Source organism: Convolutriloba macropyga, chromosome 15 (genome assembly GCF_964194025.1).
Source record: "Convolutriloba macropyga chromosome 15, txConMacr16.3, whole genome shotgun sequence".
Lineage (NCBI taxonomy): Eukaryota > Metazoa > Xenacoelomorpha > Acoela > Convolutidae > Convolutriloba > Convolutriloba macropyga.
Window position 1 is genome coordinate 6,834,131 of NC_134482.1, and position 61,295 is coordinate 6,895,425.

The 61,295-nt window shown below is 32.0% G+C and overlaps 2 protein-coding genes across 3 annotated transcripts; one reads left to right on the forward strand and one right to left on the reverse strand.

Annotated features, from left to right (window-relative positions):
* Positions 1-21,035: 21,035 nt before the first annotated feature.
* On the reverse strand, positions 21,036-42,403 carry LOC142354237 (uncharacterized). Of its 2 annotated transcripts, none has more exons than XM_075406491.1 (3): positions 42,110-42,403; positions 27,244-28,320; positions 21,036-21,451 (listed from the first exon to the last, which is right to left on the reverse strand). In XM_075406491.1, exons 1-3 carry the CDS (start codon positions 42,200-42,202, stop codon positions 21,266-21,268), a joined length of 1,356 nt encoding a protein of 451 aa, XP_075262606.1. In that variant the 5' UTR covers positions 42,203-42,403; the 3' UTR covers positions 21,036-21,265. The 2 variants fall into 2 exon arrangements, with proteins under 2 accessions (XP_075262606.1, XP_075262605.1); XM_075406490.1 differs by lacking the exon at positions 42,110-42,403 and adding an exon at positions 28,492-28,742.
* Positions 42,404-55,293: 12,890 nt separating this feature from the next.
* Positions 55,294-59,556, forward strand: LOC142354064 (uncharacterized). The gene is made up of 5 exons (XM_075406338.1): positions 55,294-55,551; positions 56,318-56,497; positions 56,968-57,125; positions 58,649-58,798; positions 59,122-59,556. Exons 1-5 carry the CDS (start codon positions 55,494-55,496, stop codon positions 59,422-59,424), a joined length of 849 nt encoding a protein of 282 aa, XP_075262453.1. The 5' UTR covers positions 55,294-55,493; the 3' UTR covers positions 59,425-59,556.
* The last annotated feature ends 1,739 nt before the right edge of the window (positions 59,557-61,295 follow it).

The window sequence follows — 61,295 nt, forward strand, 5'->3', positions numbered from 1 at the left end:
GTGAAAAGTAACAGAAAACAACTTTAAGAAACAACAATATTGCTCATATAACATATATCTGAGTGATCAAAGGTCAAATGTACGTCAATTTTTTTCCTCTTAATGTACAAGTCCTAGAGAAAAATTTCTTGAGGAAAAGTTGTTCTATTAGTGAAAACTAACACAAAGCTACTTTTAAAAAAATCAAATTTGTTCACATAACTTATATATATATATATATATATATTATATATATATATATATATATATATATATATATATAACATTTATAAATATATGAGTCATCAAAGATCAATTGTACATCAATTTGTTCCTCCGTACAAGTCCTAGAGAATAATTTCTTGAGGCAAAGTTGTTCTATTAGTGGAAAGTAACACAAAACTACTTTAAAAAAAATCAATTTTGCTTACATAACATATATATGATTCATCAAAGGTCAATTGTACGTCAATTTTTTCCTCTTAAGGTACAAGTCCTAGAGAAAAATTTCTAGAGGAAAAGTTGTTCTATTAGTGAAAAGTAACACAAAACTACTTTAAAAAACATCAATTTTGCTCACATAACATATGTATGAGCCATCAAAGGTCAATCGTAAATTACTTTTTGCCTCTTAATAAACAAGTCCTAGAGAAAATTTTCTTTTGGGAAAAATTGATCCTTTAGTGAAAACTAACACAAAGCTACTTCTAAGAAAATGAAGTTTGTTCACGTAACATATATATGAGGCATCGAAGGTCATTTGTACATCAAATTTTTCCTCTCTATGTACAAGTTCTAGAGAGAAATTTCTGGAGGAAAAATTCTTTCATTAGTGAAAAGTAACACACAACTACTTTAAAAAACATCAATTTTGCTCATATAACATATATATGAGTCATCCAAGGTCAATTGTACATCAATTTTTTCCTCTTTATGTACAAGTTCTAGAGAAAAATTTCTTGAGGAAAAGTTGTTCTATTAGTGAAAAGTAACACAAAACTACTTTATAAAACAACAGTTTTGTTCACATAACATATGTATGAGTCATCAAAGGTCAATTGTACATCAATTTTTTTTCCTCCTTATGTACAAGTCCTAGAGAAAAATTTCTTGAGGAAAAGTTTTTCTATTAGTGAAAAGTAACACAAAACTACTTTAAAAAACATCAGTTTTGTTCACATAACATATGTATGAGTCATCAAAGGTCAATTGTAAACCACCTTTCCTCTTAATGTACAAATCCTAGAGAAAATTTCGTAGGGAAAAGTTGTTCCTTCAGTGAAAACTAACACAAAGCTACATTAAAAAAAATCAAATTTGTTCACATAACATATATATGAGCCAGCAAACGTCATTTGTACATAAATTATTCCTCTTAATGTACAAGTCCTAGAGAAAAAATTCTTGAGGAAAAAGCTGTTCTCTTGGTGAAAAGTAACACAAAAATACTTTAAAAAACAACAATTTGGCAAACATAACATCTGAGTCATCAAAGGTCAATTGTACTTCAATTTTTTCCTCTTTATGTACAAGTTCTAGAGAAAAATTTCTTGAGGAAAAGTTGTTCTATTAGTGAAAAGTAACACAAAACTACTTTATAAAACAACAGTTTTGTTCATATAACATATATATGAGTCATCCAAGGTCAATTGTACATCAATTTTTTCCTCTTTATGTACAAGTTCTAGAGAAAAATTTCTTGAGGAAAAGTTGTTCTATTAGTGAAAAGTAACACAAAACTACTTTATAAAACAACAGTTTTGTTCACATAACATATGTATGAGTCATCAAAGGTCAATTGTACATCAATTTTTTTCCTCCTTATGTACAAGTCCTAGAGAAAAATTTCTTGAGGAAAAGTTTCTCTATTAGTGAAAAGTAACACAAAACTACTTTAAAAAAACATCAGTTTTGTTCACATAACATATGTATGAGTCATCAAAGGTCAATTGTAAACCACCTTTCCTCTTAATGTACAAATCCTAGAGAAAATTTCGTAGGGAAAAGTTGTTCCTTCAGCGAGAACTAACACAAAGCTACTTTTAAAAAAATCAAATCAAATTTGTTCACGTAACACTCATATATATATATATATATATATATATATATATATATATTACATATATAAATATATATGTATATATATATATATATATATATATATATATATATATATATATATGAGTCATCAAAGGTCAATTGTACATCAATTTTTTTCCTCCTTATGTACAAGTCCTAAAAAAAAACACTTGAGGAAAAGTTGTTCTTTTAGTGAAAAGTAACAGAAAACAACTTTAAAAAACAACAATATTGCTCATATAACATATATCTGAGTGATCAAAGGTCAAATGTACGTCAATTTTTTCCTCTTAATGTACAAGTCCTAGAGAAAAATTTCTTGAGGAAAAGTTGTTCTATTAGTGAAAACTAACACAAAGCTACTTTTAAAAAAATCAAATTTGTTCACATAACTTATATATATATATATATAATATATATTATATATTATATATATATATATATTATATATTATATATATATATATATATATATATATATAAATATATGAGTCATCAAAGATCAATTGTACATCAATTTGTTCCTCCGTACAAGTCCTAGAGAATAATTTCTTGAGGCAAAGTTGTTCTATTAGTGGAAAGTAACACAAAACTACTTTAAAAAAAATCAATTTTGCTTACATAACATATATATGATTCATCAAAGGTCAATTGTACGTCAATTTTTTCCTCTTAAGGTACAAGTCCTAGAGAAAAATTTCTAGAGGAAAAGTTGTTCTATTAGTGAAAAGTAACACAAAACTACTTTAAAACATCAATTTTGCTCACATAAACATATGTATGAGCCATCAAAGGTCAATCGTAAATTACTTTTTGCCTCTTAATAAACAAGTCCTAGAGAAAATTTTCTTTTGGGAAAAATTGTTCCTTTAGTGAAAACTAACACAAAGCTACTTCTAAGAAAATGAAGTTTGTTCACGTAACATATATATGAGGCATCGAAGGTCATTTGTACATCAAATTTTTCCTCTCTATGTACAAGTTCTAGAGAGAAATTTCTGGAGGAAAAATTCTTTCATTAGTGAAAAGTAACACACAACTACTTTAAAAAACATCAATTTTGCTCATATAACATATATATGAGTCATCCAAGGTCAATTGTACATCAATTTTTTCCTCTTTATGTACAAGTTCTAGAGAAAAATTTCTTGAGGAAAAGTTGTTCTATTAGTGAAAAGTAACACAAAACTACTTTATAAAACAACAGTTTTGTTCACATAACATATGTATGAGTCATCAAAGGTCAATTGTACATCAATTTTTTTCCTCCTTATGTACAAGTCCTAGAGAAAAATTTCTTGAGGAAAAGTTTTTCTATTAGTGAAAAGTAACACAAAACTACTTTAAAAAACATCAGTTTTGTTCACATAAACATATGTATGAGTCATCAAAGGTCAATTGTAAACCACCTTTCCTCTTAATGTACAAATCCTAGAGAAAATTTCGTAGGGAAAAGTTGTTCCTTCAGTGAAAACTAACACAAAGCTACATTAAAAAAATCAAATTTGTTCACATAACATATATATGAGCCAGCAAACGTCATTTGTACATAAATTATTCCTCTTAATGTACAAGTCCTAGAAAAAAAAATTCTTGAGGAAAAGCTGTTCTCTTGGTGAAAAGTAACACAAAAATACTTTAAAAAACAACAATTTGGCAAACATAACATCTGAGTCATCAAAGGTCAATTGTACTTCAATTTTTTCCTCTTAATGTAAAAGTCCTAGAAAACAAATTCTTCAGTAAAAATTGTTTCATTAGTGAAAAGTAACACACAACTACTTTGAAAAACATCAATTGTGCTCATATCACATATATATGAATCATCAAATGTCAATTGAAAATCACTTTTTCCTCTTAATGTACAATACCTAGAGAAAATTTCTTAGGGAAAAGTTGTTCCTTCAGTGAAAATTAACACAACGCTACATTCAAAAAAATGAAATTTGTTCACAATAAACATATATATGAGCCATCAAAGGTCAATTGTACATCAAATTTTTCCTCTTAATGTAAAAGTCCTAGAAAACAAATTCTTCAGGAAAAATTGTTTCATTAGTGAAAAGTAACACACAACTACTTTGAAAAACATCAATTTTGCTCATATAACATATATATGAATCATCAAAGGTCAATTGAAAATCACTTTTTCCTCTTAATGTACAATACCTAGCAAAAAATTTCTTAAGGAAAAGTTGTTCCTTCAGCGAGAACTAACACAAAGCTACTTTTAAAAAAATCAAATCAAATTTGTTCACGTAACACACACACACACACACATATATATATATATATATATATATATATATATATAAATATATATATATATATATATATATATATATATTACATATATATATATATATCTGAGTTATCAAAGGTCAAATGTACGTCAATTTTTTCCTCTTAATGTACAAGTCCTAGAGAAAAATTTCTCAGGGAAAAGTTGTTCCTTCAGTAAAACTAACACAAAGCAACAATCAAAAAATCAAATTTATTCACATAACATATATATGAGGCATCGAAGGTCATTTGTACATCAAATTTTTCCTCTCTATGTACAAGTTCTAGAGAAAAATTTCTGGAGGAAAAATTATTTCATTACTGAAAAGTAACACACAACTACTTTAAAAAATATCAATTTTGCTCATATAACATATATATGAGTCATCCAAGGTCAATTATACATCAATTTTTTTCCTCCATATGTACAAGTTCTAGAGAAAAATTTCTTGAGGAAAAGTTGTTCTATTAGTGAAAACTAACACAAAACTACTTTAAAAAAACAACAATTTTGCTCACATAATATATCTGAGTCATCAAAGGTCAATTGTACGTCAATTTTTTCCTCCTAAAATACAAGTCCTAGAGAAAAAATTTCTAGAGGTAAAGTTGTTCTATTAGTGAAAAGTAACACAAAACTACTTTAAAAACATCAATTTTGCTCACATAACATATGTATGAGCCATCAAAGGTCAATCGTAAATAACTTTTTTTCTCTTAATGTACAAGTCCTAGAGAAAAATTTCTGAGGGAAAAGTTAATTCTTCAGTAAAAACTAATAACACAAAGCTACATTCAAAAAAATCAAAATTGTTCACATAACATATATTGAGCCATCAAAAGTCAATTGTACATCAAATTTTTCCTCTTAATGTACAAGTTCTAGAGAAAAATTTCTTGAGGAAAAAATTGTTTCATTTGTGAAAAGTAACACACAAACACTTCAAAAAACATCAGTTTTAATCATATAACATATATATTAATCATCAAAGGTCAATTTCACAACATGTTTTTTCCCCTTAATATACAATACCTAGAATAAATTTCTTAGGTAAAAGTTGTTCCTTCAGTGAAAACTAACACAAAGCTACTTTTAAAAAAATCACTTTTGTTCACGTAACATATATATATATATATATATATATATATATGTAAGTAATCAAATGTCAATTTTACATCAATTTTTTTCCTCCTTATGTACAAGTCCTAGAGAAAAAAAAAATTTCTTGAGGAAAAGTTGTTCTATTAGTGAAAAATAACACAAAACTATTTTAGAAAACATCAGTTTTGCCTCAGATAACATTTATATGAGTCATCAAATGTCAATTTTACAATACTTTTTCCTCGTGATGTACAATACCTGGAGACATTTTTCTTAGGGAAAAGTTGTTCCTTCAGTGAAAACTAACACAAAGCTACATTAAAAAAAAACAAATTTGTTCACATAACATATATATGAGCCATCAAAGGTCAGTTGTACATCAAGTTTTTGCTCTCTATGTACAAGTCCTAGAGCAAAATTTCTTGAGAAAAAAATTGTTTCATTAGTGGAAAGTAACACACAACTACTTTAAAAAACATCAATTTTGCTCATATAACATATATCTGAGTCATCAAAGGTCCATTGTACATCAATTTTCCCCCCTTATGTACAAGTTCCAGAGAAAAATTTCTAGAGGAAAAGTTGTTCTATTAGTGAAAAGCAACACAAAACTACTTTAAAAACATCAATTTTGCTCACATAACATATGTATGAGTCATCAAAGGTCAAGCGTATTGTACATTTTCCTCTTAATGTACAAGTCCTAGAGAAAAATTTCTGGGGGAAAAGTTGTTCCTTCAGTAAAAACTAACACAAAGCAACAATCAAAAAATCAAATTTGTTCACATAATATATATATATATATGAGCCATCGAAGGTCAATTGTACATCAAATTTTTCCTCTTAATGTACAAGTTCTAGAGAAAAATTTCTTGAAGAAAAATTGTTTCATTAGTGAAAAGTAACACACAACTGCTTCAAAAAACATCAATTTTGCTCATGTACCATATATATGAGTCATCAAAGGTTATTTGTGCAACACGTTTTCCTCTTAATATACAATACCTAGAGAAAAATTTCTTCGGGAAAAGTTGTTCCTTCAGTGAAAACTAACACAAAGCTACATTAAAAAAATCAAATTTGTTCACATAACATATATATATATGAGCCATCAAAGGTCAGTTGTACATCAAATTTTTCCTCTCTAGGTACAAGTCCTAGAGCAAAACTTCTTGAGGAAAAATTGTTTCATTAGTGAAAAGAAACACACAACTACTTCAAAAAACATCAATTTTGCTGATACAACATACATATATGAGTCATCAAAGGTCCATTGTACATCAATTTTTTTCCTCCTTATGTACAAGTCCTAGAGAAAAATTTCTTGAGGAAAAATTGTTTCATTAGTAAAAAGTAACACACAACTGCTTCAAAAAACATCAATTTTGCTCATATAACATATATATGAGTCATCAAAGGTCAATTGTGCAACACGTTTTCCTCTTAATGTACAATACCTAGAGAACAAATTCTTAGGTAAAAGTTGTTCTTTCAGTGAAAACTAACACAAAGCTACTTTTAAAAAACTCAAATTTGTTCACGTAACATATATATATATATATATATATATATATATCTATACATATATATATATATATATATATATATATATATTTATATCTATATATATTTATATATATATATATATATATATATATATATATGTGTAAGTAATCAAAGGTCAATTGTACATCAATTTTTTTCCTCCTCATGTACAAGTCCTAGAGAAAAGTTTCTTGAGGAAAAGTTGTTCTATTAGTGGAAAGTAACGCAAAACTAATTTAGAAAACATCAGTTTTGCTCATATCACATATATCTGAGTCATCAAAGGTCAAATGTACGTCAATTTCTTCCTCTTAATGTACAAGTCCTAGAGAAAAATTTCTTGAGGAAAAGTTGTTCTATTAGTGAGAAGTAACACAAAACTAATTTATAAAACATCAGTTTTGCTCATATCACATATATCTGAGTCATCAAAGGTCAAATGTACGTCAATTTCTTCCTCTTAATGTACAAGTCCTAGGGAAAAATTTCTTGAGGAAAAGTTCTATTTGTGAAAAGTAACAAAAAACTACTTTAAAAAACATCGCATAACATATGTATGAGTCATCAAAGGTCAATTGTAAATCATTTTTTCCTCTTAATGTACAAGTCCTAGAGAAAATTTCTTAGGGAAAAGTCTTTCCGTCAGTGAAAACTAACAAAAAGCTAATTTTTAAAAAAAATCAAATTTGTTCACATAACATATATATGAGTCATCAAAGGTCAATTGTACATCATTTTTTTTTTCTCCTAATGTACAAGTCCTAGAGAAAAACTTCTTGAGGAAAAGTTGTTCAATTAGTGAAAAGTGGCACACAACTACTTTAAAAAACATCAGTTTTGCTCATATAACATATATATATATATATATATATATATATATATATATATATATGAGTAATCAGAAGTCAATTGTACAACACTTTTCCCTCTTAATGTAAAAGTCATGGAGAAAAATTTTCTTAAGGAAAAGTTGTTCCTTCAGTGAAAACTATCAAAAAGCAACTTTTAAGAGAAATCAAATTTGCTCATATAACATAAATATGAGTTATCAAAGGTCAATTGTACATCATTTTTTCCTTCTTAATGTACAAGTCCTAGAGAAAACTTACTTAAGTAAAATTGCATCTATAGTAAAAACTAACATAAAACTAATTATAAAAACATCAATTTTGCTCACATAACACACACACACATATATATATATATATATATATATATATATATAAGTAAATATATACATATATATATATATATATATATTTATATATATATAAAAATATAAATACATATAAAAGTGTATATATATATATATATATATATATAAGTCATCAAGGGCTAATCATTTTTTCCCTCTTAATATTCAAGTCCGAGAGAGAAATTTTGTTAGGAAAATTTGCTTCATTAGTGAAAACTAACACAGAACTACTTTAAAAAATATCAAACTTTCTCACATAACATATATATGACACATCAGAGGTCATATTGCGCATCATTTTTTTCTTCTTAATGTAAAAGACCCTTAGAAAAATATCTTAAGGAAAAATTGTTCCCTTAGTGAAAACAAACAAAAAACTAATTTAAAAAAAACATCAAACTTGCTCACATAACATTTATCTCCATCATCAAAGGTCAACTGTACATCATTTTTTTCCTCTTAAGGTACAAGTCCTAGAAAAAACTTTCCCGAGGAAAAATTGATCCATTAGTGAAAATGAACACGAAACTACTTTAAAAAACATCAATTTTGCTCATATAACATATATATATATATATATATATATATATATATATATAATATATATATATATAATATATATATATATATATATATATATATGTATACATGAGTCATCAAAGGTCAATTATACAACACTTTTCCCTCTTAATGTGCACGTCCTGGAGAAAAAATTTCTTAAGTAAAACTGTTTCTATAGTATAAGTTAACTCAAAACTAATTATAAAAACATCAATTTTGCTCATATAACACATATATATATATATATATATATATATATATATTTATGTATATATATATATATATATATATATATATAAATATATATACATATATATATATAAATATATATATATAAAAATATATACACATATATATATATATATATATATATATATATATATATATATAAGTCATCAAAGGCTAACTGTACGTCATTTTTTCCCACTTAATGTTCAAGTCCTAGAGAACCATTTCTAAAGGTGAAGTTGTTATTTTAGTGAAAACTAAGACATAGCTACTTTAAAAAAATCAAATTTGCTCATATAACGTATATATAGTTTATCAAAGGTCAATTGTACATCATTTGTTCCTTCTTAACAGTCAAGTCCGAGAGAGAAATTTCGTAAGGAAAAGTTGCTTCATTAGTGAAAACTAATACAGAACAATTTTAAAAACATCAAATTTTCTCACATAATATATATATATATATATATATATATATATACATATATATATATATATATATATATAAGAGACAACAGAGGTCATATTGCGCATCATTTTTTTCTTCTTAATGTACAAGTCCCAGACAAAAAAAAATCATAAGGAAAAATTGTTCCCGTAGCGAAAACTAACACAACTAATTTAAAAAAACATCAAATTTGCTCACATAACATTTATCTCCGTCATCAAAGGTCAATTTTATATCATTTTTTTCCTCTTAATGTACAAATCCTTGAGAAAATTTTCCCGAGGAAAAATTGTTCCATTAGTGAAAAGTAACACGAAACAACTTTAAAAGCATCAAATTTGCTCACATAACATATAACTCCGTCATCAAAGGTCAATTGTATATCATTTTTTTCCTCTTAAGTTCTAGAGAAAATTTTCCCGAGGAAGAATTGCTCCTTTAGTGAAAATTAACACGAAAATACTTTAAAAAATTCAATTTTGCTCACATAACATATATCTGAGTCATCAAAGGTCAATTGTACGTAATTTTTTTACTCTTAATGTACAAGTCCTGGATATAAATTTCTTTAGGAAAAGTTTTTCCATTAGTGAGAACTAACACAAAACTACTTTAAAGAACATCAATTTTACTCACACAAACATATATACGTTACCAAATGTAAACTGAGTTTTTTTTATTGGGTATGCAAGAATTACAACAGAGTTTAATCAACGCAAAATTTCCTAATGTCAAAAATTATTTGTCAAAATAATGCTCAAAAAGCTTCTTTGTTTCATATGTCTCTTTCTTTTCAGACCTGTGAAGAAAATCGGATTGACGCCAAAATTTTCTGACATATGATAAACAAAGACAATATTGAAACAAATCTAAATCATAGTTCTTAAATCGTAATCAAAGTTTTCAAATCATAGCAAAAAATCCTCGCCAAAACTTATTTTACTAGCTAAATTGTATTATAAATGTTTGAAATAAATGTCTGACAAAGCACCTAAAATAGTTTTTCATACTCCGTTTGAAGTTATTAATGCAAATATTAATGGCAGCGGAAAGTTCTGAATAACTAAAACCATCCAAAACTATTCCAAATTTTAGAAAGTGTCAATGAGTCGTCAAACGTTAAAGGTTCATATTAAATTTATTTTTAGGGGAAAGATGTTTTATGAGTAAACTGTAAAGTTTTTAACAGAAATAATTTTTTTCAGAATTCGTTAAACCGCTATGCGAATTTCTTGAGACTTTCTTTTATATTAAAACATTAAATTTCTTCCTGGAGTATGTTTGCGAAATTTCTATGATTACAAAAACGTACCAAATGGATCAACAGTATGTTTTAGAAAATCAAAGAAAAGTTATGAGAGGTAAAAACTTGAACAAATTGGAGCAAAAATTTTCTTATCAATGTTAAATGTTAAAGAATTTTTTTGTCAAGATTGTTTTTCAAAACCATCTTAAAATAGTCAATAAACGTTTCCAGCACTCTGTATTTTCAAACTAGTTCTTATTAGATATCAAAAACTATGGATAAAAAACTAATAAAAGCATTCAAACCATTTTGGTGAACATTCCTTTATTCTGGTGGGCTGATCAGTTTTACAGAGTCAAAACTTTTTTCTCCACCAAAATTACAATGCACCTGTAATAACGTCAATACTCAACCGATTCCGATTTCAAAAAACAAAATTGCAAAACTTCAGTTGGATTACAATTATTATCATGCATGACACATGCGTAAATTTTACGCACAAATATTATCAAGCATGAAATTTGTTTGATATTGCATCCAGCTCTAATCAATGCTAGCATCAGTTTTACTTTTTCCTGATGTGTGTGCTGGATCAGCATTGTCAAATTTTTGTTAAACTTGCAAAATAAGCTAAACTAAAACAGAATGTTGATAGGTATGACAAAGATCATCAGATGAAATTATGCTATGCGTTAAACAAAAAAGCCAATTTTTTCAGAAGCTTTCATCTAGAAAAAAGTAGTTCAAAAATCAGACAACTACAAGCCAGAAATCATTTCTGTATCTTATTTGTTCTTCGAGAATCTTTAGATTCTTTTTTTATCCTACTCGAAATTTCTTATAGATTTACCAGACAAAGCAAAACTAAAAAATATTTCTTTTTCCTTGAAATGGAAAACAACTATAGGGTTTTCCAAAAACATTTTGATCTGAAAATGTGTTCGGTTTGTGCCGATTTCAGCCTAAATTGGAAAACAATACTTGATCTACTTTTTTCGAATTTTACGCTAATGAATTAAATTTCTATGAGAAATAGGTCAAGGAAAAACATGAACTGCTCTTCAGACAATCTGTTAACTTTTAGTTGACTGTTGAAATAATTGTGTTCCTCAACCACGAAGACCTTCCCAGTTGAATGATGAATATTCGTTTTGAACACCTAGGCACACTGAATCAGTTATCAATTTTAAAAATTAGAAGATATTTTTGTCATATTGCACCTAGAAATCGCATTTATTAATTTTTCTATTGACCTTCTTGTAAGAATAAAAAGCGAACTTAATTTTCAACAATTTGATTTTGTCACATTTGATTTCTAAGTTATTTGAATAATAGTAATTGATTTGCCTAAAACTTTTTGAATTTCGAGCGCCAAAAAAGGAAATTTTCATTAAAAAAAGTCGGTTGCAAAGGTGCCAATTCATCCAAAAAAAAACTAAATTTTTGACCTCACTCAGAAGCGAACAAAAGGTGCAAAGACTGCTCTTTTTCTGGGTTCTCTGGTCGGCACAAAGATATAGCATTTCAACACATACATCATCTTGAAAACACTCAGTGTTTCGGAACAACAATTTTCAGAACACATAAAGAGTCCTATAGAAAACAATCATTACATGAAAATATTCATTTTGAAGCTTTCATCAACTACAGATCAGTCGCTTGCTTACTTTCCAGTTGAAATAGTTTCGATAGGTGAGAATTACTTTTAAAGCCTACTCAAAGAAGTAAGTTTAATCTTTTATACTAGCTCTTGGAAGTGCGGGAAGTTTCCAATTTTTTGCTCCTTACACTAAAACAATACACTTAATTTTGAAAAAAAGAGGAATACCCATTGTTAATAAATCATCTCGTTTCATCAACTTAAGCCCAGTCACCTGCAAATCTTTTGAAATTTAGATATCAAAAAAATGATAGTTTTTGTTTTTTGTTTGACGAAGCTTACACGTAACCAAACCAAACAAATTGGTATGTGCAGATTATAGAATGAACCTCAATTTTAGGAAACAATAACTATAAAAATTCAATTTGTAGTAAGAAAAGTCATTTTAAATCAATCGACAACTACCAACCAGTCGCTTGGATGGTAGTCAAGCAGCTTGACTTTCAGAACAAAAATTTTGTAGGCATAACATTTCAATCAAATAAGAAGTGTAAGTCTCTCATTTTTTAATCTTAAAAAGCCGTTGCACTTGTGCCAAAGGATGGAACCAGAAAAATTTTAATTTAGTGGGATTTTGTTTTTTGGAAAATTTAGCTGTTTAGCGAATGCCACATTTTTATTCACTAAAACTTTAAAGATAACAGAATTAAAAAGAAAACGTCTGCATATATAAGATTTCTCTTAAATGACTGGTTGTTGTTCAAAAACCTTGAAGCCATTTTTTGGTTTCGGTTTTCAAATATGCACTTATTTTGTACATGATTATTTATACAAATTCAAGATTCTTTAAACCAGTGATTTCATAGATAGAGTCTCTTAGGATTTGTAAGTGAATAGGTTAAGTAATTAAATTTTAAAACGTTTCCCAATTTCCCGCACCGAAAAACAATTTATAGAATTTTGAAGTTCAACATAAATCAAATTGCGTGCCTAATGTAGTCCAATACATTTGATCCGTGGATGAGTCTTTTTTGAAGCTCTTTTCAAAGTGTTCTTCAGTAATCAGATGTTTACATAATTTTTTCTGTTTTTTATGAAGATCTTTAACTTTGACGAGTGCTCGAAGAAGTACAAAAAAGAGCAGAAACTGTTGCAACGTTTGGAGAAGAATCATAACACAAAATATGACAAAACAGCAGACTATGAATGCGGACAATGAAAGTTCACTCAGAGCAAGAACTTGATTCTCATTTGGGAAAAGTTGATTGATGTCAGACGTACCTGAACTGCAAGCAATAGACACAAATATATGGCGACACTTCATTGTGTGCTAGACGTGAAGAAGACGTTCATGGCACTCACACAGAGGTTTCAGCGAAAGTTAAAATAAGATTGAGCAACAAAAGGCTAAATTTGCAATCAAAAAATTTTTTCCAGTCCTTCAGGTTACAAGCGTATAATCAAATTGATGTGTTTAATTTTGTTATGGAGCAATTGGCAGGCCTGAAAATGTTTGTGAGAAACAAAATAGCAGAACTTGGACCTTTGAAAATTCAGCTCTCTGTCTTCGTACAGATGTTCAAACCAACAAACGATAACACAATCTGCGGTCATGCAAACACGAACTTGAAAGCTTTAACAACAGAACAATCAGATGATGAAATTTTTGAAATGATCGATCGAATGAACAACTCAATCCAAATTTTTTCAACCGGCGGTTGTGGATTCGTTGTTAGGAAAATTGATCACTTGGATATCAACATTAACAATTTCAACCTATCTGAGGTAGCAGTTACCTTGGGGCGCCTTAGTGGGAAAAGGGAATCTTTTGAATATTCAAAACACGGATAAGAAATGTTTTGAAATCTCAGTCCTCGTAGCACTGTTTCCACGGAAGGAGCACAAACACCGCCAAAACAAATACAAGCCATATTTGCACAAACCTAATTTCTATAATTTTGAGTTCCGATGTCTTTGAACGATGTTCAAAAGTTTGAGGAACAAAACAATGTTGGAATTAATGTCATTGGTTTCAAAAAAAAATAAAATTTTACCACTTCACTTGTCCAAAGTAAAAACACAAAAAATTATTCCTTTGCTTTTGCTTTCTGATGGAGCACTAAGTCAATACTGCTTGATATCAAATTTTCACTCTCTCATGGCCTGCCAGTTTGGAAAAAAGCAATCATAACCAGTACAAGTACTGCGAACCTTGCTTTCATGGAATTTGGAATTAAAAAGCAATTGAAAAAACATTTGGTTTTGTGTGGAGCAATAAAAGTGGTTCATATTACTATGAAATTGAATTTACAAACTGGCAGTCTTATGCATGACACCTGCTGACAGAATCTTGATACTAGCTACAACGTGAAAGAAACCCAGAAACCTTGCGCAACAGGATTTTGTGCTGTTGATATAGCTGGAGGAAGTGATTATTATAGCTTTGAAGGTGAGAAATGTATCTAATTGTTTTTTCGGTGGCTACAATCGAATGCCAAGTCTATTTCTGAGAGAAAAAAAGCATAGACGTCTAATAATATCTGATGAAGAACGGCTGAGAATGATTGATGTGAGTACGAGATGTGTTATTTTTCAGATGTGCTTGAACGGCGAAAAAGTAATCCATCATGATCACTTTACTGGTGAAGTCTACGGAGTTGAACACAACAGCTGCAATCTGAAGCTTCTTACGCAGGCTTTTACGCCTATTTTCTTCCACAACGTAAATAAATACGCCGCACATCATCTAATGAAATACCTTGAAATCCACTCGAAAGTAAAATTGACAGTAATTTCTTGCAACAGTGAGACATAGACCTCATTTTCGTTCTTTGTTCCTGTTGATAGAACGAAAGATGACAAGCTACTATATGAAGAATTTCGTTTCCTTGATAGCTTTCGTTTTTTATCTGGGAGTCTTGACACTCTGCTTATAACACTCGAAACAAAGGACTACATTCAATTATCTAAACATTTCCAAAATTATGTCGACATTTTGCAAAAGAAAGGAGTTTTCCCGTATTCGTTTCTCGGTAGCCTCGAAAAGTTGTTGCCTCATTACAGTGATGAGTGGATAAATTCACTGTCTGGCCAAATTGATATTTCTGAGGAGGATGTTCAGCATGCTAACAAAATTTGTATTATGTTTGGCTGCAAAACTTTGGTGATGTATCCCAAAACTGATGTTGTTCTTCTGGTTGACGTCTTTGAAAAATGCCGGAAACTGTTTGATCAGGTATATGGATTAGAACCCTGTCATTACTATAGTGCATCCAATATTTCATGGGATGCAATGCTGAAAACAACTGAACTGAAACTGCACTTGCACTCTGATATAGATGTGCTGCTGTTTTGTGAGAGAGCAACCCTTGGAGGGTTGAATGGAATTGGTGAAAAACTGTATATGAAAGCTAATAACAATTTCTCGGCTGACTTTGATGAAAAAAACCAAGTCAGCATGGACTTTTTCTGGTTGTCGTTAAATTATACGGTGGAATATTGATGAAAAAAACTGCCAACCGCAAGATTTGAATGGTCAGACATCAGTTTGGATGATATAATGCAAACATCTGAGGGCAGTGATGTAGGGTACTTAGTGATGGTTGATATGGTGTACCCCGGAAGGTTGCACGACAGCCACAATGGTTTTCCTTTCGCTGCTTATAAGGTAACAATCGATTCAGCGATGCTTTCTCAGTATCAATTAAATTTGGGAAACAAGACCAGTCATATTCCTAAGCTGCTCGAAACGCTTCAGTCAAAGACTTAGGCATGTCAGTATCCAGTTCTAAAGTTTTATTGTCAACAGGAGCTCCAAGTTACCAAACTACATAAGACTCTGAAGTTCAAACATAGTGAATTTGTGATGTGTTATCTTGAGCAGAATGCAAAGTTGCGGCGACAACCGGGTATCAGCACCATTGAAGAGGACTTATTTGAATTGTTGAACAAATCATGCTTCAGAGAGACGACGGCAAATTTGAGATGTCGTTATAAGATGTTATTTGTTGAAAATGAGGAGAAAGCAAAATTTTATTGTAACAAGTATAATTTTGAGAAGTTAACCGTTTTTCGATAGAACCTTGTTGAAATCACTCTTAGCCAGAAAGAGATCAGGTGGAATAAACCAACTTATCTGGGTGCTGCTATTTTGGATCTGTCAAAACTACATCTGTACAGGTTTCAATATGAAGAAATGAGAACTTTGTTTCACAAAAAAAGCTCGAGTAATGTATCCTGACCCTGATTCCCTCTTTTATGAAATTGAGACGGATGACATATGCAAAGATCTTGTACAACTCAAACACAGACTTGATTTGAGTGATTACCCCAAGGATCATTATTCAAAGTGAATTGAACAAAAAAAGTGCCACTAAAGTTATTGGATAAGCTGAATGGTGACATTGTGTTGGAAGCAATTTTTTTCTGAAAACAAAAGCCTATTCTGTAAAAACTTTGCAAACTTTCAAACAAAGTGCCAAGTGTGTGAGCAAACATGTGAAAAAGACACTTCATCGTGATAAGTTCAAATATGTGCTCAAATCAAAATTACCATTCAGAAAACTAGTAATATCGATAACTAGTGACACACACTCAACATAAAAGAGTCTAACAAAAATGCTGTGAATGAATTTGATCATAAACGTTATTATCTGAGTGATGGCAATTGCTCAAATGCTTATGGACACTACGAAATTAATCAAAAACCGAAAAAACATCCGGAAAGAACTCTAAAGCCCTATATTGAGAAGAATGAACGTGAAAGCATTGGAGATTTAGCTGAACAACTGGACAGTAAGATTGAAGAAACATATTCACCAACTGATCCTGGGTTCTTGAAAACTTCTCAAATTGAGTCCGACGATGAAGAAACACTTGATTTTGATGCAACTCCCAAGAAAAAGCCGTTCTCAAGATGTCCATTTTTCGATTTCGAAGCAGAAGAAGAGCCGCCTGCAAAGAAGCAACGCTTGTCCAGCAAGCGTTAAATATTGATGATGCTACCCAAAACAAACCCGGTTGATATTCTCAAAAAAAAAATTGACGAGGAGATACAAAAACCTGCGACTGCTCCGAGCAGGCGCATCTTGTGACGATAACAACTTTAATAGGGGATAGCTGCCCAACTCCACCCAAGTTGGGAAACTCAAGAAGTATTGACGAGGAGATACCAAAACCTACGACTGCTCGGCGCAGGAATTTCTTGTGTCAATAACAGCTTTAATAGGGTATAGCTGACCAATTCCACCCGGGTTGGGGGCCTCAAGAGGTATTGACAAGGAAAAACAAGACCTGCGACTGCTCCGCGCAGTAGTTTCTTGCGGCAATAACAGCTCTGATAGGGGGATTACAATGACTTCTTCTTCTATTTGAGCATTTCTATTTTAATATCCAGATGTCCAGGCAACACAAATAGATGTTGCTTACGGAGAAGCAGTTTTAAACGGGTATATTTATAAAACTTAAAACAGTGACATAAAACAGATTGTTGTGTCATAAATTTTTATTAGATGTTTGTTAAAAAATAATTTGTTTTGTTCATAACCTTACTTCTTTAATTCAATATTCTTTTGTAACCGTCTCTTACAAGTAACAACAAAATTAAGAAGTTCCAATGCGTCCTTCAATAAAAAAAAATAGTAGTTTCATTTCCTCTGTTTCATGAACTAATTGACATGATAACCGTTGAGCCACAGAGTTTGACCTAATATACCTTAGAAACGAGGGAAGTAAACCTGGGTGCTTCAATTTGGAGTTACGGTAAGTCTATTACATATTCAGGGAACAATCAATCCTAACAGGGAATAATTGCCAAGAACTTTTCATCCGCGCGCACGATCGAACATGTTTGGGTAAAGTCCGCCAAAAAGTGGCCTAGGGTGTATAAGTTTGTTAATCATCACACACACACACACACACACATATATATATATATATATATATATATATATATATATTTAAATAAATATAAGTTTATATATATATATATATAAATATTTATTTTTTTATATATATATATATATATATATATATATATATATATATATAACATATTCAATATATATGGTAGTGAAACAGTTTTTGTATGCTTTACTGTGTGATTTTTTGTATTGTTTGTGTATGTTTTGTGGTTGGACTTGCGTGATGGTTGATATGGTTTACCCCGGAAGGTTGCACGACAGCCACAGTGGTTTTCCTTTGGCTGCTTAAAAAGTAACAATCGATTCGGCGATGCTTTCTCAGTATCAATTAGATTTGGGAAACAAGACCAGTCATATCCCTAAGCTGCTCGAAACGCTTCAGTCAAAGACATAGGCATGTCAGTATTCAGTTCTAAAGTTATATTGTCATCAGGAGCTCCAAGTAACCAAACTACATAATACTCTGAAGTTCAAACAGAGTGACTTTTTGATGTGCTATTTTGAGCAGAATGCGAGGACAACCGGGTATCAGCACCATTGAAAAGAACTTTTTCAAATTGCTGAACAAATCATGCTTCAGAAAGACGATGGAAAATTTGAGATGTCGTTACAAGCTGTTATTTGTTGAAAATGAGTAGAAAGCAAAATTTTATTGCAACAAGTATAACTTTGAGAATTTAAAGCATTTTTCGAGAGAAGCTTGTTGGGATCACTATTAGCCAGAAAGAGATCAGGTGGAATAAACCAACTTACCTGGGTGCTGCTATTATGGATCTGTCAAAACTACTTCTGTACAGGCTCCAATATGAAGAAGTGAGGCCTTTGTTTGACGAAAATGCTCGAGTAATGTATTGTGACACTGATTCCCTCTTTTATGAAAGTGAATCGGATGATATTTGCGAAGATCTTGTACAACTCAAACATATACTTGATTCGAGTGATTAACCCAAGGATCATTACTTACATAGTGAATTGAACAAAAGAAGAGCAATTAAAGTAATCAGATGAGCTGAAAGGTGACATTGTGTTGGAAGCAGTTTTCTTCTGAAACCAAAAGTCTATTCTGTAAAAACTTTGCAAACAGTCAAACAAAGTGCCAAGGGTGTGAGCGAACATGTGATAAAGACACTTCATCTCGATAAATTCAATAATATGCTCAAATCAAAATCACCATTGAGAAAACTAGTAACGTCAATAACTAGTGACACACACTCAACATAACAGAGTCTAACAAAATTGCTTTGAGTGCATTTGATGATAAACGTTATTATCTGAGTGATGGCATTTGCTAAAATGCTTATGGATACTGCAAAATTAATCAAAAACAGAAAAAAAATCCGCAAAGAACTCTAAAATCCTATATTGAGAAGAATGAAGGTGAAAACATTGGAGATTTAGCTGAACAACTGGACAGTGAGATTGAAGAAACATATTCACCACCTGATCCTGGGTTCTGGAAAACTTCTCAAATTGAGTCCGACGATTAAGAAACACCTGATTTTGATGCAACTCGCGAGAAAAAGCCGTTCTCAAGATGTCCATATTTCGATTTCGAAGCAGAAGAAAAGCCGCCTGCAAAGAAGCAAAGCTTGTCCAGCAAGCGTTAAATATTGATGATGCTACCCAAAACCAACCCGGTTGAGAGTCTCAAGAAGTATTGACGAGGAGATACAAAAACCTGCGACTGCTCCGAGCAGGAGCTTCTTGTGACACTAACAGCTTTAATAGGGGATAGCTGCCCAACTCAACCCCAGTTGGGAGTCTCAAGAAGTATTGACGAGGAGACACAAAAACCTGCGACTGTTCGGCACAGGAGCTTCTTGTAACAATGACAGCTTTAATAGGGGATAGCTGACCAAGTCCAACCGGGTTGGGAGCCTCAAGAGGTATTGACAAGGAAAAACAAGACCTGCGACTGCTCCGCGCAGGAGTTTCTTGCGACAATAGCAGCTCTGATAGGGGGATTACAATGACTTCTTCTTCTAGGCGAGCATTTCTATTTTAATATCCAGATGTCCAGACAACACAGATAGATGTTGCTTACGGAGAGGCAGTTTTAAACGGGTATACTTATAAAACTCAAAACAGCGACTTAAAACAGAATGTTGTGTCATAAATTTTTATTCGATGTTTGTTAAAAATAATTTTTTTGTTCATAACCTTACTTCCTTAATTCAATATCCTTTGTACTCGTCTCTTACAAATAATAAGAAATTAAGAAGTTCCAATGCGTCCTTCAATAAAAAATATGAAAGTTTTCTTTCCTCTGTTTCTTGAAATAATTGAGATGATAACCGTTGAGCCACAGAGTTTGAACTAATATAACTTAGAAACGAGGGAATTAAACTTGAGTGCTTCAATTTGGAGTGACGGTAAGTCTGTTACATATTCAGGCATCAATCCTAACATACAGGGATTAATTGCCAAGAACTTTTCATCGAAAAATCGCGCATGATCGCGCATGATCAAACATGTTTGGTTAAAATCCGCCAAAAAGTGGCCTAGGGTGTATGGGTTTGTTACTACACTCTCTCACACACAGACACACAGACACACACACACACACACACACATATATATATATATATATATATATATATATATACATATATATATATATATATATATATATATATATATATATATATATATATAAATATTTTCAATATATATGGTAGTGAAACAGTATTTGTATGCTTTACTGTGTGATTTTTCGTATTGTTTGAGTATGGTTTGTGGTTGGGCTTGCGTGCGTATATTCGTTCTAGCAATGAATCTTCTTCATGACCTAGAATAATCTTCTCGGTCTCAAGAAAATAAAGACGTCAATAATTCAAATTCAATCAGCAAAGTCTAGGGTTTATTTTTTTCTGTATTTTTATCAATCAAGTCACGGAAAATCTTTTAATTAAGTCAGCCACAGATATTATAGTTACTCATATCACATTTTACGGATCTTATGATATTATGGAGCCATATAATTAATTGTTTTCAGTAAAGCAGATACACCTTGATTGTAGCAATATTCATCATTTCTTTCTCCAACTGTACTAATCATCCTTGCAGTAAACTGTCGCATAATCTACATGAACAATAAAAGGAGAGTTAGCAAAAGGACTCTTTGCAGGAATTCTGGTGCCAGCTTTAGCGCAACTCCATGCTCGTGTAATCTGTCGTTTTGTGAGCTGTCATCGAAGACCAAGTTCATGTAGTCATAGCCTTCATTAGGCCAATAGTCGATGTCTCCGTAATCGTACTCGTTGCTGGCCTGAAAAAGCGCACTGATGTATTGATTGAAAAAGGACTAGTGGTGGTTTCTTGTCTTATTACGGTCATATTGTAACTTTATTAAAATAACCGAATACTCCAGCTAATTTCCTGCTCTCAAACGACGGACGTTTAAATTGTTTGTATTTTCATGCAAACATTCACAAAAAGTGCCTCTTTGGCCCTGCGAAATTGATTTTCTTAGATGTCTAATTGAATACTTCGGATCTCTTCATTTGCTTTTTCTGAAAGAATGAAAAAATATTAAGAACTTCGAGATATATTGACCACTCTAAGAACTCTTGGGAAGCTTTAACTACAAATTCTTGGGAAAGTTTATATACAAATCGGATTAATAACGATTCATGCATTCACAACGAATTGCTTCATGTAAAAAAATTTTATTAACAACTATATCGATTTCAAACAACGAAGGGGTATTTATAATCAATTTGACTTTATTTTCTGGCACATTTATGCAAGTGTTAATTTTTTGAAGGGGGATTTAGGTACTGGAATATAAAGGGAAATTTAGCAAACTCCCCAGACAAACTTTCCCGCGGACTTCTTAAATTTGTTGCTGCGAAAGCATTGAAAATTAAGTTATAAAATCAGACCTTTCACAGCCAAGTTTTGTACGAAAATTACGTAAAAATTAAACTTATCATCGCTTTATCAAGTTACCTCCTACCTAACAAAATTTAACAGAAAACATCAGTAATCGTTATATGTCTAACAAAAGACCATAGCCTGACAATCAAACTATTTGTCAATTGTCACAAGTATTACTGCTGATCAGATTAAAAGCTAAAGCATATTAATTACCAACAGCAAAATTTTACATTTTTTTAATGTATGATTTCCAATTTCTTATGTAAAATGAAGCGAAAACCAGTTTCTTTATGGTACTTTCACATTGGATCTTAGACTCAATGATAGAAGTTATCAGATCTTTGTGTTTGAAAAGTTGGTACAATGATAATGAATTGAGGATAATGCTAATGATTTTGAGAGTAAGTAAAGCAACAACACAACAATATTTTTGTGAATTTTTTTGTAATGGCTAAGCTGTAATGTTGTGAGAAACAAACAATTTTTTGTAAGATTATCTAAAAATGAATCTTGAAAATGAACCTTTATTCGAATTGGGTTTGTACATTTGTACATAGTAATTTAGGCGATTGTTCAAATGTTTCTAATTACAAACCCTCAGAAACTTATAGTCTCTAATATTTTCCAATCAAAAATCTAACATTTTTTGTCAGTAGCTGTTGGTGAACTGATCTACTGTAAAAATTGGTTTTGCCTCTCTTTTTGAACATTCTTTTTATTTCTTTGAACTTGGTTTGCATTGAACTGGTTGTATATCTATCAGATTCCTAGACATAAAAAAACAATTTAGCTTAGGAAGTGTGCCCGCCTCATTTATTGGGGCAAGTATTCGTTAGTTGTCAATCTCCTATAGAGTAGTTTGCCTGTATCCTGTTTGCCCTTCTCCTAGATAGGAAAGCTGATCATGAAGATTACTGGTAAATCTGCATGCATCGGCGAGCTTGTCCACGTAACAACACTTCTGCTTCCCTTAATTGCCTGAGTCCTGAGTCTGCTGCGATTTTTCAACTTGCTGCTAACGTAAAACTTGAGTAATTGTTCTACAACTTTTCAAAATATCATAGCTTGGCAATCAAAGTATTTTTCTTCGTCAAATGTATTACCGCTGATCAGATCATATTCTAAAGCATTGAATACCACTTGCAAAATTTTTCTTGTTTTTTTTAAGTTTGAGCTTTAATTCCTTATGTAAAATGAAGAAAAAAACCAGTTTCCTTGATTCATATTCTCACATTGAATCGTCGACTGAAGGCAGGAATTTGCGAGACCATTTTGTTCTAAAAAACAGGTACTGTGATAATAAAAAAGTCAATTTTGGATAATGAGTGTAATTCAAAGATAATTCTATGAGAATAATTAATATTGACCGAAGAAAAAAGGTTGAGAAAAAAGGAAAATTTTGTAAAATTCTTCTAGAATGATTCTTAATAAGAATCTTCATTCGAATAGGGTTTAGCCTGTGCTAACTTCTGATAAAAGAATTTAATTGTTTTTAGGCAGCTGTTAGTGGCCTCATCTACTGTTGAAATTGGTTCTGTCTCTCTTTTTAACTTTGCTTCATTTTATTTCAACTTGAATTTCGTTTAGCTGGTTGTCTTTCTATCAGATTCCTAGAGTTCATGAAAAATTTTATCAAATGAAGTACGCCCTCCCTGTTTAATAGGGCAATTTTTTTCAAATCACCTATGGGATAGTTTGCCTGGATAATGTTGCCGTTTATTTCTAGACAAGACAAGTGAGATAAAAAAAACAAATTGACGGCCAAAGTCGCATAACATTAGTTGACAAAGTTGCGTTCCGACCCATTATTATTTTTACAAATTAATAGAAAATTTGCGGTATAGGTAATTAACCTATAGTCATTTGTTTTCATCGACGTAACAAAGGTTAGACTAGAACACTAAAAGTACTCAAAAAATTATGTGCAATTGCACATAAGTTTCCGACCCTAATTCTTAATTTTGTGGCATAATGATCTAGCAAATGAGGAACAGATAGAAGACCCCAAAACTTAAATGAGTTCTCATTTAGAAAAATTGGTGCAGGAACACAAAGATAGTTCCCAAAGCAAGTATTTCAGTGGAGTAAAAAATCACGCAAAAGATTGATGAGATCTACCATTTTTTATAAAAACCAATCAAGACGAACAGTAAAACCAAACAACAAGAAACTATAATTACATCCAAACATTTGTCCACTTTTGAAAACTTAATATCAAAGTTAAAATAGCGTCGGATCAGTCTGAAACTGAACAAAATAAATTGTAATTCACTAGAAAAGATACGGGACCAGTCCATAACAAGGCTCGGTAACATTTAGACAAAAGTACTAAAAACATTAAAGTGGAATTAAGTTTCTTATACTTATTAAAAACAACTAACTTTTTAGGTAATAAAAACCATTAGAAATTAACTGAAAACATTCCACAGGTTTTTGATTAACTAAGTTGTTTCTATGGGAGGGCATTAGGACCTGTCACTATTCATTTTTCATGCGGTTGTCAAAAACAAACTAAGGCAGCAAACAAAAGTTCAATTAAAACTTGCCCAGAAACGTTGTCGAAGCCGTGAAGCCATATTTTGCCCAATTTTTTGTTCAGTTGCACTTTCTTCGAACATTATTGAGACTAGCTAGCAGGTAGACAAAATAGAAAAAGCGTAAAATTCTTTAATAGTTTTGTATTTTTAGAAAAAAAACTCTAAAGTCTTGAAAACCATTGGCGTCTACAAAAAGGTAGTCAAATATGACAAAAGTCAAAAATAATTTATTTCCCTTGTGAAAAACCTGTAAGCCGGTAAAGTCATTACGAATTCTTTATAAACACTAGATTTTGTTACACCAAGGCCTCGTGACAATTTCCATGGACACCAATAATATCATATATGGACTTTAATTAACGAGACTAGGTAACAAATAAACAACAAAAAAACAAGCAAAATTGAAAGGCCTTTTATTAATAGAGTTGAAGCGATGGCGGCTATTATTGGGGACATCATGGTTTTTTTTAAATTCAAAGTATTTGAATTGTATGGGTGCGCTATGTTTTTCTTAAGATCTGTTCACACATTTTTCAATGACTTTGATCTTCCAAAACGAGATAATTAGGTAAAGCCCAGCAGGCATTCAGTTTCATTAGAGGCACAAAATGAGTTTTAGTAGTCCATCAAGTGCTTTGAGTGGTGCAGCTGCTGGGATGGCCTTAATTTAAAGTTAAAATGTCATTTTTAAAACTTTTGGGCCCAAAATGTTGCGTTTTTTGTAATTTTTTGTTTTTTTTTTGTTTGATTAGTCTTAGTTTGAAGTTTTTAAAAATTGATGAAAGCCTTTTTTGAGACTAAAGTACTTGTTATGACCATTTTATGAGGTATATGTTTTGGTACCAAACATAAACACGCAAAATGATACAAATTTTTAATTTTTTTTCAAAAGTTTTTTGAAATTTTTTGCCATTTTTTGAGTTTTTTAGCTTCAGGGGCCACGGAATCTCCTTTACGGTTTGATTATAGAGTACTGCATAGTTTCTATTAACAATGGATTAGTTTACAACAATTTAATGTCTCAAAAATTAGCACTTTTTGATAAAATCTGCAATTTTTTCCCAGTTTTTGTCAATTTTTGATATTTGTCCATTCTCAAGTACCTGAAAATGTTTTCCCAGGTCTGGAAAAAACTAGTGCATGGTTGTTAGTGTCAATGGATTTGTTTTCAAAAGTTCAATTTTCCAATTTTTGAAATTTTTCGATATTAGTTGAATTTTTTTTCAAGTTTTTTCGAAACAATTGTCTTGTATTCAGTTATTCTTGCCTCACTAGCCAGGTAACCTCATCCTGGGTTTGATAGTAAGTTTACTTGCTCTTGAACGAAGTTCATAGCAATTTTTGTAAACATGTTGTTCTTTTTTTGGCAAATTTTTTGAGTGAACATTTTGCGCTTTTCTTCTAAAGTATAAATTGACTTCTCAAGTGATTTTTCACGCTTTGGTTCTTCAAATTTGAGTGATCTCTAGTGATCTCACTCCAAATTAAAGCTTGTTGCTAAAATGAATTGGTTGCAGCAGATGAAAAATAAGTGTCTGATGGCCCAGTGGATACAGTTTTTGATTATAGATCGGGAGGTCAATGGATGGAACCCCAGCATGGTTGAATAATTTTTTAACCACCTGTCGTTCGAGTGCAATTTTTTCGAGAATAGTCGGTTTATGTTATAAAATAGTTGCTAGCTGGCAATTCAATGGTTTTCAACATTGCAATAGAATAATTTTTTATTTTTTGTAATTTGATATTTTTTCTAAAAATTAATGCCTATCGATCGTTGAGCCAATGAGTTTTTTAGGGCTTGGAATTGGGTTACTGTATAGCCTCTAGAGACACAGAGAAAATTTTCAAGATATTAATAGCCCAATTTTCAGCAACATCTTACTAAAATATGAAATGGATATCATTTTTTTAAAAAGGTTTTGGTCATTTTCGAGTTAATCGATCTTCAAGGGCCAATAAATTTTTTTTCAGGTCAGGCAGATATAAAACTGGACCAATTTCAAACAAAATTTGGTCTTCAACATACATTTGAAATATGTTTATTTAAAGGGATCAAATATTGCCTAATAGAGTAAAAGCTTCAAGAATTTTAGCAATGAGTTTATTTTTGTTTAGTTTGTTTAATGCTTTCAGTTTCTCAATTTTTTGAGATAATATTGTTTGTCTTTTGGCTGGAATTGTTCAATTGATCTGCTGGTCAGGTAATTTACTTCTTATTTTCCTTCAATTCTTTGAATTTAATTGTAATTCATTACTTGTCCTGCTATATATTAAATTAAATTCAAATAGTCAACAACAATTTCTTGTCTTAAAAAAAAAAAAATCTATAACACTATTCTTCAAAGTTTTAACAATTTTTAGCAAAATTGACAGAAATTTGGGCAGAAATTCCTAAAAAGGTGAATAAAAATTGGTCTAATATTCACACAATTGAAACTCCGATAAATCGCTCTAAGAAAAAATTTCTCCAAACATTTTTTAGTTCCATATTCTACGGTCGACGTTTTTATTGATACTTCTCACAACTCTCAACGATGAATTTCTCACAACTCTCAACTTTCGATCGGTCAAAATTGACATAACAAAAAAGACACATTTGAGTATATAGTTCCTCAAGAGCGGTCGGAACAATAATGATGCTAACACTCGATGGTGGTCGAGTTGGAGGGATGGCAGGATAGTGACGACAAATGGTCCTCTCGCTCAGATCATCCGGTCCATCCCGAACCCTGACACAAATTGCGCAGTTCTTCCTCGCAAGTTCATCTCCATCTGCTTGACAGTCATTGTTAGCGCAGAAAACATTACAATTGCTAGAATTCGAAGAACTTGTCAAAATATCTTTCTGCTGGTCATTGAGTGTTTGGTTATTCAAAGATTTGATCCCATAAATCACATCAAATGAGTATTGCCTTGCGTTATGTACATCTACTTGTAGCAATAAGTCTTTTGCGCCACTTTGACTCAAAAAATATTCTGGTAAAGAAGCTTGAGAGGTATTATCAAAGGCCACAACCTCGAGATTTTGGCAGTCTTTCAAGAAATCTTTAGGAATAATTTCAGTCTTGCTTGAATGAGCGTTTTTCAATGTAACATTTTCAATAAAGAGACACCCGTCGATTGATACAATCTCATCAAATTCACCTTCAAAAACTAAGTTTACAATATGTCTGCACATCTGACTCCAGGATTCAGATGTTGCATAATCAGTCAGGAGAGAAGACATAAGATTCGAAACAATGAGGCGCTTTGGCTGGAAGACATCTGTTTCAATTAGATCAAGAGCTTTCGTTCGTAATTCTAGTGTTTCCAATTTAATGGACGTGTTCTTATGTATCTGTAATCTGGGATTGTTCTCGAAAACGAGGTGTCTGAACTTAGCGCCCTCAAAGCCTTCTACTGTATTCAATTCTGTGTCTTTAATTATCATCATAACTGAAGTATCTGGCTTGTTTTTGAGAAGTGGCTTCAGAATGGCTACACGGTAATTAACATTGACTATTTCTAGGAAACCATTTGAATTTGAGGGACAATTGGTTAACGTTGCAACATCTTTATTCACAGAGCATTGACAAGATCCACAACCATTGGTTGACCTCTTTTGCCTTTCGTTGTTGACTACTTCAGCAAGGTCGTTCGCTTCATTTTCTGGAGTATTTTTACCCAAAGCAGACTGACGTTGTTTCTGTTTCAGCAACTCAATCAGAGAGGAAATTGTGGTCTGAAATATCAGCAGAACATTACGATTTCCACGACAAGAAGGCTTTGCATCGTCCGAATTGATTGATGAGAGATATTTACGAAACTGCCCATGATATATCGGCGTATCCTTTAGTATCTCGGTATAGCCATGAAAATTACAAAAGCTATGCATTACAATAATTAACATTACCTGCTCCAACTTTATACCAGTCAGCACATCATCAGTTGTAAGAGTACGCGTCTCCTTGTCACGACTGCCAGTACTGGACCCGGAACTCTGTTTCACCCTCTTGGACCGAGACTGCTTCTTAGGTACATTGATGATCTCAATAGGGGTGAATCCAGGTCGCGGTTTCATCGAAAAGGAAAACCGATTAACGCGACGCGGTGAAAAACAGCGGAAAAAATCAACGACCAACGCGAAAATCTAAAATTGTAAGCAGAATTTCAATTCAAAGCACTGACTTTTTTATCACCGCAACCACGAATAATCTTTCAAAGAATATGATTATCGTTTAACGTTGAAACCTGGAGTCCTCTCTCTCATTCTCTCAAAACTTCTGCGCTTCATCTCTACCTTTCATCCAGCGCAAATATTTTGCCACGAATGGCATTCAATTTTGCGTAGAGGATTTAATGCGGTGAACATTCAACTATTTTAAGGGTGAATTATTTTTCGTACGCAAATTCGGTAGCACTGATTTTCTTCATCCCTGAAGAGGTGAAAACTATCACCACCATTCAATGCATTTACAACATTTTTTTGGTAAACTGGATCAATAAATTGTAGAGACAATGAACAGCTGCGATGTCAAGTGGTGCTTTCCCGATCTGAATGGTAAGTCAAGATCAGTACTAGCCCAGTCGAAATGCAAGACTACATACTTATATCAATATTGTGCACGTCTAAAAACAAGCTTGCAAGTCTGACAATTAAGTCATTGCCAAGACTTGGATTACACTTGCAAGTTAATTCCCAAGTCGCAACTAACTTTTCAAAAATGTCGAAATTTTTTTGTAACGAAATTTTCATTTTTGAGGTTAATTTTCCGCCACTTTCCTGGTGTACTGAGATTGATACCAAACTGGTCAGAAATGATACCAAACAGTAGTGTGAGACCTCATGAGATCACAATGGGTAATTTTATTTAGTTATGGGCTATTTTCAGCAGTTTTTCAGCCGTATCAGCCCATTTCAGCCCAGATTTCACAAAATTCTGCAATTTTACAACTTCAATTTTTTTGAAACCTCATTTTTGAACCGTGGAAAGATTGTGAAACGTGCTGTTACAGTCCCTGTTCTCACCCGCGAACAAACTGTTCAAGTACAATAGCGGACTCCATTGGAAAGGTGGATCATCGGTTCACATATACTGTGGATTGCAATTTACGCTATTCCTAAATTTAATTGTTATTCAAATACTCTATTTTAACTCAATAATAATATTAAGTAAAAACTATACTACCACAATTTATGGATAGAGACTGGAAACAAAACCAATGGAAATATGCTGAATCTTTAGATTGAAAAAATTCCATTCACTTCTACAGCTAAAAAAGCTCGAAAATAGAAAAAGAAAGCAGAAAATTTGAAAAAGAGGAAAACGTATTTTAAAAATTTTAATTTAAGGTTTTGTATGCCCCTATAGATCAGAAACTGCAAGAAAATTGAAAATTGCTCGAATCCTTGATCAGATTATCTTCAAAACCTTCACAATGTCTGTAGATTCTGTCCAGCATATCATCGTCAAGCTACAAAATTTTCACTGGACTTAAAGATCAATAAACTTAAAGCACATTGAAAAATTTGAAAAGATTTGAAAAAAAAAAATTGAAAATTTTTATTGAGATGTAGATAAAATTCGTGACACTATAATCTGGAAAACCCTTTCCTTGTCCTAGAAATAATCCAGATTCCCTGAGAGCCAAGAAAATGTTATTTCAATAGCCTTTCAACAAAAAAAACTTGACAAATAGCGAAAAAACGTTAAACCATTTTGTGTGCAAAAATATGACAAAATGACAATCTTATTCTAAACTGAGACATTTCTAGCAAATTCAACACTTAGGAAAGACTACTAAAACAGATAAGCGTTTCAACAAAACTTGATGCACACTTGACTTTACCTGTTTATACCCTTTTCTCAAAATCATGGTAAACTGATTGAAAAAAAAATCATAGAAAGAACAGTCTTGATACACAATTCAAGAAATGAACAAACTGAAACAACACAATCAACTTTTATACAAGATTAATCTCCGACAAATAAAATCATATACAAAGGCGTCCACCAAAGTGAAAAGAACACCACCAATAATTATAAACAGATTTATTTAATTCCCGTTCCATGCAAATTAGGCTATCGAGGCTAGTATGTCCAACAACGTCAACTGCGAAAGATATTTACATAAAGGGAGTTCAGAGTGTTAAAACACTTTGCTGAAAACCACAGAGACAAGGCAAAATGGCAGAAAAAACATTTGGCATGAAGCTGTTTTATGATGTCATTGAAGTTAAGAGGCATCAAAGTCATTGAAATGAATAACTCAAAATTTGAACTCACTATGTCTATCGAATTATCCATTAAAAAAGAAAGTTTGAATTTTTATGAAAAAAAATTGGGGACGGAGTAACAAAAGTAGCAGCAAATGAATGAAAACAATAAAACTTTAAAAACTTTTGAAGTTAATTGATGTCAAAGTCAATAAAACTTTTAGTGAAAACCTCAAAAGGAGCTCAATTCAATTTTTTCCTGGTAAAGGAACAAATAAGACCAAGTTCTTTTATTGGCGCAGACACTCTGATCCAATTGGAGGACAGACCCGCGACTTCCAGAATAACAACCGGACATGGTAGCTAATACGCTCTAAAAAGTTTGATACTGAGCTGCTCGCAAGCAAAAGCAACAAACTTAGACTCATAAAATGCGCGACGCTGAATGAAGAGCATGCTACAATAATAGCGATTAAATTTAAAACAAATAAATTGATATAAAAAACAAGAAGACTCCCCTGATTCTGTGTGGTTCACGGAACTTTCCAGTTTTCTCATTTGATGGAATAGAAAGAATACAAGCCAGTTAAGTATACAATGCAAACATTCCATCAAAAAAAAACAGATGTCATTTTTTGGTGTGATTGAAGGTTTTTATTTTACAGTTACACTTCATCTGATTGATATCTTTGATATCTTTCAGCTGATACCCCCTGACCCCAAGAGTAGTATGTTTTTTTGGGTCCTTTTAATTCACTGAAAACTATGGACGACTCAGAGTTAGCTGTATTTCATGTTTTGTGTTTTTCACAGGAACTTCATAATGGTCAGAGTCAGTAAATATGAGTATCGTAGACGTGATATTCTTTGAAAAAATTAAAAACAAAAAGTTAAAATTTTGCAAAATTTAACACTTAAGAACTTTAGTTATTTCAATCTGTCATTAATCAAACTTTTTGCAGATTGGTTGTTTTTTAATTAAGTAACAAAAAATAACAATGCCGACTTTAAATAAAGCCAAACTGATGTAATTTTTATCCTTTCATGATGAGGGGAGTCAGCGGGAAAAAAGATTAATGACAGAAAATTGTCAATAATACTAAATTAAACCAATTTAATATATTTGATAAATAACTGAATGCAGATTATTTATCAAATATATTTTTTAAAATTTTTTAAGTCTGAATTTAATAAGGTACACAAATTGTTGAATACTAACAAAAACTAACTGTCTGACGATAAAGGCAGTCCCATTTATATCAATTTTTTGCTGAGCTTCGTCCGTTTGAAAGCATGGTATTTAGAAAAAAGGAAAAAAAATCATCCGGTAATGGGGAAAAAAGATCAGCCAAATTTTTAAAAGAAAAAAATCTTTTAAATGAATAAAAGATCTTGAGTAGGCCCGAAAAAATAAAAAAAAAAACACAGCTATTAAACTTGTAGACAAAAATTCAGCAAACTCCAAAAACCATTCTTCTGGATTTCCGGATGATCCTTCCTAATTTATTTAAACAGAGAAAAAAAGCTTCACAATTCAGATAAACCTGAAGATCTATTACAATAATTTCTTTAGAGCTATGCTGGTGTCACGTTGATGATTAGCATATCTAATGACTAAATGACTGAGCCTTGTTCCCTAAGAGAATACACGGGGAAAATTTGTTTTAGGAGACATTCACCCAGAAAGAATTAATTTAGTTCTTCAAAGGAGTTAAAACATGAAATAGATCAAGGAGGCTTCAGAAAAAGCTTTAGATTGAATTATTATTCAGACGATGATATAGAGGCGTTTTCAACGGAAAAATAATCCACCATTATCAACAATCAAATTATCCAATGAAACTTATTTCCCACAAGTGGCAAAACTACAGGAGTTTTGAGTTAGGAGTATTTAAAAAAAATCACACACTTCTTCGAACAAACAAGTATGAGAATCATACGAAACGTTAGATAGAAAAATAGTTTAAAATTTTCTTTAAAAAGAATCTCGAATTTCTTTCTGTCTATGAGATTCGAACTAAAAAGCAATCGAAAGAAGACTGAACGCTCTATGTTTGATTTGATCAAGAATTCGTTTATCAAAACAACCAAATCAGTTTTCAACTGTGCCACGACACAACATTAAATTAGGGACCAAAAGAACTGAACAAAAAGCAGAGCGTTGAAAAAGAAAATTTCGTTTATTTAAAACACGGTGATTAAAAAATTGAAAACCAAAAAAAACTTGCAGTATTGCGTTTAGGAAACAACGATTTGCGTTGGTCACACATTAATAGCAGTTATAACTGAATCACTAAAAACGCTAGTCAAAATATGGCACGTGATCAAATTTTCTTGCAAAAAACTGATTACTCTCTCCTTTCGAGTGTTACATTTGACACCCGAAGTCTCCATACCATTTGACATTTGTACAACAAAGCAGATTTTTGACCAAGAAACAACGCATGAACCTCACCATCGGGGAAATTGTGATCAATTTTTTTTCAAAATGCTCTTTTTTCAGTTTTTGTTTGAAACATCGGGGCTACACCAAATAAGCATGGAGCAGATAATGGTGAACATCAGTTTATTTTTCTAATTGGACCAATATATTTCTCATTTTCCCAAATTTTTTTAATTGTCTTAGGTGTTAAGTGATCAAGATTAGTTAATTTCATACTTGTCAATTTTTTTCTTAGAAAATCATGAACTACTCACCTATTAATACTATATCAAATATATTTTGTCTTCCTGTCAAAAACAAAAAACAATTTTACGACACATAATTGATCAATGATTAAATACTTTTAGAAATTGGTCAAATCAGCCTATTAGTTCTGAAAATTTGTCTAAGTAAAAAACAACTTGAGAAAGATAATATAATTGATGCACTGAAATACACGCAAAAAAGTTGTTATTTAGCAGAACTTAATCAAAATATAGGCTATTTGATCATGAAACGTTCAATGTCTTTTTTCGCACTTCTGATGCATTTAAGTTTGTGACAGAAACCACTAAAGGAAGCTAACTCAACGACTGTTCCGCAGACACTCTGATCCAATTGAAGCACAGACTAGCGACTTCCAGAACAACAACCGGACATGGTAGCTAATATGCTTTAAAAAGTTTGATACTGAGCTGCTCACAAGCAAAAGCAACAAACTTAGTCTCATAAATTGCGCGACGCTGAATGAAGAGCATGCTACAATAATAGCGATTAAAATTAAAACAAATAAATTGATATAAAATACAAGAGGACTCCCCTGATTCTGTGTGGTTCACGGAACTTTCCAGTAGAAAGAATACAAGCCAGTTAAGTATACAATGCAAACATTCCGGCAAAAAAAACAGATATCATTTTTTGGTGTGATTGAAGGTTCTTATTTTACAGTTACAATTCATCTGATTGATATCTTTCAACTGATACCCCCTGACCCCAAGAGTAGTATGATTTTTGGGTCCTTTTAATTCACTGAAAACTATGGACGGCTCAGAGTTAGCTGTATTTCATGTTTTGTGTTTTTCAAAGGAAGTTCATAATGGTCAGAGTCAGTAAATATGGGTATCCTAGACGTGATATTCTTAGGGCAACCTCATGGTTCTTTACATTACATATAGAAAAATCTGCCGCAGCATTATATTTACCTCTTGTATTATGTGAAGTAACTTGAGAAGGATTCAAATGAGGCGCTGAGATTTTGATTCAAAAATTCAACTTTGATGTACACTAAAGCCAATTGAAAAACAGAGCGTTGAAAAAGAAAGTTTCGTTTAATTAACACATGGTGATTAAAAAATTGAAATCCAAAAAAAACTTGCAGTATTGCGTTTAGGAAACAACGATTTGCGTTGGTCACACATTAATAGCAGTTATAACTGAATCACTAAAAACGCTAGTCAAAATATGGCACGTGATCAAATTTTCTTGCAAAAAACTGATTACTCTCTCCTTTCGAGTGTTACATTTGACATCTGAAGTCTCCATACCATTTGACATCTGTACAACAAAACAGATTTTTGACCAAGAAACAACGCATGAACCTCACCATCGGGGAAATTGTGATCAATTTTTTTTTCAAAATGCTTTTTTTTCAGTTTTTGTTTAAAGCATCGGGGCTACACCAAATAAGCATGGAGCAGATAATGGTGAACATCAATTTATTTTTCTAATTGGACCAATATATTTCTCATTTTCCCAAAATTTTTTAATTGTCTTAGGTGTTTAGTGATCAAGATTAGTTAATTTCATACTTGTCAATTTTTTTCTCAGAAAATCATGAACTACTCACCTATTAATACTATATCAAATATATTTTGTCTTCCTGTCAATAACACAAAACATTTTTACGACACACAATTGATCAATGATTAATTACTTTTAGAAGTTGGTCAAATCAGCCTCGTAGTTCTGAAAATTTGTCTAAGTAAAAAACAACTTGAGAAAGATAATATAACTGATGCACTGATATACACGCAAAAAAGTTGTTATTTATCAGAACTTAATCAAAATATAGGCTAATTGATCATGAAACGTTCAATGTCTTTTTTCGCACTTCTGATGCATTTAAGTTTGTGACAGAAACCACTAAAGGAAGCTAACTCAACGACTGTTCCGCAAAAAACGCAGTAACCAATACGTCTCTTGAATCATCTAGAAATCAATTTTTGGAAAATTTTGATCAAATCCTGGACTAAATTCTCGTAAATGTTGCCAAACATAGATTCGCTCTTTGCGCGTTTTCAAATTCAATAAAACGTCGTAATGAAAAACATGAGTCTAGCATAAAGTAGGAACAGTATATGCAAAAAATATTATTATTTAAGAACATTTTTTATATAAAATTGCTTTTAAAAACTAAACTCTATATTTGGTTTAAAAAAAATTATAAAGAAGTTTCAATTGAACACAGCTATCAGCAGAGAATAAAGATAAGGTAAACATTGTCAATTTTAACTTTGAATTCTCGGCTCCGACTACACATAACTATAAAACAGCACAGCTCAGCTCCGGTTAACTTGAATTGAAAACACAATCAAAACTAGATTGGTTATTGACACTGCGTTCGATATCTAAATTTGTCATTGCTTTTCATTTTACTATTCACAGCTTTTTCATAATTGCTTGAAATGGGACTTGAAAAGAACTTCCAACATTTTTGAAGCTAATATTTAATCTTTTGATCAGGCTAGGAAAAAAAGACCTCAACTTTCAAATTCAAGAATTTAATTCTTAATCCAAAAAACACATCCCAAGGGTGTATTGAAGCGTTCTTTTTTTGAACAACAGCAGTTATCAAAAAATGAAGACAACAATAAAATTTTTTCGCAAACATCGCTTTTTTTGTCGTGGATAAGAGTTGAGTGTAACAATCCTATCTCAAATGTGATCTCAGCTGTATAGGTGTTAAGTTTGAGGAATTGGTCAGCAAAGGTTTAATTTGAATAGATTTTTCAAGAAAAGTTTCCATAGGCTCCTTATTGATGATTTGCTCTGGTTCCCAATCGTCCTCTGGGGCTTTCTTTTTCGCTAGTTTGCATTTTTTTCCTTTCTTTAATCATTTTTAAATTTTTTCTGACCTCAAAAACTTTTTTTCATTATACTCAAAGATATTTCTTACCATTATATCACAACTCCTTTTAGCTTTCACTAGGTTTCTCACTGTTTTGATTTTCACAATTTCGCAACTCAACACATTATTGTTAATACGTTATGAGTCTTTAATCTCTAATCTCAATGTTTTCTTACAAATCAAAGAATTTGAACTGCATTGGGGCGCGTCCTTTTTTACAACTCTTTTTTTGGTGGAGCGTCTTTTTTTATCGACAATTTTTTGGAGTATATTTAAAACAGGCCGTAAAACTCAAGTAAAGCAACTATTTGTTTAGATCAAACGACCGAACGAATTGAAGCGCAGAGAGAAGAGATTTTTGTTCAAATCGTTTTCTGAGAGAGAGCAATAAAATTAGGTGTAAAAAAATTTGGCTAATTTTGCTTTGCTATTACTACACTTTTATATCTTTTTGTAATCGTTTTTGTAACCTTTTTCACTTTTACCTAGCTTTTGAGGAATTTTGTGGTTGACATTAGTTCTTTTAGCACTTTTGGTGGTCTTTAACTTTGTTCGATAATCATTTGCTGTTGTTTTTCCTAAAGAAAATTGAAAAAAATTTCGCAAACATTTGCCGATTTTTTTTATCGTTTTTTGTTTTCTTGCCAATGCTTCTGATTTTACGCTTCTTGTTTCAGTATTTCAATGCAAATCTTTTGCTGAGAGCTTTTTTATAGATATTGTTCCTAAGAGTTGACATTGCAAGCCTAGACATTGCTTTTTGTCGCAAAAATTCATTCAAAATTTTTCTCATTTTTTATAATTTTGTTGTTTTTGCTTTTTTAATTGTAGTTTATTGTATCTCCATCGCGTATTGGATGAGTCAAAGATCCGCTAGAATATTTTTAAACTATTTTTGCCGTATCGTTGTTGGGGTGAATCTGTAAAAATAAAAGGCGTTTTGCTCTTTACAAGAACTTACAAATCTCTACGATTTTGCCATCTTCAGATTTTGGTCATCTTTATGTTGAGATTTTGCCTTCTTTACGTTTTTTATTTGTTGTTTGTTGATTTCAGCCAAATATTGGGTTTTTGACTGGTATACCATAATTCGTATTCGCAAATTTTCTCAGAATATTATTGGAGAAGTTGCACTTTGAAGAGAATATATTAGTGCTAATATGGAGAAGTTTTTGTTCGGTTTTGACCATCGTCAACTTTTCCTATCCTCGATTTTTTTTCTTTCTGAAGTCAATTTATGAGTATTATTGTATGTCAATTGATAATATTTAGCAACAAACTACCTTTACTACAGAGTATTTGTCCTTTGTTTTAGGAATAGCAACTAAAAGTAGAACTTCGTCAGATGCTATATCAGCTCTTTTCTGTTTTTCCTGATGTTGATTTAAATTACATAGTTTAAATATGTAAAATGTGCATCAGGTCAGTCAGGATTGTCAATTTTTAAGTCGTTTCTGAAATTCTTCTAGCAATGATTTTTTAATATCTGTTCAACCTTTTCATGAATTTCTAAGTCAAATTGAGTAAAGATTTTTTGGCACGCCAAAAAGGAAGTTAAGCGGGCGAAAAAACGAATAGTTTAACGGCACGCATTTTTTTCACTCTAATGTAAAAGCAGATTGAGGAAATGGTGTTTGGACAAAAATTTGAACTTTTTACTAACAGTTTTCTTCCAGTCAATTCAAAGTCCATTCTTGTTTTCTATTGAGTCAAAAAATGTTTTCGAAATGTTTCCGGACTGGTCCTGCTGTTTTTATTTTTTTTGTTTGTAAAAATAATTCAAATAAATTTTCGAAAAGAAAACTATTTTTTAGACTAAATTTACTCATATTTGAACACTTTTTGAAATGAATTGAAAAACATTTGAAAAACAACAAAGCAGATAACCATATAGATTTATCATTTGCGTTTTTTGAAGAAAAAATTTTTTTTAACAATTATACAATCGGGAAAAGAATAGAAAATTTAAAACTGGCTCATGTCTACAAAATATTCCATTTTCGAATTAATAGCTATTTGACCTCATATCTACCTAAATAATTACATCTTTAAGTCACTACATCTGCTAAATCTGTTACCTAAGGGGAAATATTCAGAATAGACTGACTGATTTTTATTGTTTCTGATTTTTTCTGGAACAATGGAGTTCGTCGGTAATTTTCATGCAAAATTCATTTATGTTCATAATGCTACTAAACGGTATGATTACGATCTTTTTACAACATTTTCTCTGTACAGGCCCTTATTCTTGGAGAATGTTGCATTGGACAATTTTTCAAATTTCAAATGTTGTAAGTTTTTTTACAAATTTTCCTATTTAAACAGTCTTCTTCGTGGAGAATGTGTCATTGCACGAGTGCAAAAATTTATTGAAAATTTTATTTCACCTCTGGTTGAGCCAAATTTATTTAAGGTTTTAACTTAAAATCTCACAACCTTGTCCCATATTGATGACGATTCAGTTCAATAACTAAAATCCACGGAGTTATGATACGAATTTTCACATTTTTCTTCTGGTTTAAAACCGATCACATTCATTTTTTCCCTTGTTTTTGTGTTTCGACCCCACTTGGTTGGGAAAGAACTATATACTCAAATGAGTTTTTTTCAGGTTTTTGGTTTTGGCCGACCAATTCATTTATATTCGAGAATGCTGGTGAGATGTTCTAGCGTAAGCTTTAAAATAAAAAAGCAGTTTCTCTTACTTTTTGGTCAAGGAGTTATTGAGGTTTGGAAATTTTGCGAATATTTGATATTTGAGTGTAATTTTGCTCACATTTAGCGTCATTTTTAGAGTTTATTGTACCAAAACCCTCGATCAAACTTTTTTTAACGTCAAAAAGAAACATTTTTTGCGTTTCTCAAACAGAAGCTGCCATAGAGACTAAATAAGCAGTGACAAACAGTTCTAGTCTCATTGGGAAATTTGCCTTCTGAGATAAATTCGATTTCCATTCGAGAGCTCTTTTTTATTTATTCCCACAGCTTGTCAGTTCTTCACGTGCCATTTAAAGACAGTCTAATTTTGAAAAGCCCCATTTAAGGTGAAGAGGAGCCCAATCAACCTTTAATTTGGTGTCCGCGAATCATCGCTCATGGTTTTTATGACTTCGACAATGAGTTCTTTTTATTTATTTTTTTCTGCCTGTCTTGATTGCATTTTTCTAGTCCTTTTTTGAACTTGCTGATTGAAAAGGAATTGGTTTCTTTAAAAGTTTTCTGTGAAACCACCTGATCATTTGAAGTCATGACTAATGGTTATCAAGATTTTAAGGATATATTTCGACAAAATGAATTAGCCGTTTTTTAACTCAATTCTGCAAAGCTGTTGGTCTGTCCCGCTAATGTCAAGTCCAGTGTGATAAATAGTGAATAAAAAATAATCACGTCGCAGTTTTTATCTTTGAACTATTGCTTTCATGACTTTGACGCAAAGAGTTAATAAAAAACGTTGTGTCTCTTGATGTTTCTTCATAATTGTGGATCTTTTGTGAGAAATTGTACCATTATAACAACATTGAAAGTTCGAAACACTGGAATCGAAAAAACTAATTTAAATATGAAGAAGGTTAACAGAGAAATGCTTATGGTTTTAATGGCTTCCGCACTTTTCTATTAAAGCTTTTGTTTGGCTTTGGTTTCCGCCTGTATTTGTTGGCTCTTTGTAGTCACAGCCTTTCCTCTGATTATTAAATGATCTCATTGGCTTTCAATCATTGTCTTTCAGTTACCAGTTAACGTGTCTAATTCTTTCTGTTGAAAACCAGTGCTTTTAGTAGATCTGGTTTTCCGAGTTCTCTTTGAAGTTTACTTTTTTTTGCATATCAGTTAATTCTTTTGATCGTTTTTAAGTCTCCCTAATTAAATATTAAGAGATCCATTGGTGTTTAAATTAAAATCAGTTTAAAATATACAAAAATTCTTCCATTCAAGACCTTATTTTTTAATGACTTCGACATTTTTCTTTCGTATATTATTAACTATTCCCTGAAACTGATGATTATTGTGCTGCCTTAGAATTTTGCTTTCTATTGAAAGATTTCAATAGCTTCCTTTTGATAGGGTTAACGAACCTATTTAGTGCTATCACTTGATAGCTAATTGTTTGGATAAATTTGAGTTTATCTGCCTTCAAAATTTTTAGACTTTTTTCGAAGTTTTTTTTTGTTTTTCGTGTTGTCTACTTGATAATTAGTCTCATCAATGAGACATTCCATCACCTGCCTGTGATATAATTTCCAACGTGATAAAATTTATTGATTTTATGTTGCAACCGATTTTTATATCTTGGAGACAATGCGTTTCCTCAAAATTTTTTTTCGATGGGTAAATTTTTGTTGACCTCAAAAAAATTTGCAATATTAACAGGTTCCCCTGTTTTTGAAATGCGACTGAAGTGAACGTATACAGTATTACATACAAACAGAAAGAAAAAAAATGAAATAGTAAACAATAGTTTTCAGATAAAAGGCGATGACGTTAATGGCTTCATTTTTTTGTGTTTTCGTAAATTCTTTGTAAATATTAGTGTTTTTTATCACTAGGTATTCTTGCAGTCCTGTTCCATGACATAACCCCACCAAAAACATATTCTTTGAGGACTGATATAAAAATTTGTCCAGAATTTGTCGTCAGAACCTTCCCGTTTTTGTTACTTTTGAAATTAATTGATTTGAAAAAATTCGATGTATCTTTGAACTTTGCCTCTTTTTTCCTGTGTTTTTGTCGGCCAGTTCTCTAGTCCCAATATGTACAGGTCCCATCTATTTTTAATTGAGGAAAAGTGATGCTGTGTAGTTTAGGTTTTGTCTGATGGTGTTTTGATTTTGTTTGATGGTGTTTTGATTTTGTGTAGTTTAGGTTTCGTCTGATGGTGTTTTGGTTTTGATTTGTTGCCATAAATATGTATTTTGTTTTTGTTTATTTTGCCATTTCTAATGTCTTGTAGATTTTTAATGGCAGTTCTCATCAACTCGCAGCATGGCATTACATAATTTATTTGGTGATGTGTGTTTGTAAGAGTTTTTTTACAAACACATCTGCTCGTGTATATCTCTAATCTCGTCATTTGTTAGACAGTTATGTCAAAAATGTGAATGAGCGGGGTCGGAACATTATGTTCAAACGCACAGTATTGAGCCTCCTTCTTGTGGTGTAAAGCCGAATATACTGACGTTTTTTCACGCAATAAACTCAAACACATCGGACAAAAAACGCTGGCTTTGCTCGTTTTCGTCTTGTTCAAACCGACGATATAAACTGTATTATATGTTTAAAATTCATTTCTAGAGAAGTTGAAACTGAAAGTTCTATGGGTTCCACTTGTCCAGTTCTTTGTCAGGAATCCTTATTGTATGAAGAATAAATGAGTCGTTAATAATGAACACGTTCATGAGAAAACTCTATTTCGAAAACAAATTCATGTTATCAATTTGAATTGGAAGTTTCTTTGAGAAAAAGTATAGATTTACAAATATTGTTGAACTAATGAGAAACTTTGTATGTCACAAGAGGGTCATTTGAATGAATCTTTGAATTACTTTTTTATAAGGGGTACATTTAAAGCCATTAAAATCAGTTCACACTATTTTGTTAATAATGTTCTCGTCGTACATAACGTTTACAAATAAAGCAATTGCTGTGGGGATCAGTGGAAAAGTTATCCATTAATTCTAAATGGTTATGCTGGTCTTGTCATTATTCACACTCCCGATCAGAGTAAGAATACTATGCTCAAGGAACAGCATATGGACTAGTGTACTAACGAGCGCATTGGGTCTTGGGATCAAAAGAACCCTTGATGACGGTGCTTGCCCCATGTATTGTTGCAATCTGGTCATATCCTTTGAGTGCGTCATTGTCACTGTTCACTTTCCAACCACTGAACTCAGATTCAGACTTCGAGGACGGCTTTTCAACTGGAGGTCTCCCATCGTTCCCAGACTCTTGGGAGCTTTCTTCCCCTTGAGTCACTATAGTTATCATTATAGAAATAGCTATTCCAACTAGGAATGAATTCATATCTAGCAAAGATGATTTATGAAGAACAAACTGATTTTGAATCGAGTTAGGAGAGAAGATGAGTTTTAGAGTTTTGTTCAAGTTTTTTTGCATAAGTCACTGCCCAGAACAGTACGCGCGAAATGACTTTCTTGAAGATGGTACTCAAAACCTCAAACAAATTCATCTCAAAAGAACGTCAATGAATGTAGAAAAGATGAGTGTTTTGAATTTATATGTAGACCAGTTTTGGAACAGTCATGGTCCAAAACGCGCGAAATGATTCTTTTCTCATGTATGAACCCTGAAACTCCAAAAAAGCTTCGCACTCATTTCGGGCTAAAAAAAGATATATACTGATTGTCAACACGTAATTTCCCCTTCCTTTTCTTTTACCATTTTTTTATGTTTACCGATTCGTAAACGCCGTTTAGCCTGATACTGAGTGAAGACTAACATATTCAATATACTTTTCTAAAATTTAATATACTTTTCCGAAAAATTACTTTCCAAAATTTCCAAAGACTGCCGTATTTAATATACTTTTCCGAAATATACTTTTCCAAAATTTCCAAAGACTGCCATATTTAATATACTTTTCCGAAATATACTTTTCCGAAATTTCCAAAGACTGCCATATTTAATATACTTTTCCAAAATTTAATATACTTTTCCGAAATATACTTTTCCGAAAATTCCAAAGACTGCCATATTTAATATACTTTTCCAATATTTCACGTATACTATAATGTGCTTAATATCAGCAGAGGAAAGTGACCAAGTTTCCAAATATCTCAGATCCCCAAAAATATCTGATATGAAATCAAATCCTTCCTAGAGTGAGTTACAAGAAAACAGATGGGAAATCACTTTCACCATACTAACAGTATCTTTTGTCCCTATATTTAAAGAAGCTGTGCTCAGCAACAATTTTTTTGTCGAACAATCCATTCAAAAGAAATTTCACACATATTTCTTGTTCAAAAAAACATTTTAAATCTTTCCAAGATGTACAAAATTGCAATATATTTGTTTTGGTATCAGAAACAAGATAATAGCAAGATAACCAAAGAAACATTTGTGCTTGAAATGGACAAAAATGTTAGGGTTGCGAAAAGTAGAAAGCATCGTTTAACATGTTTAAAAAACCTTTAAAGCGCGGAAGACATCAAAAATTAACTGTTTTCCTCAAATTTTATCAAAAAATTTAACAATTTTTATCAGAAAAAGTTTGACGAAAAAATATACATTTTGGAAAATAGCTTACAATTTTAACGGCTGAGAAGCCATTTTCTCGCAAAGTTTTTGTCTCTAATTTTCGTTCTTTTGTTGTCCTAAGGTATATTCTTCTCAATCAAAAAGCCTATTTGCTTTTACGGATGTTTAAAAGAAACTATTTACTAATTTCAGTTTGTAGCTATCGGTTTTAGTGGATTCCCATTTCTTTTCTTTTTAAAAGTAATCATTTTTTCAATCCTAGTTTTTTTCTCATTCTCCATAACAACCAACTATTTCTCACTTTTGACAAAACTCGTCAAGTCTCTGTTAGTCCAAACAAAAATTGCGCTTAGGTAAAAACATGGTAACTTTTTCACGGGCGTCCTTAGAGCAGAGCTTAGAAATACGTTTTCATAAGTATTTCGCGAGTTTTCGGTTTTCAATTTTTGCGGTCATTATTTTTGTCTTCTGCGTGAAGACGCGTTCCAAGGAAGGCATTCAAAATCAAAAACAACACAAGCAAAAAATTCAATATTTTTCTTTCAATATAATTTTGACAATGGTTTTATGTGTCTTATAGTTTAAATGATTCTAGAGTTTATCCTGGATAAATTGTTTATGAAAATTTGAGTTCTGTCCGTATTCCGTAATTTAAATTTTGTCGCCGTATGACTCGGTCTCACTAATAACAAACACAACTAGCTTCCTGAGCAGTTGCGAGTGATCTCTGAGATTTGTCACTTCTGTCTTAATTCTGCCAATTTTGTAATTTGGTTGTTGTAACGGCAGTTCTCATCCACTTTCTAGCAAACCAAGTATCAATTTTTAAAGCTTTTTTCAGCTGATGGATTCTTTGCTTTGGTACTAGGCATTTTCTTCAGAGAAAAGTAATTTTTGGATAATTGCTCATTTATCTGTTTTTTTTTAATTTCTCACCACATTATCACACTAGCGAGGTTACCTAGTTGGCATGTAAAGTTTTATATATATATATATATATATATATATATATATATATATATGTATATATATATACATAATGAATTTCTCCCATGGTTAGCTTAGGTTTTTAACCGTTACGAATCCGCTTTCTTGTGAAATTTAATTGAGTGTTCTTTTGTATTTGCCGTTCTCTTTATTGCCGTCTGCCATATTTTGAATAATGACAGGTCTCAATTGCTTTCTATGAACTATAAACTATTTTTGTGAGTGAGCCGAGTTGATTGCTGGATTGTGTGGTGTCCTTACATCCTGGGAAAAGTTTTCATGCGATTGCTTCACGATCATTTTTTTGTTGAAATAGGCGGGTCTTTGCCGCCTATTTCTGAGGTCTTGTCATCACACTGATTATTATCCAAATTAATTTTTTCAAAAACTATGTTTTTCTTTTGAAATTTGGAAAATCTAATTTCTACCCTGTTTTCGCCATTTGTTAAAAAATGCAACCTTCAATTTAAATACTGATTTTTTTCTGAATTTTAAGAAACCATAATTGACTTTTGTCAAAAAAAAATTCCCTCGCATGCAAAAATTATTTTTAGAATCCTTTAAACGCAAACTAGTTGTTTGGGCAACTGCTACAGTTTCGTTTGTAACGAAAAAGGCTTGTTGTTGCACGTTATTTTACCCGAAAGAAGAATTTACCCAAACTGAGGTCACATTTATTTTCAGCGCTGAATCATAATAACGTTCATTAACTTTTAATCTGTCAAGTATAATGATGAAGTCAAAAATTGGAATGATCAGAGTAAAAAATCAGAAGAATTTAGTTACTCTGAGTTTGTTGTGAAATGCATGCCAAAATTGCTGCCTCTTCCTATTAAAGTCTTCCCCTTGGTGGATTGTATGGTGACTGTAAGGTGCCCTTACATCCAGGGAAAAGTTTTAATAAGATTGTTTCACGATCAGTTTTTCTGCTGAAATTGAAATTTTCAATTTCACAAGTATTTTGTCTGATCATAGTAAAAACAAGTTTTAATCTGTCAAGTACATTATAAAATCATTATTAAAAAAGTTTTTCTGAATTTGTCAGGCTTGTAAAAACCTATAAATGGACTCAATGTAAAATGATATAGAATTGAGTTTTCAAGTTGATATGCAAATGTAAAAATTCAGCTCTGAAATGTCCTGGGACAGGACTCCGGTTATACAAACAGATATTTCAAATGCAAAAAATATACTGGAGCGGTGAATTTTTAGCTGGGTTGGCAGACAAAGAGACAGCATAACAGCATAGATTCTAAAACTTTACCACTGTTTAAATTAAACGTCATTCATAAAAATGAAACATTTTAAGAGGCATGCGTAATTTATTGACAAAGAAAAAAAAGTTGTTTTTTTTTAAAAAAAACACAACGTAATAACATTTATTGCTAAAATATGCATGCGTTTTGCGCTGATTTTTTTTCACAGCTATTCACTGCAAACTTCTTTATTTAATTGACAAAATCGCGACCTGTCTATAACTTCAGATTGCTCCCGTGAGTCCAGTTAAGGAGTACTTTCGACCATGCAAGGTCACTAAAATGTTGTCTTTCCAGTTTTGAACGAGAGTCTTGTTTTGTTTTCTGTTCTACAACTTTCAGTTTTTCAGCTTTTTCAGATTTCAAATTCAAATTTTTGTGAAGCAAAAAAGAAAACTAAATATGGGCATTCATTTGCACACTTTACAGGAAGCAAAGAATTTTTTGACACTTTATCCTTTATTTTTCCTCAAAAACATTTGGCTTACAGTTTTTAGCAAATTCTGCGTTTGCTCTGTAACTTTGGATTTGCTTCAAAGGACATATTTTTAGTTCCATTGCATCTGAACGACTTAAAAAGATTATTCCAATTTTAGGGTTTTGCATTTCGAAGAGAAAAGATGACACAAAGTAGTTTTAGTCAAAAACTACTTTGTGTCATCTTTTCTCTGATTCCATGATAAAACGGAGTTGTTTCAAGGAAAACAGGGTTCCATCACAAATTTAGGGTTTTTGATCTCTTTATTTTAGCATGTGGGATGATGTCTTTTGTGCCTAATTTTCCAAGTTTTAGTTACAAGTAAAAAATTGTTGGTGAATTCTCCTTAAGCATGAATCTTTCTATTTTTGCTTTCGCCGAAGTTGAGGTTTTGTTGGATAACAGACAAAAAGTGATAAGCGATTGATTTTTGATCAAAATATTAGTACAGTTTTAAGCTGCAAGAAAATTTCAAATAGGGATATTGTAATATGAGCAGAATGCAACGTTTTTTTGCGGTATGCGAAGTAAATGAAAACCATGCACCTTGAGCATATTTTTTTCTTATTTTTGCTCCATTTGGATGTGAAACAATTATTGTTTTCGTTCTTTTTTGTAATCATCGGTTTTTTGGTTTCGTTTCAATATATAGGGTTCTTTCATTAAATCTCTCGGGAGCCTTTGATTATCAAAATCTAAAGTTCTAAATGGTTGTATTTTGTTTGTTAAGCAGTTCACAGAAAAAAAAGCGAAACTAAAAATTCGACCGGTTAGTTTGTATCAATGGACTACAAATTCTCACAAAAAGTCATTTGATATTTCTTTTTAAGGAAAAGCGCAAATAAGCTAATTTCTTATTCGATTGTTGTGAAAGTTATAATGGTTGGGTTCATTTTCTTTTCCAATGGAAATTGCGTCCAGTCACGTATTGATAGTTTGACGAAATTTACTGCAAATTAGAGTTTTGATAGAGAAAAACAAATAGCAAAAAAATAGCAGATGGTTGTTTCCGGCAAAACGGATGCACAAGAAAACTTTTTGTGCGTAATTTTTGTCGTTTTTTCGTCCGTGTTGAGGTTTGCATTTTGAACCAAAGATTATATTGGAGCCATGAGTTTTCCACAGAACGCAAATAGTGAAGTCATTCCATTTAGTTAATAAGGTGGGTCATCGTGAGAAAGCCTCAAAAACGCACGCTTTATCTGGATTTCGAGGAGTGTCTTCAAATTATTTGTGACAGTATCTAAAACAAGAGGGAAAAAAGTTTTAGTTCAAATCGTGTTTCGAAATTTTTTCCATTTGCTAAATGTATTGCTCAGACAGTTATCTCATCGACTGCTATTTTTCTTTTGTCAGAGTTCTACTATGAGCGTACTGCGGCACGCTTGCTGAAAATAAACAGCAAATCCAAGAAGGGTTCCTTAATAAAAATTTCAAAGAAGATTTCATTTTATGATTTTTTTGTCGCAGTTGTAGCATTGAAAGCTGAGAACTTATTTTCAAGATGTAAAAATATATACTATTTCAATTTTCATTTGATTTTGTTAATATCTTCCATTTGCCAAAAAAAGTATCATAATATTGTCAGTTACAGGTAAGGAAGGCTGTTGAGGATTCTTTCCTACTTCAGCTTCTACATTTAAATCTACAAGAGAATAAGGTACGATATTGAGGCTTGTTATTGCACGGTTTTTTTTACCCGAAAGAAGTATTTATCCAAACTGAGGTCACATTTATTTTCAGCGCTGAATCATAGTAACGTTTATTATATTTTTCAATCTGTAAAGTATCATGATCAAAAGTTGGGCAGCGGAAGGATAAGTACTCTCCAAACAGAAGGTAAGAGGTTTGAACTCGTGTACTGAAGTTGTTATTTGACAGAACACAGGTTAATGCGTGAAAAAAACTTTCACTGCTAAAAACCTTACATCTTACAAAAGTTTAGGGCTAAAAATTGCAGGTTGTGCAAATTTTTATCACTTACACCTCATTCATTGCTAAAATATGCATGCGTTTTGCGCTGATTTTTTTCACAGTTTTTCACCGCAAACTTGTTTATTTGTTTGAAAAATAACGCAACCTGGATGTAATTTCATATTACTCCCAAACCAAGTAAAAGCTACTTTCGAGCATGCAAGGTCACTAAAATATTTTCTTTCTAGTTTTCAACCAGAGTCTCATTTTGTTTTCTCTTCTACAACTTTCAGTTTTTCAGCTTTTTCAGATTTCAAATTTAAAATTTTGTGAAGCAAAAAAAGAAAACTAAATATGGGCATTCGTTTGCACACTTTACAGGAAGCAAAGAATTTTTTGACACTCTATCCTTTATTTTTCCTTATAAACTTTTAGCTTACAGTTTTTAGCGAAGTCTGTGTTTGCTCTGTAACTTTGGATTTGCTTCAATGTACATATTTTCAGTTCCATTGTATCCGAAAGATTTAAAAAGATTATTCCAATTTGGAATTTTGCATTTGGAAGAGAAAAGATGACATGAAGTAGTTTTTGACGAATAAAGATTCCATAATAAAACGGAGTTGTTTCAAGGAAAACAGAGGATTTCATCACAAAATTAGGGTTTTTGATTTCCTCCTTTTTGCATTTGGATGATTTCTTTTGTGCCCAAGTTTTAGTTACAAGTATAAAACTGTTGTCAAATTCTTCTTAAGCTTGAATCTTTCCATTTTGGCTCTCGCCGAAGTTGAGCTTTTGTTGGATAACAGACAAAAAGTGATAAGCGATTGATTTTTTATCAGAACATTAGTACATTTTTAAAATGCAAGAAAATGTCAAATAGGGATGCTGTAATAAGTGCAGAGTGCAATTTTTTTACGGTGTGCGATGTAAATGAAAACCATGCGCCTTAAGCATACTTTTTTATTATTTTTGCTCCATTTGGATGAGAAATAATTAATGGGTTCGTTCTTTTTTCGTAATCATCAGTTTTTTGGTTTCGTTTCAATATGTTGGGTTCTTTCATTGAATCTCTCGGGTGCCGTTGAGTATCAAAATCTAAAGTTCTAAACGGTTGTTTTTTGTTTGTTAAGCAGTTTACAAGAAAACAAGCGAATTTAAAAATTCGACCGGTTAATTTGTATGGATGGTCTCCAAATTTTAAAAAAAAGTCTTTTTATATTTTTTAGGAAAACTGTAATTACTAAAAATTGATTAGTAGCTATTTTCTTATTTGATTGATATGAATGTTATAATGGCTTGGTTCTTATTCTTTTCCAATAGAAATTGCTTCCAGTCACGCATTGATAGTTTGACGAAATTTACGGCAAATCAGATTTTTGATAGAGAAAAACAAATAGCAATCAAATATAGCAGATTATTGTTTTTCCGGCAGAACGGATGCACAAGGAAGCTTTTTGTGCGTAATTTCTGTCGTTTTTGTGTCCATGTTGAGGTTTCCACTTTAAAACAAAGATTATATTGTACATATGAGTTTTCCACAGGACGCAGTTATTGAAGCTATCCCATTTAGCTTATAAGGTGGGTCATCGTGTGAACGCCTCAAAAACGCACGCTTGATCTGGATTTCGAAGAGTGTCTTCAAATTATCTGTGACAGTATCTAAAACAAGAGGGAAAAAATTTTAGTTCAATTCTTGTTTCGAATTTTTTTTCCACTTGCTAAATGTATTGCTCAGACAGTTATCTCATCGACTGCTATTTTTCTTTTGTAAGAGTTCTACTAAGAGCGTGCTGCGGCACGCTTGCTGAATATAAACAGCAAATCCAAGAAGGAGTCATTAATAAAAATTTCAAAGAAGATTTCATTTTATCATTTTTTTTGTCGCATTTGAAGCATTGAAAGCTGAGAACTTATTTTCATGATGTAAAAATATATACTATTTCAATTTTCATCTGATTTTGTAAATATCTTCCGTTTGCCAAAAGTATCATATTATTGTCAGTTACATGTAAGGATGACCGTTGAGGATTCTTTCCTACTTCAGCTTCTACACTTAAATTTACAAGCGGTTTAGGTATAATGAAAACTAATTGCTGAAAAATAATTCAACATATCAATTTGATGGAAAATTGTTCTAATAATCTTTGGGAAGTCTGCTGTGAAAAAATTTTGCGACTAATTGAATAAAACCGTGATGAATTGGATCTGACTTTTTGCTAACCTTAATCTCCTTGACGTTAATCAGAACTTTTCGAGAACCAAGTAGTTTCAAGATCAATAGCCAGAATTTAGAAGAGATCTCTACAGAGTCAAGTAAATTTATTATTTGTCGTTCCCATCATAACCCGTATCATACAACATATAAACTTCCTCCATTTATGTTAAATAAACTATAATGAGGTGCTATAATTTCATGGGGGATGTGGCCATAATGGGCCAGACCCCTTCATTAAAAAAAACTGAACGTTTCAAAATCGCAAGTGAACTTTCCTGCAGTTTAAAATGAGCGCATGTGAGTTTTTCATCCTAATTTATTGTGGAGATCAATCAACTGAAGTGACTCTTGAGCAAGATTTTTTTAAATGAGTTATGGGTTGTACACCAAAAATTTTCTGTGTTTCATATATTTTTCATCATGTTGTTCAGTTAGTCTTTCTTTTAAAATTTGCTAAAAGAACTGTATTTCATGCGCATAATGATTTGGGGCCCGATTGCACAACTCCTTCATTACTCCTTCATTACACAACTACTTCATTATAGCGCTAAATTTTTTAAAGTACAGTTTATTTTTAAATTTTCCTGTGCCAGTGGTTTTTTGATGCATTTTAACTGTTTTTCTGGTGACCATCTTAACATTTGCAGTCAATCATTCTTGAGCAAATCAACGTAATTAATCATAAATGTACAATTTTTGAAAGAGTTTCACTATAAAAACTGTTACTGAAAAAATGGAGCCACAATTTTTTTTTCAAATTGATAGATTTTACGTATCACTAGATTTCATGAAAAACCCAACGCACTAAATTAATTCCAACTTTTACAACTTTCGAAAAGAAACTACAGCATTTGAACGACTCAACATGCTTTGTTTTTTCTTACAGCTTTGGAAATTAAAAAATGATCTTTCTGAGGTCAGAAAAATTTTTTCTTGAATTAGCTTTCTTGTCTCCGGGTCAGTTGCTACTTTATTGTAAACAAGGTATATCTACATGTATATATATATATATATATAAATATATATATATATATATATATATATATATAAATCCAGTTAATAAGTTTTTTATAAGTCGATTGAGGATTATTTGACAAAATAGGTTTTACCAAATATGGGTTTTACGAGTGTTGGCCAAACAAAATCCCGGTAATCGTATAAGGTCATATACGATTCTCGTTAATCATACAAGATCAGATACGCATTTACAAATTGTAAGCCACAATTGTGACACCCATTTCGCGTGAAATAGATTGGATAGTGATATCAGATCAGCTTATCCCGAATACAATAATGAACTCTCTTAGTTTTCGTTCAAAGTCATTAAAGAGATTATGATTCTCTCGTAATCAAACTAGAATTATAAATAGAAAATGATCTGTTTTAGGAAATCTCAAATAAGGCAATCGCGTTCAAACAACTTCTAAGAATATTTCAGTTTTTTCCTAGATCTATCTTAATTGGTTGTTTTCTAATTTCTTTTTGTTTTCTTAGCTTCTGTTACATATTACGCAAAATCAAAAAAACAACTTTATATCAAATTCCGCTCTTTTGGAAAAAAAGTTCTGACAATTTTTCGATCAACAAGGATGCGTTTTCAGCTAAAATTTTCGAAAAAAAATAATTTTTAAGAAGCCATTAAAGTAATCATAAAATGTGCGCTATTGTTCGCTTCGGCTCAGGATTTTTTTTCAGCTGCTGTTTTGTTAACTTTTAATTATGCATTTTCGCTTTGCTCATGATCTTAATCATTCAATAGACGTTCGTTCAGGTGTCTTGTTAACCGCCCTATAAACAGCTCAACATGTTATAAAATTGCAGTGATTGCGCCGTGATTGATAATCGTGCATGTATCATATATTATTTCCTGATAATTTAACACATTTTTCTAAAAATTGTTTCATGTTAACCATTTTAGTCTCATAAGCGGTTTATAATCTCCTACTAATCGAACAAATGTTATATATGATGTTCTAATTATCGGACTAAGTCATATATGGGTTCCGGGTAATCGTACTAAGAGCGTACTAAGAAACAGCGTACGACATTATGTGTGATCCATGTATGATTACTAAGAAAAAACCAACCAGGTTGGGGTTGAGCGGAAACCAATGAGTTATCCAGTTGCAGCCTAAGTGTTACCAATTGTTGTGAAGGGGCTGAGAAAGTTCCTATTTTTAAGACTAATTGTCATGAATAACTAGAGGACTTTCGACAATTTAAATCGCTCCATCAACCTCAATGTCTTTCTGGTCAGGCCACAAACAAAACTAACTTTTTATGTTATTGTAAAACATTTTTTTTTGTTTTTGTCTAACCGATTTTCTCTTTCAGTTTGAAAATGGCTGACATTTCCCTTTCAGTTTAAAAATAACTGACAAAATCTATTCATAAGAGTCATTTGCACTGACCTAAAAATTGTTTCATCAACTTCAATGCATGATTATCCTAGTCAAGACCGGATGGTTATCTCTCAGAAATGGTTATCTCTCAGATTCTCACAGATAGATGTTTATCTTCCTAAATTCGGCAGATTAAACCGTAGAATCTGCCAGAAAAAATGACAATATGGTTGAATCTGCCAGTAGACTGGCTATCTCGCAAGATTCTGGCAAAAAAACTTTTATCTTTCAAGATTTTGATAAAAGGAAATACTTCATTTGGGTTGAGCTGCGTTTCGACTGGTTAAAAATTAAATAACCTTTGCATATTGTTTTCTCAGAAAATTCTTTCCTGTACAGTTGCCTTGTCAATCTGATACAAGAACACAAAGAAATCTTATTAAAAAATGTTTAACAGTGCGTGATAGAATATTGCTTGTCCGAAATTTTCTTTCATATTTCACGTTGAATACGTGACATAATTATTGTGCCTCTAAGAAATAGAAATAATTACAACAAGCGCATTTCGTTACTTCATCAATTTTTAAAATACTTACACTAATTATTGAGAGCAAAACAAAACTAGTTCAACTAGCGTTATGTTGCTGCTCAGTAAACTTGCATAAAAGAATTCCCAGATGCGAATCAGCTTCAAAAGTGTTCTCAGAAAAATTTTCATATTAAAGGAATCCTGCAACAAAACTTATCTATTTTTAATCTGACAGACACTAGTTGTCTTAAAAGATCAAAGCACAAAAATGTTTAAATTGTAATAATCTGGCAGAAAAAAAGTCATCTTGTAGGAAAAATGTTATCCTGTGGTTCTCTGACAGAAAAAATGTTATCTTGTACGAATCTGGCAAAAATTGGTTGCCCTGTAGGAAACTGCCAGAAATTTCTGTCGGAGGATGCAACGTCTTATAAGAGTCTGGCAGAATCTTCCTGATTCGTACAAAAAAACCATCCATTCTTGACTAGGGCAGTAGTTTTCCCATATTTTCGTAATTGGCAGCTTGAATTGTACGAGAACAATAAGCGAAAGAAAAAACTGAGTTTTGTTCGGATTTGATTAATTCTGCAAAACAAGATAGTGTGGGTTGGAATTTGATATATAAACTCATCTTCTGAAAAACCTACTAGCTGACTCACCAGTACTTTTCAGGCTAAAATTTTAGAGAAAAATATAAGGTTTACAGTACCACCGGTTTTTTTGTAATTTTTCTATACTAATTTTGTGTTTAAATCGGATTCAGTGAATTTTGTGGTGATATCTATAGGTGGAACTCTAGGATGACTACAAGGTTTTCATTGATGAAATCTACGTTTTCGCTACTAAAGCGCCAAAAAAGCTAATTACAAAAGCGTTGGAAATATGTCTGAAAATTAGAAAGCTAAAGACATTTTGCTAAGCACGACTATTCATCACGCTTCGAGGTTTGGCAATATATGTACGTAAGAAATGCGGTAGAATGCGCCAAAATTACATAATTTTCATCGCGTATTTTACATCTTTTGCGTTGAATGCGATGAATTGCGTTGAAATATTTAATTTAACCGCATTCAACAAAATTCTTACAAACAAAACAAACTTCCGGCAGGGGTTTGTACCTCTCGCCTTCTGCATGTCTACAATTTTTTATTCAACTGCGCCATCTGTCACTCAATTTTACGCTATTTCTTGTGAAACTAAAACAGATGAAATAAAAGTTGGAAAACAAATGCTGTGATTTTTTGTAAGAAAAGCGGTGAATTTTTGTAAGAATTTCGGTGAAATGCGGCGAATTATTTTTTCCACCACATTCACCGCGTTCACTGCATTTATTACATTAGGTTATCACAAAAGTCGATGCGGTGATTTTTTGTAAGAAATGCGGTAAATTTCATGGTGAATTTTTGTGAGAATTGCGGTGAAATGCGTTGATTTTTTCCCCCGCATTCACCGCATTTCTTACAAAAAATCACCAAAAAACAGCAACCTGTGTTCGAGCATTTTTTTCACTTTGTGCTTTTTGAAATTTATACTGTTGCAGCCTCAACGCAGTAGTAGTCTTGTCAAGGTTTTGGTAGCAGATATTTCCAAATGATAACCCTATAAGTTATGTTTTAATAAGTGAACCCGTTACCTCTTAACTTTGCATTACATCATGGGAATATGAAATTGATCTTACCTTATAAGTCAGTTTGACCCTGAATGCGAGGAATTTCTTTGAAAGTTCGGCAGAGGTTACGGGATTATCCAAAATCAAAAACAATGCTCTCTAAAAATACACTTGTTATCTACAAATCATACGACAATTCATCAGCCAAGATGTCATTTGTTAATTCTTCTCTTCAGAAGTTGTTCTTCTTTTAAGCTACAACGAAGGTTATAAAGATATCAGTCTTGTAAATCTGTTTGATTTGACCTATCAGTCAGAATTATTCGAGCGTGATTCTGTTTGCATTCTGAAATCTTGTAATCTTTGTTTGATTTTGTCAGAGTTGACTTTCAAACCATCATTTGTAATTTCATTCAGAGTTTGATTTCAATTCAAATCAGTTGTGTAGTTACTCTTTTAGACTATAACCAAATAAATCACCCAAAATAAATTCTTCCAATTCTTCACTTTGTTATAGAAATTAATTTCAGATCTTAAGATCCTTCAAACAAATCTTGTTCAACTTTTGATCACAATAACAACAAGCAAAAAAAACAACAAAATGCCTGCCATGACAAATGTTCAAAGTGCAATCAACAGCATCAAAAAGACGCTGATGGGTAAGAATCCTTTTTCATTAATTCACTTTCAAAAATCGATTATAATTTTCTCTTTTTTCCTTTAATTATAGAAACGGGACTGGGTACTTCATATATAACTGAATAGAATTTTGAATCGGTAAATATCTTAAAATTTAAAGCCATGTTAGTCTGAGAGGCAAAAATTTAAATTTCTCTGCTTCAAATTTATTGTCATTTAATTTATTTATGGTTTTGTGTAAAGAGTATTTTAATCTTAAATAAAAATTGTAAAAATATTAATGTTTCTGATCGCGAGTATAGTGAAACAGAAACTGCTAACTCATTCTGGGAATTTGAAAAGTGCTGAACTCAAGGAGGCACACAGGAATTTTGGAAAAATAGAACACATAATAAAGTGTTAAATCAGCATTGTTCAATCTTGCGACCCCTAGTTATCTACAGTGTGGTTACTAAAACACAAGAAAACTTTTAAAGCAACACGTAGCTAGTAAACTAAAGATTCTGATTAGGTGTTCAGTCCCAATGCCACCCAAAAGCCACACTATGAACAGTAACTTAGAACAATCCTATAAATTAAAATTAAGTAGAACCTTAACATTATCTCACTTCATTCCTAAAAAGAACGGTGTGAAACTTGCGACTTGATGCAAGAAGAACGTTGCGACTTGTTGAATATGTTTGGGCTTTTTTAATATCACAAGCTAGTACTGACTTTCCTATTAACTTTTTCACTCTCGCAACCTAATCAAAACAAAGACTAATTGAAAAATGTGGTTGATTCCAGACAAGCAGCTGGTGCTGTTCCTGGACTACGATGGAACCCTTGCAGAGATCCAGAGCGAGCCAGACAACACCTACATGACCAAAGACATGAAGAGGGTTCTGACTGATATCAGTGAGCTGGAAGAGGTCATCGTAGTCCCAATCAGTGGAAGGAAAACCGAGGATGTCCGGGATAGGATAGGTGAGTGATCGGATCTCTGAGACTTCCTTTCGTTTTCAGTGGTCAAATATTAACCACAATGTTCAATTTTTAACACGACTGTTTCCCTAAGTCATGACGAACATTAAAATGATGGCCCTGGTCTAGCCACGAAATTCATTATTTTGCAAAAAAAAATATTTGAATTTGGGCTAAAAAAAATATTATCCAAATGTTCTGATTGAAAATTTAACAAACAAGATAGGACAAGCCTCGCACTAATATTAATTAGCAGTTGATGTTAACAAATTTCTCTTTCTCTTGTGTCTATTAGATCCGTTTTTAGTGTTCTGCTTTTAATATTAAACCGTTCTGTTTTGTTTCACAACTTTCCAAGATCTAGTATCTAACATATAGATCTAGAATTTAGTATCTAGTCTCACGTATCTATTTCTTGGATCTAGAGTTTGTTATGATATAGTAACATATTGCAAATATGCTATTGGTTACAGGTATCAAAGACATAGTATACAGTGGCAACCATGGACTGGAAATGAGTCTGAATGGAACTGGAATGTCCTACAACTTGGAGGATGAGGAACTACTTCAACTCAGGACCTGCATCAAAAACATCATCAAGGAACTCAAGGAGAAGAAACTGGGAAAAGAGGTATACTGTCAATTGAAGTTTTATATCGCTTTATGCAGGAACTTAATCTTTAGTCATTGCTATTGATTATTGAGATCCCAAATAAGGCCCGAATAATTTTGCAAGAATTTCTCATTACAATTCAATTTCCTGCAATTATATAAATCAACAAAACAGCAAATTAAACATCATTGAAGCAAATGGTAAAAATTGGTCAAGAATGTGTTCGAACTACATATTTTTAAACAAAAATTCAACTTTTGCTAAACGACGAACAGGAAAAAGGCATTTCATACTTTCAGTTCACTTGCAGTATTTTTTCTCCACTTCAAGATAGAAAATTTCATGCTCAACTTTTTTCACCACAATTTTTTAGAACCGCATATCGATGCCGAGCGAGAACTTCGACTCATAAAAAAACGCACTTCAAAACTAAAACGCATTAAAATTGCAGTTTTAAACGCCATCGTAAAAAAAACGCTTCTGAGGGTCGAGCCAAATGGAGCAATTTGATTGGCTTATTCCTGGATTAGTCTTTTATCAGTAGTATAAGTATTGCTCAAGGTCAACACGCCCCTTTCACATTACTTCATTCATTGTAGATAGTATCTCATTCACAAAAACCGCTCGGTCAAATACCATGACAGATAGAGTAATTCAAGCAAAGTTACACCTTAGCCGACCTGCTTTTAAGCCGAAAATTAAATAAAGTATAATGTATACCAAAGATGGATACATTTTTCTCAAGTTATTGAATTTATAACAGTGACTTTTGCTTTATCGTAACCACCAGAAAATCAAGCATTACCAGAAGAAATCCCTGCTGTGTTTATAGTTCGGCTTAGCCGATGGGTAGGCTAAGAGACGCCAAACCGGTGCAAATCAAAGCAATCATGACACAAAGGAACAAATATGATTTTCACGCATGAAATGCTTCGTTACGTAATTTGTCAGACGATAAAACTCAATAAGCAGTTATAAACTTCAAATTTGAAAGTTAGTCAAATTGGAATTCCGAAATTAGGGTGGGTCATAGTAATTCTTTCAAGCAGTTTAAACTATCCCCCTGCTTATCGAAGAGTGAACAGACATTTGTCGAATTTATAAAGAGGATTTTCAGAAGTTACACCCTCCGAAGGGCGTTATTTGAACACGTCGGCAATATTACCGCCGACATCATACATTACCAGAAACAAAAATGTTTCACTCTTTAGGGGTAAAATTTTGTCTCAGCTTAATAAAAATGATATGAGCTTTAGCAGCGATTTAAAAAAAATAGACCAAATGTTTTGTTTTTTCAAACACTTCGAATAAAAAATTCATGATAAATGATGTTTATTGTATCGAGAGAAAAAATAGAAATTAGATATTGATAGCAAGCTGTTTGAAATAAGTACAAAGTCACATGGTTTAATGATAGCCAAAAATCAGATTTAATAAAAAATCTGATCCGACTTAAAGTTACGCCCGATTTTTTTTCCTTTTCATTTTCCTTTAATTAGGAAGCTTTCACTTGATGATCGTATGATGTTCATGTTGTTTAGGTGGGTGGTAACATTGAAGATAAAGACACAGCTATGACCTGGCACTTCTTCAACGTGGCCCCCAATGAGGTTAAGGAAACTGTGGGAAAAGCGTGTGAGATTGTGAGGAAAAATGGACTCCCAGTATTCGATGGGGAGGGGTGTATCGAGGTACGCTTAGTTTTAACATTAACTCTGAAATTGGTGATGGCTATTCTTAATATGCGTTGCTAAACATTAACAGTTACTCAATAAACTAATAACGTACAGATAAAAAAAACTTTAGGCTATATTCTAATCTTCAGAAAAAAAGCCAGTCTTGCAAACTTTTCACACAAAAATCAATGTAATTATCGAATATTTTTTAATTTCCACTTAATGTTTTGAGTTTTGCACTTATTAACGTTCAAAAAACGCTTTAGATTTTAATTTTATTACCCAGAGCAAAATGTCACGTTTATTCATCATATTTAGAACTGTTTGTTCAATTTTAGGTCAGACATCCTAAAATCACCAAAGGAGACGCCATGAAGAAAATCCTGAGCGAAAAACTGGGCGAAAGCTGGTTCGAAACCCACTGGGCTATTTTCATCGGAGACAGTTCAACAGACGAAGAGGGTTTCGCCACTCTTGTCAAAGACAACGACTTCCGAAGTGATTGCGTCACATTTATCAAAATCCAAACCGACAACTCAAAACCCACAAGAGCCAAACACGTCTTCAGTGGACCCGATGATGTTTATTCACTTCTATGCGCTTTGAACAGCCATTACGCACCTGACCAGATTGTTAATTAACTTATTATAAACGGAGATAAATAATAATATTGCCAACCCCACTTTCTATATTTGTTTTGATCGTTTACTGTACTAGTTTCTATTTTTTGTAGCAAATAGTAGCTTTTCGTAAGAAAATTTATTTTTGTCTCAAAAAAACGTTTTGTCGTGCGACTGCCCAAAGTTTATTGAATTTGTCAAAGGTGACAAAACCCAATCAGGTGAATTTTTGATGTAGTTCGTACCTGTCAAAACTCAGTATATGACAGGATTTTTTGTAAAAAGAATATTGCAATGAAGGAATGAATGAAGCTCAGGGCCAGACATGTTCAAGGACCGGACAGAAAGAAAAAAATTACACGAATTTGTCTCCTTAGAACTATGTTATCTCTGTGAGAATCTTACAGCAACAAAATTACAGAATGTGTGTTCTCCACCAATCACAGACTGAGAAGGCTTTATTCTTTTTCATATAGCGCTAGCACGCCTAACAGTATAATAACAATACTCTTTTCAGTATATTAAGTAATTGCACTTGCACTATGTGTATACCATTGACTTCAGAGCTGCATACCTTTACCAGTGTTATCATTGAAGTTTATCTTCAGTGCTTTACAGAATCGTTTCGTCAGAGAGAACTAGGAAAGCCCACTTCGAGCGCAGAAATAAGTAGCCCTCACTTTTATCCTTTAAAAACGTAAAAGGAGACCACGTTGGGGCTGCCCTAGTCTCACTTTTGTCTGGTTTTGAATAAGTAGTAGTGCACAGAAACTGTTTTATACGAAACGAGACACACACAGTTTCACTTAGCATGTTTAATATATTTTGCAAATACTGCTTTCTCTGGAACTTATAGTGGTCTAGTTAGTTGACTCTCAGCTGTGCTTGAGAGACAGCTGATCTGTTTTTTTGAGCACATGATCGATTGCTGAACGTTTGCAATTTTGTTTGAGAAACCACAAATTTCAAAACTGTTGATTATTTCGAGATTCAAGCATTTTCAGGATTACATGTTTTAGAGGGCTCAGCTTAGCTCAGCTATGTAAACTTAAAGTAAATTCCATATGACTTTTATTTAAAAAAATTTCTTTTCAAATATCAATTAAACTTCAAATTATGAAACATATAAATAACAGTCCTCAAATCAGTTCAACTTAAAAATTGTTTTCTGTACAGATAAACTTCATGTACACTGCTTTAATCACATTAAGTCAAGCATTTACGTTTCAAGTGTGTACCCGAAGTTCCAAGTTTCCCGTCTTTCAACCATGACTCTTAAACATGTCAATTGTTTTGCTATCGAACTATAAGACATTGGCATCATCTATTGAAACAAAAACAGTGGCTCGTATTTTTATACCAAATTTGCGATAAGAGATCTTTTTTTACCGAAAGTCTTTTGAATGTACAAGTTGGCAAAATTGATGTAATCAGACATTTCTTATCCCGTGTTTTTCAAAAAAAAATTAAATAAAACAAGACAAAGCAGTATTGATAGTAGACCATTGAATGTTTGGGTTTTTCCCAACAGACCACCATGAAAATATAGCCCCCATCATGGTATATTTAACATGATTAGGGGGGCTATAGGTTATCTGACCACTAAGCTGGGGGGGGGGGTGTAATGGGAAAGACCCGAATATTCTTGGTAGAATTGATTCCAAAAATGCTGAATAATTGGTTGATAAAAATAGTAATGGTCAGTTAACAAGAGCTTTCAAAATCCTTCTGCAAATAAATACGGTGATCAAAGATAATGTTCTTCATTTTTCTTTTGGAAATACAATTGTGAGGCAGATGGTGTTTGAGATTTCTTAGTAGTGGATATCCGTTTACAAAGAAAAGAAAAAATAGGCGAGCAACGAAAAGTTTTCTCCTCCCCATGACAAAAG

What these genes read in the sequence shown, in the direction of transcription:
- LOC142354237 (XM_075406490.1), bottom strand. Translation starts at nt 28,659, where the DNA reads ATGAAACCGCGACCTGGATTCACCCCTATTGAGATCATCAATGTACCT. An exon ending in CTGGTATAAAGTTGGAGCAG is followed by an intron (nt 28,321 to 28,491) that starts GTAATGTTAATT and finishes CTGATATTTCAG; the next exon opens with ACCACAATTTCCTCTCTGAT. An exon ending in CAACTCGACCACCATCGAGT is followed by an intron (nt 21,452 to 27,243) that starts GTTAGCATCATT and finishes GCGCTTTTTCAG; the next exon opens with GCCAGCAACGAGTACGATTA.
- LOC142354064 (XM_075406338.1), top strand. Translation starts at nt 55,494, where the DNA reads ATGCCTGCCATGACAAATGTTCAAAGTGCAATCAACAGCATCAAAAAG. An exon ending in GGATGTCCGGGATAGGATAG is followed by an intron (nt 56,498 to 56,967) that starts GTGAGTGATCGG and finishes TATTGGTTACAG; the next exon opens with GTATCAAAGACATAGTATAC. An exon ending in ATGGGGAGGGGTGTATCGAG is followed by an intron (nt 58,799 to 59,121) that starts GTACGCTTAGTT and finishes GTTCAATTTTAG; the next exon opens with GTCAGACATCCTAAAATCAC.